Raw genomic sequence first — 72089 nt, 5'->3', positions numbered from 1 at the left:
TGTACGCTAGATTCCAAGTCTTCTGAAGCCAAATGATAGCTGTTCTAAGGATTAGAACAAAATTGAAGTTGTTATTCACTTACAATCTGCTGTTGCTCTCACATACAACATGGCGCCATGAGACATGCTGCGTTAGGTTTGACATCATGTTGTTTGGTTGAGAGAACCAATAGTGATTGCCATTAATGATGTCAAAAATAATTGAAGCACCACTTTTGTTGTTCATATGACTTTTGTACTACATTTTTATCTTTAAACATTTTTATTTATTTTTAATAACAACTGACATTTTCAACTTTACATGGTTTCAGCAGATATCGAAAATAGAGCATTGTTCGTTTGGACTACTTTTTGCTTATGGTGCTTTTTTTTTTTTTTTTTTTTGTCATTTTGAGACTTAACAGCCCAAGTTCATTTTCATAACATGTAAAAGAGTGGCTAGTACATGCTTTATTTTAATTTTTCTTGTGCTACAACATGAGGGTGAGAAAAAGATAACAGAATTGAACTTTTTTGAGAATTATTCCTTTAATGATTTATTTAGAAACCTTTGCTCTCTGTGTCTTTGTGAATTAGACACTATTCTTTACTCAAAAGATGTTTGCTCTTAGTAAAGCACTCACTATATAGAGAAGTCTGTTGTAGTGTCGCTTCTTAACATTTACACCATGCAGTGCTGACTTATTGATATCACTGAGTGAGGCTTGTTTAAAATACAGCTACTTTGTATGTCATCAAAACTTTTACTGTGCTGCCAGCACTATGATTAGCTGTGCACAAGCACAGATGCTCGCAATCTCTGGAGTCTACATGTGTTTTCTTCATGTGTTTCAGGCTGTGCTTTTGATAGGAGAGCAGGGCACTGCATAAACCATCATCATCAAAGGCTACTTGTCAAAATATGACCCAGAGTCCCACACTCCCAAGAGCCTCATTTTCTCCTCTGCTACAACACCTCTAATGTTTCAGGTATCTAAATACTGCATTTCCCTCATTCCAATTTTTCTTTTTCCCTTTTTAGATGAAACCTGGCAAATACTGTTATAGTATTTTAGTGTTATATTTTAGAAAAATCTTTATGCCTTTTAGAAAGAGACCGAACAATGAATGATATGAGAGATATGAAACTAGCAATTCAGAAAATCTGTTGCCTGGGACAAGGCACATATTACACAAAAATACTTGACTGCAGAAGGCTGCAATTTACCAATCAGAATCAAGTATTCTAGAGAACCTTGCAACGAAGACTGTTATCTTGTTATCATGTATTATAATGGATCACAGTATTAAAACAACAATGTATAGTCAAGTATTGCAATGCAAGATAACTACAGTTACAATTGTGGAATTTATGACTTATATATGGAAAGTTATAACAGGTTACAAAGTCTATAACCTTAGCAATGTATTTAACACCTTTATAATGTAGTATACTATATATATATATATATATATATATATATATATATATGTAGGTTTAATGGAAAGTGTTACAAATTTGATAGCAAATATTCCACAAATAGACCAATAGAAACGATTATCAAACCTTAGTCTCCGGTGTAAAGTGATATTTAATCGGGATATTGTTTCCATTACACTTGCTGCTTCTTTATTGACTGTTGCATTATAGATCCAAATCTCATTTGTGCATTATCATTCATGTGTAGCTTTTGGATGTGTTTGTTAGCAATCAGCATGTCCGTGATTGTTTCTGTGTCGGTGACTATACAGTGCTCTGTGGAGTGTTATGTCAAGAAGTGAATGGGCACCACTTACTACCCTCCAGCAGGGTAGAAAAGGTCCATTTTTGTTGATGACATTAACATGCCTGTGATTAATGTGTGGGGCGATCAGGTAAGAAATCACCTGGATTGATGCTTCATAAATAGTTGGTTTCCTTAAACTGCACATGTCCCATTGTCCTCAAAGAGTTAAAGGAAATTTTGAGACGCAAGACCCAATGTGGACTGTATTTTCTCTCTTTTTGTTTCTTTTCAAATCTTTAATCTCTGAACAAAAAGTTCACATAATCCATTTCATCTCCTCAAAGGTCACCAGTGTGATAGTGAGCAACTGATGGAGCAGAATTACTTCTATAACTTAGAGAAACCAGGAGCTTTCACCAACATTGTGGATATCCTGTTACTGGCGGCCATGATCCACACTGAAGGAGGCTGGAATTACATCCCGCAAAGACTGAAGAGAAAGTTCACCATTTTCAACTGCACTCTTCCCTCCAATTCCTCTATAGACAAGATCTTTGGTCAGTATTGCAGACTTTCATTTGCAACAGTTGAAATCCATAGATTGAAGACTATATGTCAAACAACCTAAGGATTGACTGTGTAACTAAGGTACATTTGATGCCGGATTGTTTTTTCTGTTTTTGCAGTTTCCTCAAAATTGTGGTTTTAACATGCATTACATTCCAATTAATAAATATTATTGTATATTATCGTTCCATACATAATAATATAGATTTGATCTTCTTTTTATTTTTATTCTAAAAACTATTTATCTTAGATTCATCTAGACCTCCAGAACTCTATTCTCACAAAACCGGTCAAGAAAGTGTTTGGGTCATTTTCAACCACAAATGGTATATATCTATATATATATATATATATATATATATATATATATATATATAATACAGGGTTGGGGTAATGAAATACAAGTAACAGGAATACAGTTTTAAAATATAAAATATAAGTATCTGTATTCCACTACAGTTACAATTTAAATCATTGATAATTAGAATACAGTTACATTCAAAAGTATTTAGATTACTGAAGAGATTACTTTGCATTTTATTGTCATTTGTTTCATTTAATATTTAGTCCTTTCAGATGAAAAACATTTATAAATATAAATGATGTGATCCAAAGTGCATTTGAACAGCAGTGAAACACTTTCTTATGATGTTACATTCATACGAGCAGACAGAGAAGTAAGTTTGAATTTTACATGCACATTTTACCAGACACAATCATATTAATTACCAAGAAAATTCACACTGGATCATAATTAAATTTTTTCTAGTAAGAACTTTGATATTAGAGCAAAAATCTTGATATTATTGATAATAATGTTTGTATTGTATTCCTGTAAAAATATCTAAAAATCCTTAAAGCAAGATCAGTTTGATTTATCTTGTTTTAGAAACAACACTGCATAAGATATTTAGGTTTTTCAGGGAATGTATTTTTAACATGTGTATTTTGTCTTAATGCACTGGTCTACCAGTGCTGAAGAAGTAATCCAAAGTATTTAGAATACGTTACTTACCTTCAGTAATCTAACGGAATTTGTTACAAAGTTTACAGTATGTATTCTGTAGTAGAATACATTTCAAAAGTAACCCTCCCAACCCTTTATATATATATATATATATATATATATATATATATATATATATATATATATATATATATATACACACAGGTATATACAGTATATGTATATATTATTCTCAGGACCCTTGGCATCTTATGGCCATAAATCTAGGCTTCATTTTCTATATGCCAAAAAATACTTTTTTTTTTTTTTTTTTTTCAGTTTCAGTTTATTCACAATACCTCTTCAAGCATTACAATAATACAGTTTAAAAAGTAAAGAGTAGATTGGGTACAGTACAGTGAAATGGGTCTCCCAAAGAAGCAAATAAAAAGCTTATAAGTAGGGGCCCATAGTTCTTGAATGGGTAGATACTGACAAGGTACAGTGAGACACAATAAATACACACAAATAAATACATACCATGACATATGTTACAACAACATACTCACACATACCAACATACACATACATCCCAGTAATCCATGAACATCAGTTTTTTAATAATTAAATATAGGTTAAGAAGAAATGATGTTTTAATTGTCTTTTGAAGTTGGAGATAGAGGGCAACACCTTAATACCATCATCAACCCTGTTCCAAATCTGCGGACCCCTACAAACAACACTCATACTGGTGCGCACATGTCTGCGATATTTTCCAAATATAAGTGGTTTGAATCTTGTTTGGTATGTATGCTGGGGGATGGAGATAGGAACAAGATTACTCAATCTAGGGTTCAAGCTATTTACAATTTGAAACATTAAACAAGCATTATGATATTCATTTAGCTCAGCTAGTCTTAATAACTTAAAGCGATAGAATAGAGGGCTGGTCGGGGAGTTTATCTCTGACCAGGACAACGCCCGTATGGCTTTCTTTTGCAAAGATTCGAGTTTTTTAAGATGACTTGTAAAGGTGTTGCACCATATCACATTACAGTAATTAAGGTGTGGTTCAAAGAAAGTTTTATACAACATCATAAGGGCAGACAGAGGAAGAAAATGTCTGATCTTATAAAACAGGCCAACATACTTTGATAATTTATTTACAAGATGGTCAATATGACATTTAAAGCTAAGAGAGTCATCAATGAGGACCCCCAGAAATTTAGTTGAGTACACTCTTTTTATCACCTGCCCATTCATTTTAATCAGGCAGTGAGTAGTGTTTTTTAAAAAAGACGATCTTTTGTTCGAATTAAATAAAATGAAATTTGTTTTGCTGATATTTAGAGAAAGTTTGTTGCATTTAAACCAGGAGTCAACTTTGGTTAACTCTGAGTTTACTATGTCTTGTAGCATATGTTGGTTCCTGTGTGATGTAAATAAATTTGTATCATCAGCAAAGATTATTTTATGAAATATTTTAGAGGAATTTATTAAATCATTTATGTATAGAATGAATAAAAGTGGCCCCAAGATTGAACCCTGGGGGACCCCATAGATTATAGGCTTACAAGTAGAGTTTTGATCATTGATATGGACATACTGTTCCCTCTCACTTCTGAACCATTCAAGTGCGAGACCTCTGATACCATAGTGATGTAATTTATACAATAAAATATCAAAGTCAATTGTGTCAAATGCTTTTGATAGGTCCAAGAAGATACCAACACCGTAAATTCCCTCTTCAATACAGTCATTAATTTGTTCTACCAAGTCAAGTATTGCCATACAGGTTGTGCTCTTTTTTCTAAAACCATATTGTGAAGGAACAAGAATATTCAATTTGTCAAGATAACCACTGAGTCTGTTGTATACCACTTTCTCCAATACTTTAGAGAAAGTGGGTAGAATTGATATGGGCCGGTAATTGCTCATATAATTTCTGTCGCCCAATTTAAAAATTGGGATTATTTTAGCAATTTTTGTCATTTTAGGTACAGTGCCAGTAAGTAAAGAAAGATTAATACAATGAGCCAATGGCTCTACAATGATGTTCGCTATGGCCTTCATGATCCTACTACATATTCCATCCACACCAGAGGAGCATGAGCTCCTCAAGTCTAATATGATCTTGAGGAGTTCAGTACCGTCTGTTGGCATCATAAAAAATGAATGAGTGTAGCTACCAGAGAGAAAATGCTTGAAGGTGACACCCTGGGGTTGGCTTATCTTTTTAGACAGATTTGCACCTATTGAAGTGAAATGATTATTAAAAGTCTGTGCTAGATCAGCTTTGGCATCACCAATGTCAGGTAGAACAGTCGATTTATGTCTCCTATTGAGAACTTCATTTAAAACATTCCATGACCTCCTGCAGTCCCCTTGCGAAGCTTTTAACAGTTCCGTATTGTGAATTTGTTTTCTTTTTCTTATAATCTGTGTTAATTTATTTTTATAAGAAATATATTTTTCTTTTTTTAAGATGGAAGGATTTTTTATGTAGGATTTATAAAGCCTGCCTTTATATTTAATCGACTTCAAAATCCCCTTTGTAATCCAGGGGTTCTGGAGAGTAGTGCTGCATCTGACAGTCTTCTCAGGAACTGTGTCCTGGATGGAACCTTGAATGATCTTTATCAGACTGTCATATGCAGCATCAGGAGTCACACTGTCATAGACAGAGTCCCATGACTTGGCCTGTAAATTAACAGTTAAATGTTGTAAGTTTCTCTCATTGATGATTTTAGATTTAATTTTAGAAAGTGAAGGAGAGAATAATTTACCAGAGCCAAAAAATATTACAATGGGAAAATGATCTGTGATGTCAGACTGCACTTCTTATTGATTTGAGTAAAATAGAACCAGGACTATTTCTTGACAGTTTTCATGGGCCAATCTGTGTAAGTATTAGACTATGCATGAAGTATGTAAATAGCATATTTTGTTTAGAATATCACAGTTCTTCTTCTCAATTGGAATATTGCTGATCAGAAGAGTATTCTGATGTTTAAATAGCAGATAATTTTTACTTGGTCAATTAAACAGCATCTAAGGTCTGTGCAACCAGATCTAATGAGCATGAGCAGCACTCATCAGAAAATATAATTCAAGTACTCTTATTCATGAAGACAATAACTCTCAAAAAATAAATTTCTAAATGGCTTATAGATAGCTTATTCTAAACAAGAGCCATATTACAAGAAAACAGCATTCAGCGTTTTATTTATTTCTAAATTAATCCTCATAACGTTGTCTCTAGTTATATATAATAATATTTACTGAATGAAAAAAGCTACTCCTCTGAAATATATTTACCATGAGAAATCTGAATTATTGCATTTCATTTAATTTGGTCAAGGTTGTCAACAGCATTTCTTAAGCAGAACCGATTCTGTAATTGCATATTGATTTGATATTTCATGCTGGTTAGCCTACACACTTTATATTTGTGACATATTGACATTTGTGACAACATTTATTCAGCTCAGTGTTCTATCCTACAGCAAGACTATGTTTGCTCTCTCTGTCCTTCACCTATTTGTCCTTCCTGCCTCACGGCCAGCCTGCCTATCCTCTAGAGCTCGAGGTGGATGAGCTCGCCGCTGCATCGGAGAGCGGTGTGGCGTCTGACGTGGACGACTCCCCTGGGCTGCCGCCTTCGGGCCAGCACACCCAGGCTGAGGCTGACGCGCAGATGTCCGACATGCTTGCCCGGGCCGCCGCCAGCGTTGGGCTGGACTGGAACCCTCCGTCCTCCCCACAGCTGTAATGGATGGATGACTGGTTCCTGTGGTCACAGTCACGCCCCCCAGGTCCCGTTTATCCCGGAGGTGCATGATGAGCTGACGACTTCATAGAGGGCACCCCTCTCCACTCGTCACAAAGCCATGGCGGAGCGGCCCACAGGTACACGGCGATTCCCCAGGTGGACAGGGCAGTTGTGATCCATCTATGCCCCGAGAACGCCGCCACCTGGCGGGGTCGCCCTGTGCTCCCCTCCAAGGCCTGTAGGACAACGTCATCACTGACCGCAAAGCCTACAACGCCACCGGACAGGCTGCTTCTGCCCTGCATGCCATGGCCCTCCTGCAAGTCCACCAGGCCAAGGCACTTAAACAGCTGCACGTGGGTAGTCCTGATCCCGACGTGCTGCAGGAACTGTGCTCAGCGACCGACCTCGCCCTCAGAGCTACGAAGGCTAAGAAGCAACCTGCAGGGAGCACACGCCCCCCATCTCACGGACCCCCTCGAGGACCTGGAAAGCTCCCAGGTGCTCCTGAGACGATCGACCCGGGGACCAAGACGTTAGCACCGGAGCTGGTAAGCAGACCACTCCGTCACCCAGTGGAGGGCCGGGAGGAGAATTTTTTTGTTGAATTCATTTCATTTGACACACATTCACAGTAAAATAGCTATTTCCTTTTTCTTTGGGTCACCTAGCCCGCAAATGCCGTTCTCAAGGCACTCTGCCACCACACCTCAACAGTCCCGGCACACTGGGCGCAGATCCCCCGCCCTCAGCCCCACGACTGTTCCGCGGCCGGCCGGTTCTCTCCATCGGACCTCCTCCTCAGTCACTAACCCACCCCCTCCCGGGTGTACGGAGCAAGGTAAGTACTGCGAGTCTTTTCTCAGCACCAGAGCCTCGAGATGCACCAGAGCCTCCCGATGCTATATTACCTGCTCCTCCCTGCTGCGAAGCCCCGCCGGGTACGTCAAAGATAATCGTCCCCTTAGTGCCCCTAGCACGGATTTTGGACGTGTGGTTTTCACTTCCCAACCCTTCACGCTGGCTGGCCAGGACCATTCGACTCGGTTACGCAATTCAGTTTTCCAGGCCCCCCGCCCTCCTTCGGGGGCGTCCACTTTACCGCAGTACATGGCAAACATGCCAAATCCCTGTGCGCGGAAACCCTCTTACTCAAAGACGCGATAGAGCCTGTCCCTCCAACCGGACCTGAAGGACACGTACTTCTACATCTCAATTCTGCCTCAACACCGACCCTTCCTACGGTTCACGTTCAACAGCCAGGCATATCAGTACAAAGTCCTCCCCTTCGGCATGTCCCTGTCCCCTCGCGTCTTTACGAAAGTCAAGTCAAGCCCTCCGAGAAGCCGACATCCGCATACTCAACTACCTCGAAGACTGGCTCATCCTGCTCATCCAGGAGTCCCCTTGCAGCAGGAGTCCCCTTGAAGCAGGTGTCCCGACGCGTCCTGGTCCCAACCGACGGCTCCAAATTGGGTTGGGGCGCCGTGTGCAATGGGCACGCAGCCGCAGGCCATTGGAAAGGGGCCCTGCTGCGCTGGCACATCAATTTCCTAGAGCTGTTGACTGTATTCTTTGCCCTGCGGAGGTTTCTCCCATTAGTTCGGGACAAACACGTCTTGATCAGGTCAGACAGCACCACCGCAGTAGCGTACATAAATTGCCAAGCCGGCGTACGCTCACTCCACATATCACAACTCGACCCGTCATCTCCTCCTTTGGAGCCATCAGTGACTCAAGTCGCTGTCATGACAACACTTGCCCGGTGGAGAGCGGAGGCTTCATCCCCAGTCGGTTCAGCTGATTTGGGAATGGTTCGGCCTGGCTCAGGTAGATCTGTTTGCCTCCCGAGAAACCTCCCATTGCCCACTCTGGTATGCCCAAACAGAGGCTCCCCTCAGGGCAGACGCACTGGCACACAGCTGGCCCTCGGGGCTGCGCAAGTATGCATTTCCCCCAGTGAGCCTTCTTGCACAGATGCTGTGCAAGGTCAGGGAGGACGAGGAACAAGTCACTCTAATGGCTCCCTACTGGCCCACCCGGGCTTGGATCTCGGACCTCGTACTCCTCACGACAGCCCCTCCCTGGCAAATTCCCCTGAGGAAAGACCTTCTTTCTCAGGGATGGGGCACGCCCTGGCATCCGCACCCAGACCTCTGGAACCTCCACGTCTGGCCCCGTTTGGCTCTATGCAAGAAACATAGAGAGAAAAGAGGCCCGGCTAGGCTCTGCCCTTTCCCAGGTTGGCAAGCGTCGCCTTGTTCCCCTGTCTAGGGTAACTAGAAGGATTCCGACAACTTTTTTGGGGCATTACTGAAGGGTACGTGCAGTCTGATTCAGCTGGTTGCTTTTGCACGTCAAGTACCTGCCCGCTCCTGTGTCTGCAGTACACGTACACGGCTCAGCGCATGGCGTGATTTAAATTGGACCCCTAGTATCGCTTCTTCGACACAACATCGAAGTGAGCGACAGACGGGGAATGTCTAGGTTACGTATGTAACCTCCATTCCCTGATGGAGGGAACGAGACTTTGTGTCCTCCCAGCCACGTCGCTGAGCCGAGCCACTGTTGTGGCCGGACCATTTCCGGCTCCTCAGAAAAATCCTGAATGAACTAGACGTATTTCCCCACCTTTATACCCTTATGTCCGTGAGCAGGGTATGCAAATACTGTCTTCCAACTTCTCATTGGCCTTTTTTCATAGATCAGAGGCATATTCGGTGCTCAAAAGAGACTCCTAGTGTCGCAAGACCCCTAGAATGCAACAGATCACCGTATTCTGACACACTTTGGCAGGTCTAAACAGCATCATTCACTACTGTAATCCATACTCCTGAATCATCTCTTTAACAAACTGAAAGTGTGCTTGACGTCACCGTGTATTTTGATATATGACAGGTCACAATGTTTTTATCCATCATTTGATCATTACTTGATGAATTAATGCTGATAGAAGATCATCGCTTTCAAATAAAAATTCAGTTTACCACCTGCTTTCAAGTTACAGCAGGATGTATATTGCAGCAATACATTTTGGCGAATGAAGCTCGATCAATAATAAGACTTATTTACATAGAAACGAGGCATGTTTGCATGGAAAGGAATGACAATGATTTAATTATATCAGGGATGGATTAAGATGTTGGGATGCCCTGGGCACGGATGCCTTAATGGCCAACTCTGGAAATTAGTTTCACGTCACGATGTGATAAAGATCACTCCCATTTATCTCAATGGTGCTGTCGTGCACATGCAGTGTACATACACATTGTAATTATTATATAATCAGAGTGATGTTTATCACGTTGCAGCGTTTTCTTCATGTGCAATGTAGATGAAAAAATCCACTGGTAGCGGCACATTTTCACAGCATTGTTTACATGTGTATCTCCCTTTAAACAGCCTTTACTGACAAGAATACGTGACAGGTGATAATGTACACATCACACCGCATTTTAACTATAAGACAACAAACCGACTTTTGTACTATCACATTCATTATCAGTATCCACTATAGATGTAAAGCTCTCCAAATCATGCTAGACAAGACAATACAGTACATTAAACACTAACAACATATCAACAAGCTCATTAAATATAACAGCATTCTTATCTTAGCTGATGGGAACTTTATTGCTTTCCTTCAAGAAAAGTCTTCAACAGCGTCATTAAAGTTCAGTTATCTCACCAGTTCGCTTTTTATAGCAACTACAAAAAGCAAATTGCTTTGTGTAGAGAGGAGGGCGGCAGGGCCAGGCTGGAACAATGCACGCCTGGTCCCCAATCAGCCTGATGGGGTGCGTGAGGGATAAAGGCGGTCGATGACGACAATTCGCGAGAGAGAGAGAACAGCCGCCTCCGCGAGGCGAGTGGGGACTGGACTCCCTGACTGCCTAGAGTAATGGAGCCGCTGCCGTGGGCGGAGGAGTGCCCTGCCATCCCTCAAAAATGCAGAGGGGTTGAGAGGCCTGCCGTCCACGAGGGGAGGAGGGAAGCGACTCCCAGACCTCCTGGAGCGGTAGGGCCGTTGCCAGGAGCGGAGGAGAGTTCCCACGGGTCGCCGAGAACGCGGAGGGGCATCTCCTCCTTTCAATTGAACTGCTTTACACTTTATTTTTTTTGTTTTAAATTTTTTCTTGAAATAGATCCACTTGGTTGTGGTTTTTACATTTATTTAGCATACTTTGAAAGAAACGTTTTGTTTAATGCTCAATTATTTCCCCTCTCCACTAGGTGCCCCTCACCACTAAGCCAGAGGGTTCTGACTGAGCAGCATATGGCATATATATTATTATTTGTCAATTATTTATTAATAACAGTTGAAAAACAAATCATATGACAAAGTGTTCTCTGTTACTATAAAATAATAAATATTTGTAAAAAAAAATAATAAAATAAAATTATAATATAATTCTGTTTAATGTAAAGTTTCTGAAGCGCGTCAGGGCCCCATGCTGGTCTTAGGCCCGTGCGTTAATCCGTCGCTGAATTAAATGCACAAGACACAGAGCCATTTCAGCGCTGATTGTGGGTGGTTAGTGAATGAGACGCATGGGTAACCTGAAGTACCATGCGCAAAAGTGGCGCAGCTGTTTAGTTAATTCGCTCCTCTGCTTTTGGTGGAGGAAAATGCCATTCTAGTTTAGATGAGATGCGTAAACATAGCAAAATGAGTGCATTTTCGAAAAAGTATTAGTATGGCCATTTTATTGTGTTTCTCATCACATTCAGTTCAAACTGCAAGCTCAAAACTTATCTTAAAATTTTTTTATACAATTGCATTGTATATTCAGTAATGTTGCAGCTGAATACTGGTGCAGGAAACACTTTCAGTGTATTTGAGTACACTAGTCTGCATGATTCATAAACCTTTTACGGAACCGATAATGATTTGTTGGTACAAGTCTTACTGTGGCTCTAGAAGCGCAAACATATAGAAATGTGTTATTATTTCATATTTAGGGTATTATGCAGCTTTTATGACTCATTTTAATTAAGTGACTACATAGAATCTTTGACGCAGAATCATATAAAATTAATTAAGGAAAAAAAACTAAACAAAAAACAACAACAACAAGGTTTACAGGATGTAAACGATACTCTTTCCCTATTATATTCATACACATTTTAATCCAAACACCAGATGTTAGAAGATGGAAATGCTATTTGACAACAACCCATCTCAACTACCCATATATAAATGATATAACGATGCAATTGCCATTGAGGTTTTCAAGTACTTTTCATGTGTTCCATCCCTCAAAAAAAGAATAATATTAGTGATTCATATTTTGTCCATTGACAGAATAACCTTGCTATATGTGATTAGCATCATTCTGGCATGAAAGAGCAAGATAAATCCAGTGCTCACAAGCAATTTAGAGCTATTCCGATTCATCTCCCATGCTGATTAGCAGAACCAGACATGTCCTACTTTGGAGTACAAACAAGTGCACTGACTTTCTTTGTGTAAAGTGTGTGTAAACGTTTTGCATAGTAATGAGGTGGCGTCTGTCTCACTTTCTCCCTCACTCTGTCACCAGATTTCTCAGATCATCAGGACCCCTCGGGGAAATGCCCTATTGGTTGGTGTAGGTGGGTCTGGAAAATTTCATAGCTTTCATAGCTGGCTACAAGACTTTCCAGATTGCTCTCACTCGGTGAGTCACTTACCTCCACACACTCACTAATTTATAACTTTGTTCAAATTCAGGTTATCCACTCCAGGTTAAAATTAGATTTAATTTGTCTCCTGTGTTTGGTTGCTAGAGAATACTCAATTCAAATTTGCATTAAATGTTTTATTTATACATCATCACATGGCCAGACATGTGGCAGACTTTACAGTGCAACTATATTTAAAACACAGTAACAACAGTTAATAAAAGTTATAACACATTAATAATCATTAACTAGTTAATAACATGTTTATGACAGTTTAAAACACATCCCTCTCTAATAATATTGCTTTTGTTCCCCTTTATTTAAATGCCAAATTTTCTGATGTTATGAAGACTGGACAATATTTTTAGCATTCATTAATTCAACATACTACAGATTGGACAATGGATAGCCAAGAAGTCATTTTCATTACATTACTTTAGAAACGACACACCAATTTCATATAGTGATGTATTATTATTTATTAAGAGCCCTAAATGTTGTTGGAGTCATGACCTAATGGTTAGTACACATGCTTTGAAACTGTTGAACTGTGGTGCTTATGAGGACAACAGTAGTTTGAATCTGACCCACAACCTCCCTCTCCCCACCCCTTTTCTGTTTATTATTATTCCTGCTCTATAATATTCATAAAAAAGCCAAAAAAGAGCACACGATGTTGAATTTATTGAAAATATTCATAACCAGATGGGCTTTGTCTGATGTAATGTAGTTTACTTGTGATCCATTAGATGTATTAGAGTGTTTTAGCCTCCAATTTTCTGCTGTTGCAAACACTAGAGGACAGAACCCATAACCAGTCAACCGTGCAGTCTGATTCAGACAATAAGACTGGACATTTTCAATTCAGCCCCTTGTCTTCCAATGCAATTGGTAATCTGGTGCTAAAATTGAAAGTGTGAATGTCTGTTAATCATTAAAGTGTGCAGAACGACAGAGAGCCATTGTCAGGTTGATCTTTTTTAGATTGGCTTGTTCTTAGGGGGATGGAGGGATGGTTTTCTGAGGTGAGAATGGTCTTGCCTGTGGTCGCCTGTAATTCCAGAGCACTTTTCTTTGCTTGCTCTGCGATGAAGACAATGGGCCATTGACAGATTGGCTCACATTTGGAGAGTGTTAATCATCATCGGTGCATGTATTTCATATTTATATGAATGAATCTGGTGTTCTTGTTAGAGTGTGTGTACATGTTTGAGAGTCTCTGGAGAAAACAGATGGTTTAAACCTGGTTGATTTCAAAACACAGGCTGCTCGCAATTCTGAGACAGCCAGGCAATGTTTTCGCACCCATTTTCATAAAGGCACATGCTGGTTTGCATTTAAGAATCTGTTGTGTTTCCAGGGATGAAAAATACTTTACTTAACTGTCCTTCATTACCTAAAGGAATATTCTAGGTTCAATGCAAGTTAAGCCAGAAATTATTTAGCAGAGATTGGCCACTTCTATCAAAATGAATGGGAGAAGGGGGCCTGCGTAGCATTAAAGACTCAGACAATCACACCTGGAGTCACAAGTTCAAATCCGGGGTGTGTTGAGTTACTCCAGTCAGGCTTTCCTAGCAGCCAATTGGCCGGCTGTTGGGGTGTGTAGAGTCACGTTGGGTTAACATCTTTATGGTTGCTATGTGGTTCTCGCTCCTGATGGGGCACATGTTGAGATGTACATGTACACCATAGAGAATAGTGAGAGCGTTCACATGCGCTAGGTCCACGGTAACATGCTCAACAAGCCACATCATAAAATGTGCGGATTGACTGGATTGACAGTCTCAGACGCAGAGGCAACTGGAATTCATCCTCTGCAACCTGGATTGAGGGGAGTCATTACGCCCCCACGAGGACCTATAGCGCATTGGGAATTGAGCATACCAAATTGGAGAGAAAAGCGGAGAAAATTCACAAAAAATAAAAAAAAATGAATGGAAGAAATTGGAATGCCCAATGGCAGCCAATGATCAATGGATGTAGAAAGGAAGTACTGCCTAACAGGTAAAAGAGTCAATCACCTTTTAGATACAGACATCACCTGTCAATCAACTCGACAACGCACATGCGCATTAGCTATAAAAGCTGAGAAAATTTAGGTTTTTTTTGCCGTTATCTTAGGTAAAGAAGCACAATTTATGATAAAAGTTTTGTCAAATTTGACTGCTGATTTGAAATATGTACTTTGATCATAATCTTTCTTTTAGGAGATTTCAGTCTTTTTCCATTCAAGTAGATAGGAGCTGGACTGGAAACAGCCTCCTGAGAGTGTTCCAAAGTTGGCCGACAGTTGACTGACTTGCAAGAAAGCCTTTGGTTAAGCTCAATCAACAGCATTTGTGACATAATGTTGATTACCACAAAAAGTTTGTTCCAAATCATCCCTCCATTTATTTTTTTTCCTTTAAAAAATGGTAGAGAAAACAATCGAGTTAACAGCAAGGCACTTAAATGGAAATAATGAGGCCAGTTTTTGGAGGTTTAAACACAGAAATGTGAAGATTATAATTTTAGAAAAAGCACTTGCACGTATTATTCTGTAAAAACACATGTTTTTTGTGGACTTCAATATTATGCCATAAAAGATGTCAATTGAGCTTAACTTGTATTGATCCTGGAATATTCATTTTAAAGCATTTTTGTTGTTGTTGCAATTTGTAATTCACCTGAGTACTGTTGAAACTGAATACTTTGTCTAACTTTCATTTCTAAGCAGAAATCACTTTTATTTCCATCTCCATCAAATCCATCTCATTGTAAAATGTAATTGGCCATAACTATGGCCATTTATCCTTTTGAAGAGACCATAGAAGAATGCATTTACCACACAGTATTTCAGTTCAAAAACCTGCATATTATACACTAATCAACCACAATTCAATTTAACCAGGGGCTAAATTTAATGTAATAACACTGTACTTTTCAGCATTTAAATTAAGTTACTGTCAATAATTTCAGTGCAAACATCCCTATTTTATACAGTATGCAAATAAGGACAGTGGTTCTCAACATTTTTGACATTGGGTGCAAAAATGTAAAAGTTGTAAATGGCCCCTTAGAATTATAATGGAGGAACATTTTCACACACTTTCTATACTTAACCATTCATTTTAACTTGCTCTGGAGCTAACTTTTTACTCCCTTTAGTGTTAATCTCTCATGCTCTCTTTTGTTCCTACAGCACCCTGATTGAAGACCAGAAGAGTTTGTACAGGACTACCACACAGCAGGGAAAAGGCATCAGCTTAAATCTTCACCTACAATGAGATCATGGATCAAATCAAATCAACTCAAATCAAATCACTTTATTGTCACACTACCATGTACACAAGTGCAACAGTAGGTGAAAGTCTTGCGTGCAGTTCCGAGCAACATAGCAGTCATGACAGTGACGAGACATATACCAATAACTGTAAACAACATACACAACACAATTTACATATGAAATGTACACATACTTACAAAACACAATAATAATATACAATGTACAGTAAACAATACACACAATATAGAATACACATACAATAAAAAAATATATATAAGCGTTTATTATATATATATATATACAGTAGTTGTTGTTATGAATGAGGCAGCGAAGGCAGACGAGGAGATGCGGTTCCTAATGCAGTTCAACTTTTATTGATAACAAAACAAACAAGGCAGGTACACGGAAAATACGGGAACAAAGGAAAAACCCTCAATGGGGAAATAAACACAAGACTGAGGAAAAACACGGGCAGGGGAAACATTCCAGGCTAACAACAACATTCAACGACAGACAAGGACTGAACCAAAAACCAGGATATAAATACAAAACATAGGACAAAGGGGCCAATGAACAAACAGAACTCAAACTAGGTAACAAGGTGATTAACAGAAGCAAATGACAAATTAACAAGGGCAGGTGAAAACAATGAACAGTGAACATGAGGGAAAACAAGACTATGGAGTTACAAGGGTGCCAAAAGTGAAAACTAAGGAACTACAAGGTGACAAAAATGACAAACAAAGGGAAACGGAAAAACAAGACAAGGTAACCGTTACAGTTGTATTGTGGAGAATATAAATATGACAGTCCAGTGTGAGATATAAGATTAATACAGTGCAGTGCTGATTATTGATCGTGAGAGATCAAGTGTTCAAAAGTCTTATTGCTTGGGGGAAGAAGCTGTCATGGAGTCGGCTGGTGCGGGTCCTGATGCTGCGATACCGCCTGCCTGATGGTAGAAGTGAGAAGCATGTGGGGACTACAGACAGGTAGAGGGACAGGTTGAAAATGTCCATAAAAACACCAGCCAGATGGTTCGCGCACGCTCTGACGACACGGCCCGGAAAGCCGTCTGGACCCGTGGCTTTACGGTTGTTCACCCGTCGGAAGGATCAGGTTAAATCCGCAACAGAGACGGAGAGTGAACCAACCTCTCATCGGCCGCGAGTGCACTCTTCACGAGGCCAGTGTTATTGTCCTCGAAACGAGCATAAAATGTATTAAGCTCATCCGGGAGCGAGCCAGTAGTGTTCACGGCAGAGTTTTTATTCCCTTTGTAGTCCGTGATGATGTTAATTCCCTGCCACATACTTCTAGAATCAGTGGTGTTGAACTGTCCTTCAATTTTGTGCCTGTACTGGCGTTTGGCTGCTCTGATAGAGTTATGGAGGGCATAACTTGTTTATGCTCCTCCACGTTCCTGGAATTAAAAGCGGAGGTCCGTGCATTACAATAAGTGCCACACGAACATTGCCGTTAACCCATGGTTTCTGGTTGGGGTAGATCCGTATATCCTGATGTAACACGTTATTCTATCAGCATAAACCTCGATGTCAGAGGCGGACCGGAACATCTCCCAGTCCGTGTGATCAAAACAGTCTTGTAGCATAGAGTCTGATTGGTCCGACCAGCACTGGATCGTTCGGAGGGTGGGTGCTTCCTGTTTCAGCTTCTGCCTGTAAGCGGGCAGAAGCAGAACAGAAGAGTGGTCTGATTTGTCAAATGGTGGGCAGGGGAGGGATTTGTAGTCATCCCGGAAAGGAGAATAGCAATGGTCCAAAACCCGGTCCCACCCGTGTGTTGAAGCTGATGTGTTGGTGGTATTTTGGTGCGATTGTTTTAAAATTGGCTTTGTTAAAGTCCTCGGTAACAATGAATGCGGCCTCAGGGTGCATGGTTTCCTGCTCACTTATGCTCCCATACAGTTCCTTGAGTGCCCGGTCTGTCTCGGCTTGTGGGGGGATGTACACAGCTGTGATAATGACTGCTGTGAATTTCCTCGGTAGCCAGAATGGTCAACACAAAAGCATGAGATATTCCAGATCAGGAGAGCGGAAAGACTTCATAAAATGTACGTTCCTCTGATCACACCATGATTTGTTGATCATAAATCATACACCACCACCTCTGCTTTTACCTGAGAGGTCTTTCGCTCTGTCCGCTCGGTGCACAGAGAACCCTGTGGGTTCGATGGCCGAGTCTGGAATCTCCGCAGACATCCAGGTTTCTGTAAAGCAGATAATGCAGCAGTCTCTGCATTTACGCGGCCAGGCAGCTCAGACAAAGAGCTCCGCTGGCTTGTTTGTAAACAGCGGGTCGGCATTAAGGAATTTGATGTCCGGTTTTCAGTGTGTAATTGCAGAACCAATGTCCAAAAGCATTTGTCTGTCATATACAATAAGGCAGACAACATCCAAGACAAAAAAACAAAAAACTGTAAACAAAACAAACAATAAACTGCAGTGTCGTGTCAGAGCTCGCAACACAGCAACCATAATTGGTGCCATCTTGAGTCCAGATCCTTTCGCATATCCCAACTAAGCTGGGGTCAGAGCGCAGGGTCAGCCATGATACGGCGCCCCTGGAGCAGATGGGGTAAAGGGCCTTGCTCTAGGGCCCAACAGTGGCATCATGGCAGTATTGGGGCTTGAACCCCTGACCTTCAGGTCAGTAACCCACAGCCTTGATCACCAAGCCACCACTGCCCCAAGGATGAGTCCTTTCTGGAGTACATGAGCAATGTCCTTTCTTCCGGACAGGTAAGAGAACCATTCTGAAATCGCACTCACAGAAACACACTTGCCCACAGGCCTTTCCAACATCCATTCCATTATATTTTTAGAGCACATACTAAAATATACCAGGCAAACATGTGGTGATTGAGCTTCCAAGGTCACCACATGTGTTCCCCTGTAACTCAACCTTTAGTTCACCTCAAAAGAGTCAGATCTCCTGAGGCACTGTAATGAAATAAACAAAGAGAATGTGTTAGCCTCTCCTCTGACAAATTACAGAGCTCATTCTGCATGGTAATTACAAAAATGAAATCTGTGTGGCACATACTGTAATGCTTTGCTTCATATTAGGAAGACAAAGGCATTTTTCGATTAATGTAAAAAAAATGGCAGTTCTGCATCCTGGAATGTGACACCTCCCAGAGAGCATTGGCTGCACTCACTTGTTGATGATTCCATCCATCATATATAAAGCTATGGGGCAGCACTGAAGAGGTTTTGCATTAACATCACTGAACCTCAGGAGAGAAAGCACAGAGCTGAGGGAGAGGAGAGGGATGGGTTGGAAAGACAAACTATTTATTTAAAGATGCACAAACTATTTAATTAAAGATGCATTTTATGACAGAAACAAGAAGAGTGGTCTGATTTGCCAAATGGTGGGCGGGGGAGGAATTTGTAGCCATCCCGGAAAGGAGAATAGCAATGGTCCAAAACCCGGCCCCCTCGTGTGTTGAAGCTGATGTGTTGGTGGTATTTTGGTGTGATTGTTTTAAAATCGGCTTAGTTAAAGTCCCCGATAACAAAGAACGCGGCCTCAGGGTGCATGGTTTCCTGCTCACTTATGCTCCCATACAGTTCCTTGAGTGCCCGGTCTGTCTCGGCTTGTGGGGGGATGTACACAGCTGTGATAATGACTGCTGTGAATTTCCTTGGTAGCCAGAATGGTCGACACAGAAGCATGAGATATTCCAGATCAGGAGAGCGGAAAGACTTGATAAATGTGCATTCCTCTGATCACACCATGATTTGTTGATCATAAATTCATACACCACCACCTCTGTTTTTACCTGAGAGGTCTTTCGCTCTGTCCACTCGGTGCATGGAGACCCCCTCAGGTTCGATGGCCGAGTCTGGAATCTCTGCAGACATCCAGGTTTCTGTAAGGCAGATAACGCAGCAGTCCCGCATCTCTCATTGGAAAAAGATCCGCTCTATCAGCTCGCAGAGCTTGTTTTCCAGAGACTGAACATTTGCCAGTAGTATACTGGGTAGTGGGGGTCGATTTGCATGGCATCTTACTCTGATGAGTACGCCGGCTCGTTTTCCTCTTCTCCTTCTGCGTTTCCGCGGCCGGGCAGCCCAGACAAAGGGCTCCGCTGGCATGTTTGTAAACAGTGGGTTGGCATTGAGGAATTTGAAGTCCGGTTTTCGGTGTGTGATTGCAGAACCATTGTCCAAAAGCGTTTGTCTGTCGTATACAATAAGGTAGACAACATCCAAGACAAAAAAACAAAAAACTGTAAACAAAACAAACAAATAAAATGCAGTGTTGTGTCGGAGCTTGCAACGCAGCAGCCATACTTGGCGACATCTTGAGTCCAGATCCTTTCGCATATCCCAACTAAGCTGGGGTCAGAGCGCAGGGTCAGCCATGGTACAGCGCCCCTGGAGCAGATGGGGTAAAGGGCCTTGTTCAAGGACCCAACAGTGGCATCATGGCAGTGTTGGGGCTTGGACCCCTGACCTCCACATCAGTAACCCACAGCCTTGAACACCAAGCCACCACTGCCCCTTGGATGAGTCTTTTCTGGATTACATGAGCAATGTCCTTTCTTCCGGACAGGTAAGAGAACCGTTCTGAAATCGCACTCACAGAAACACACTTGCCCACAGGCCTTTCCAACATCCATTCCATTATATTTTTAGAGCACATACTAAAATATACCACGCAAACATGTGGTGATTGAGCTTCCAAGGTCACCACATGTGTTCCCCTGTAACTCAACCTTTAAAGAGTCAGATCTCCTGAGGCGCTGTAATGAAATAAACAAAGAGAATGTGTTAGCCTCTCCTCTGACAAATTACAGAGCTCATTCTGCATGGTAATTACAAAAATGAAATCTGTGTGGCACATACTATAATGCATTGCTTCATATTAGGAAGACAAATGCATTTTTCGAGGAATCTAAAAAAAAATGGCAGTTCTGCATCCTAGAATGTGATACCTCCCAGAGACCATTGGCTGCACTCACTTGTTGAAGATTCCATCTATCATATATAAAGCTATGGGGCAGCACTGAAGATGTGTTGAGTTAACATCACTGAACCTCAGGAGAGAAAGCACAGAGCTGAGGGAGGGGAGAGGGATGGGTTGGAAAGACAAACTATTTATTTAAAGATGCACAAACTATTTAATTAAAGAAGCATTTTATGACAGAGACAGAGGGGTTCTGCTAAAAAATGCCAAGGGATCGTTTTGCTGCTTACAGTGTATAGCTAAGCATTTCTAGGCATCTTTACCTGACTAAGTTTAAGCTCAGCCCAAAATAGTTTTTAAAGTGAGTCCTTTCCACCAAACAGAATTGCAAAAAAATAAATAAATATTGTTTTCAAAACAGCTTACAGAATACCCCCTCCCCTTCTAAAAGATAGCCCCACACTCACGCCATTGGTCAAGACAATGTTGGTGTGTCTCATTAACTGTAAATTTACAGTTTATACATATATGTGTTTGTATTTACAGCCTTGCTGTAAATGTACAGTTAATACGATTATGCCATTTCGTGCTATTAATTTAGAGCCTTGCTGTAAAGGGGTCATATTCTACATGTTTACAGCATTAAGTGATATTTCATTTGTGAACAAATTCTATTTGAACAAATATTTTAAGTGAACGAATTGAAACGAAAAATCTGCTGAACAACTGAATGCGATGGAGGCATTTCATTCGTTCAGTTCGACATGTGAGTCAGTGGCGTTCAACAAGGATAGACCTGGGTTGAAATGCACTTAAGACAAGTTTATAGGTACAGTATACACACAAAAATTATCTCCAATGAATGTGTAAAAATGACACATAGAGTTAAAATTACATGTATTACATATGGAAATGTTGTACTCTGATTCACAGTGTACAATATTTAGGATTTTCTTAAACTTTTTCTTTGTCTTGGTAATAATTAAGCCCAGCATTTGACAGAATACAGGGAAAACAAAACCTGTTCAAACTATTCAAATATCTTTGCAGATTTGTAGACATGCAAAATCCATTTGTCTTCCATTGTTGTGCTTTTAAAGACTGACTTTAGTGAGCTAATAAACTTGGAGAGCAGGATGTGAAGGAGCATATCATTGGTTGGACCCACTGAATGAAAACACCCTTTCACTGAACTAGTTAGTCATTTAGTTTGTGTCGTGAACTAACTGAATGTACTGTTCATGACTTGTGTAACTCATTCGTGACCGACATTAATGAATCTGTCATCATGAACAATAATCTGAGAGGAGGAACAGGATGTTGTTTGTTCATATCGTCAATCTCGTTCAACATGAAAAGGGGCCGTATGAATTATGAATAAAAATGAGTGATGACCACACATTACAATGACATACGGACATTATTGAAACTTTATTGAAAATAGTTATTTTTAGGCTAGTAGTTTTTGTATAGCTTGATAAAAAGTATTGCTGAGCAGTTCACAATATGATAGAGATGCTTTGTTGTCATTTGTGGGTAAAGGCTTATGATGCTTCAACACATGTACAGAATTTTAATAGCGGATAATTAGATTTGTTATGGTTTAGAAATATTGCTATTGGTCCAATGCAATTACTTAAAAGACGATCATTTGGTGCCATCTGCAGGCACAACAGTCTTAACTTGACAATGTGGTCAGTGAACAAATCAATTAATTAATCTTTTTGGTGAACAAAATCAAAATGATCAAGTCACTGAAATATATCAAAATCACTACCACTAGTAGCTTTTAAAAGTTTTTCCTGACGTCTATTATGTTAAAGGACTACAGTTGTAAAAAAAAAAAAACAGTATCCAAAAATAACATAAAAGTAGTCCATGCAGCTCATGCATCATATACCAAGTCTTCTTAAGATACAGGGTAGATTTTTATCAGAAACATCATGGAATTTAAGTAATTACTGAGTTAAAATCTTGACAGTGACGGTGTCATGAGCATTATGAGAGAAGCTTGTTTACAACGGCATCTGTGTTCACGCAAGAACTTATTTATCACAGAAAACAACCCAAATTCTTGTGTGCACATGTCTATACCAAATAAGAATGAAAGTCATATGGTTTTGGAATGAGGGTGAGTAAATTATGGTAAATATGGAGTGGTGGTGGCATAGTGGGCTAAAGTACATAACTGTTAATCAGAAGGTCACTGGTTCAATCCCCACAGCCACCACCATTGTATCTTTGAGTAAGACACTTAACTCCACGTTGCTCCAGGGGAATTGTTCCTGTAATAAGTGCACTGTAAGTCGCTTTGGATATAAAGCATCTGCCAAATGCATAAATGTAAATTAAAACAGATTATTCATATTGGTGAACCATTTCTCTTAATGTACAACCTCTGTCCACCTGCTTTGACTCTAGAATTTACTAGACCAAGACTTAATAGACTTCTTTTGTTTCTGTACATTTAAGAAGTTATAAAACTATATGTAAATGGCGTAAATGACTGCTGTATTCCACACATTCATTAATTTGGGCTGAATCATTGTTACTAAATACAGAAAAGGCATTGATATGTAAATGCGGGGTCACATTTATTTCCGTTCCGTTTGTTTTTTTATTTTTTATTTTATATTTATTTTTCTTCTGACCTGGCCTGATCATTAGTTTACATTTTTACTGGATCACCGCACACAAAAACACTTATATGTATAAACAGTATACTCTACACAACCATGGTTTTCATAAATGGTCTTGTTGGACTGAGGAAGTAAACACTTGTATTTCAAAAGAGAAAGAGCAGATAAGGATAAGTTAATTCATCTACAAAGACAGTACACTGTGAAGTGCAAGGAGTTTAACAAAATGTGTTTAATTAACACCAATGTATCTGTCCCTCCATCCCGGAATATATAAAGGTGTTTGAAAATAATTGGATGTAATTGAGCAGCAGGGTTCACCTCTCAAGACCTGTGGGTTTTTACCTCAGTCATAAAGCCCTAAAAAGCTTTTTGGTCAGCTGGGCTTAGTGAAGGCTGTTATTTCATTAATCATGCTGTTAAGTACATAAAGAGAATAGACTACACTGGAGAACAGCACTCAAGGACCCAGGGTGAGATGCCCCTGCTCAGGAATATTAATGAAACACACAGGCCCTTAGTTATATTGAGGATCTCAGGGCTTAGTTTGGGAGGTGAAGAGGCGAGACTGGGGTGTCAGTGAGGGACACGCAAGAACAAATGCAGTTCACTGAAAGTTATTATCCAAGACTCAACATTATCCAATGACTAGACTGAGTCTCCCAGCATTTTGTCTAATGCTAACGGGTGTATTTTATGTAAAACTGAAAGTATTATCTGTGTGGTACTCTATTAGGTAGAAGATGGAGAAAGACATTTTGGTAAACTATTCCTTTGATTCAGAGATTAGACAAAAAACAAACAAACCAAAAAAACATCCCTCTTTGCAGGAGTAACTGTTCTCTCTCTGATATGTCGTTATGTCTAGATACATTTGTCGACAATTCCCAGCGAAATCTGCACAGGGTTTAATCTAATGAGGTGATAAATGTTCTCTCTGCCAAAGGTGTCCAATCTGTTTGCCCATGATGAAATGGATGAGATTCATGACCTCATTCCAGTCATGAAGCAGGAGTTTCTACGGCAACCACCCACAAATGAAAACCTGCATGAGTATTTTATGAGTAGTGTGAGGTGGAATTTTCACGTGGTCCTGTGATTCTCTCTAGTCAGGAAGAGGTTTTGTAATCTGGCTTTGAAGTTTCCTGCTCTCATTTCTGGATGCACCATGGACTGGTTTAGCCGCTGGCCCAAAGATTCTCTGATCGCAGGTCAGTGAAATGTATCAGACAGACTCGTTGAGGTTTTTAATATCTGGAAAGTGCTATACGTTAGCATTCCTATTAATCTCAGTGGCAGTTGATCAGCTGGCATATAATTACACAACCCGAAAGCTGCCATCTTTGTATCATGGGCACTGGGTTCTGGGGGCAATTTTACAATCACCTGAGGCGTAAATGCAACCTAGTCTCAAAGAATGAACGTTACTATGACTACATTTAACCCATGACAACACTCAGAAAGATTTAGTATATTAATGTGTGTATGACATATTGATAGGATATTGGTCTTGGCGAACTAGATCTGCTAATGCTGCTAACATAATGCTGTTACACAATTAGAAAAAATCTGGAAGCGCTCTTTATTAACTGTAAGCCATTATACTTGCCGCGGGAGTTTTCTTAGTTTATTCTGGTGAGTTTTTACATTCCTCCAAACACGTCTGGGAACATGGCGCTGCAACAGCTGGCTGATCAAATCTCAGACACAGAACAGCAATACCCGGACTCAGTTATTATTATTCTTGGGGACTTTAACAAAGCAAATCTCACACCTGAACTGCCCAAATACATACAGCATATTACACGCCCCACCAGAGACAGGAATATATTGGATCACTGCTACACAACAATAAAGGATGCATATCGCTCTGTCCCACGTGCAGCTTTGGGACTCTCTGATCACTGTCTGGTTCATCTTCTTCTTCTTCATCTTCTAAAATCAACAAAGCCAGTTGTAAGGACTGTAAAGAGATGGACTAATGAAGCAGTGCTGGAACTACACGCATGCTTTGACTGCACTGATTGGAGTGTTTTTGAAGCTGTAGCCACAGGCCTGGACGAGCTCACAGATACTGTTACATCATACATCAGTGTAACAACCCTCACGGGAAGGATGACAGGAAACGAGGCTCCAACTAAAAGGTAAGGCTTTAATTGCTGTCTTTCTCACAATAATCGATATCAACAACACAACTTAATCTAATATAGTACAGTACAAGCACACTGGGTTCGCTTGTCGGGTCTCTCCTTGACTGGATGCTCTTTCTCTGCTTTTATGCTGCTCTCCTCGTGCTCACTAAAATTAGACACAGGTGTTAGGCATAATTTAGCGCTTGACCACGCCCCCGCTGCCACATACCCCCACCGCCCCACTCAGGCCGGGGCGCCATCCGGCCTGCCTACCACTCCCCCCCATTTCTGGAGAGGAAGTCGGCGACACCCATCTGCACCCTCGGTCTGTGGACCACCTTGAATTTAAAGGGCTGGAGAGCCAGGTACCAACGAGTGATCCGGGCGTTGGTATCTTTCATGTGGTGGAGCCACTGGAGTGGGGCGTGATCCGAGCAGAGGGTGAAGGCCCACCCCAGCAGGTAATACCGGAGGGTGAGGACCGCCCACTTGATGGCCAAACACTCCTCCACGGTGCTGTACTTGGTCTCCCTCAAAGAGAGCTTCCGGCTAATGTACAGCACTGGGCGCTCCTCCCCCTCCACCTCCTGCGAGAGTACGGCCCCCAGCCCTCTGTCTGAAGCGTCCATCTGCAAAATAAAAGGGAGAGAGAAGTCAGGTGCACGAAGAAGCGGCCCCCCACAAAGAGCGGCTTTAATCTGCATAAACGCCTGTTGACACTGCTCCGACCATTGAACCGGATCTGGAGCCCCCTTTTTAGTGAGGTCAGTCAGTGGGCTGGTGACGTCCGAATAATAAGGCACAGACCTTCTATAATAGCCAGCCAGCCCCAGGAACTGCCTCACCCCCTTTTTGGTCTTATGTCTAGGGCAAGTCGCAATCGCCGCGGTCTTATCAATTTGGGGATGCACCTGGCCATGACCCAAGTGGAACCCCAGATACCGTACCTCCACACGCCCAATCACGCACTTCTTAGGGTTTGCCATGAGCCCCGCCCGCCGCAGCGATCTTAGGACGGCCCTCAGATGTTGCATGTGCCGGTGTGAGGTCTGAGGATCCTATCCATGAGTCGTTGAAACATGGCCGGAGCCCCAAACAAACCGAAAGGAAGCGTCACAATTTGGTGTAATCCAAACGGCGTTGTGAAGGCTGTTTTCTCACGGGACAGTGGTGTCAAGGGGATCTGCCAATAACCGTTTGTTAAATTCAAGGTTAAATAAAATCGAGCAGTACCTAACCGATTGAGCAGTTCACCAACACGGGGCATTGGGTACGTGTCAAATTTAGACACCGCATTGACTTTTCTGTAATCCACACAGAATCGAACAGACCCATCACTCTTGGGAACAAGAACAACCGGGCTGGACCAATCACTGTGGGATTCCTCTATTACGCCCATATCAAGCATCACATCTAATTCCTCCCGAACTATTTTCTTTTTATGTTCAGGTAAGCGATAGGAGCGGCAACGTACCACCATGCCCGGCTCGGTCTCGATGTGGTGCTGTATAATTTGTACAGCCCGGTAGTGGGGAAAACACATCTGCAAATTCCTTTTGTAAATCGGAAACCTCTGTGAGTTGACGTGGTGAGAGGTGGTCTCCACAAGGAACCGGGGTGTTGAAATTGTGGGCTTTGTTTACCTCCGGTCCGAGCTCCGCCCTCTCCGGAACTACCGTGGCCAACGTCACAGAGGTCGCCTCTTCCCTCCACAATTTCAGGAGGTTGAGGTGATATATTTGACATGCGCCCCCTCTATCGGTACGTTTAACTTCATAATCGAGATCCCCTACTCATCGTGTGACCTCAAAAGGGCCCTTGCCACTTGGCGAGTAATTTAGAGCTCGATGTTGGGAGTAATACGAGTATCTTATCTCCCGGTGCAAATTCCCATAGCTGAGCACCCGTCATACAGCCGGCGTTGGCGTTCTTGAGCCTGGAGCAAATTCTCCTGTGTTAGTCGCCCCAGTGTGTGGAGTTTTGCTCTAAGATCGAGAACGAACTGAATTTCATTTTTGCTATTAGAAGGTCCCTCTTCCCAAGCTTCGATGATGATGTCAAGGACCCCGTGTGGGTGTCGCCCATACAGCAGCTCAAATGGGGAGAACCCCGTGGAGGCTTGCGGGACCTCTCGTACTGCAAACAACAGGGGGTCTAGCCACTTATCCCAATTTCTAGCGTCATCGTGTATGAATTTACGAATCATGTTCTTGAGCGTTTTATGAAATCGTTCCACTAGGCCATCGGTCTGGGGATGGTAAACGCTAGTGCGAATCGATTTAATGCCCAAGAGCTCGTAATGTTCGTGGAGTGTTCGTGACATAAAAGTCGTGCCTTGATCGGTGAGGATTTCTTTCGGAGTCCCCACCCGGGAGATTATCCTGAAGAGTGCCCCTGCAACACTACGTGCGGAGATTACATTTACATTTACATTTATGCATTTGGCAGATGCTTTTATCCAAAGCGACTTACAGTGCACTTATTACAGGGACAATCCCCCCGGAGCAACCTGGAGTTAAGTGCCTTGCTCAAGGACACAATGGTGGTGGCTGTGGGGTTAGAACCAGCAACCTTCTGATTAACAGCCCTGTGCTTTAGCCACTACGCCACCACCACTCTAGATGTTGCGCAGAGGCACTGCTTCCGAATATCGCGTCGCGTAATCCACTAGGACTAACACAAAGCGATGTCCGCATGCTGACTGTTCTAATGGCCCGACGAGGTCCATTCCAATTCTTTCGAAGGGGACCTCGATCAATGGCAGAGGGCGCAATGGCGCTTTTGGGGTGGCCAGCACACTGGGTTCGCTTGACTGGAGGCTCGGCCTCTGCTTTTATGCCGCTCTCCTCGTGCTCACTGAAATTAGACACAGGTGTTAATTTAGCTCAGGTGTAAGCGCCCTTACCGCTTTCCTCTCCCGGATGGGCGCTTGACCACGCCCCCGCTGCCACAATCATGTTCTGTGAGGGCATGTGCATCCTACTAGGACATTTTTATCATTAAACAATGATAAACCATGGTTCACAGGAAAACTCAGACAGTTTCGTCATGCCAAAGAGGATGCTTACAGGGGTGGGGATAAAGTCTTGTATAATCAGGCCAGGAACACACTGAATAAGGAAATCATAGTGGCTAGAAAAAGCTACACTGAGAAGCTGAAAAACAAGTTTTCAGCCAACGAACCTGCATCAGTGTGGAGTGGCCTGAAACAACTTACTAATTACAGGACTCCTACCCCCAACCCTGTGTTGGACCAACGACTGGCTGACGACCTGAATGTGTTCTACTGCAGATTCGAAAGGCCCAATTTCACACCCTACACGCACTCGGACTTTCACTTCACACAAACATTAACACCTCCTGCACCCCCCCTCCTGCTACACAAACTGCACTCAAGATCTGTGAAGACGATATGTGCTGAGTCTTTCAGAAGCAAAGGTCAAGGAAGGCTTCAGGCCCAGATTTCGTCTAACCACCGTGCCTTCATTCCTGTGCTAACCAACTGGCCCCCAGATCTTCAATATATCACTGGAGCAGTGTGAAGTCCCATGCTGCTACAAACGCTCAATTATTATCCCTGTCCCTAAGAAACCAAAAATCACAGGACTTAATGACTACAGACCTGTCACCCTGACATCTGTGGTCATGAAGTCATTTGAGAGACTGGTGTTGGCCCACCTGAAGGACATCACTGGATACTTTCTATATCCCCTTCAATTTGCTTATAAAGCAAACAGGTCTGTGGATGATGCAGTCAACATGGGATTGCATCATGTTCTGCAACATCTGGACAGACCGGGGACATACGCAAGGATCCTTTTTGTGGACTTCAGCTCGGCTTTCAACACAATCATCCCAGCTATTCTCCGGACTAAGTTAAACCAACTCCCTGTTCCCATGTCTATCTGTCAGTGGATTACCAGCTTTCTGACGGACAGGCAGCAGCTTGTGAGGCAGGGAAAATTCACATCCACCACCTGTACCATCATCACTGGTGCCCACCAGGGATGTGTGCTCTCCCCACTACTCTTCTCCCTCTACACCAATGACTGCACCACCAAGGATCCCTCTGTCAAACTCCTGAAGTTTGCAGATGACACCACTGTCATCGGCCTCATCCGAGATGACGATGAGTCTGCATATAGAAAGGAGGTTGAACGGCTGGCTGTCTAGTGCAGTCAAAACAACCTGGAGCTGAACACGCTCAAAACGGTGGAGATGATTGTGGACTTTAGGAGGAACACCCCAACATTGTCCTCCATTTTAAACAGCACTGTGGCAGCAGTGGAGTCGTTCAGGTTCCTGGGCACTACCGTCTCACAGGACCTGAAGTGGGAGACCCACATTGACACATTGTGAAAAAGGCCCCTTCGCCAGCTGAGGAAGTTCAACCTGCCACAGTTGCTGCTGATAGAGTTCAACACAGCAGTCATTGAGGGGAAGGAACATTCTCCCAAGGCCGGGAAGCTGGACGCACATAAGTGAGGAAAAAGGCTGGTAAAATAACTCTGGACCCCACTCACCCAGCCCACTACCTTTTTGAACTGTTGCCTTCTGGCCGACGCTTCAGAGTTCTGAGCACCAGAACCGTCAGGCACAAGAACAGTTTTTTCCCTCAGGCTATCCATCTCATGAACAGTTAAATTGCCCCATTGAGAAATAATTATGTGCAATACACAGTTAAGTCTATTTATATTATCCAACATATTCACTTCTGCCATTACATAAATTGCACTGTACATAATATACTGTATTTTTGTTCTTTATATAATGGATTTGTAATAGATTTGCACTACGTGTGTGTGTGTGTGTATGTGGGTATGTATGAAGGTGAGTGTATGTACGTGTATGTGTAATTATTTATTTGTATTATTCTTTTTTATTTTTATTTATTTTTATTTTTTTTATTATCTATGTCTTGCTGCTGTTTTTTTATTGTTGTACACCAGAAAGCTCTTGTCACTGTAACCCGCACACACACACACAAGACGAGACAGTCACAATGTCGGAGGAAAAACTGCTTTATTAAACACAAAAGCGTGCAATGTACAAAAAGGGCAAATCCAGTGAAGAGTAGTCGAGGGAAGCGTGAGGTCAAAAGCCGGGGAATCAAGATAACAATAACAAGAGGGTCGAGGACGGGAAAACAGTTAACAACTAGGGACAAGTGGGAACGGAGACAGGGGAACAAGTTGGCAAGCTAAGAGGTAAAACAGTAGGGAGGTCAAAACTAGACGAGACTAGCAGGGCAACGATACGGGGAACTAAATACATACAATAACCAACCCGAGTGAAACGAAAGGGTTGTGATATATATAGGGGAACAAACGAGCGGTGCAGGTGAAACGAATAACTAGGTGATGGGACGAGTGCAGGTGTACATAATAAAGGGGTGATTGAGAAAGTGCCGGTGGTCATAACGTTCTGGCCACCGGAGCGTGCATGCGAACATGAGTCAGAGGGGGGAGAGAGTTTACGAGCGAGAGCTCGTAATAGCAAACCGGGCGTGGAAGCCTGAGGGAGGAAAAAGAGCGTACGAGCTCAAGGGGGCGGAGCGAGGGAGCAGGAAGCGAGCACGCTCGGAGTGTATGGGTGCGTGCTCGAGGAAGCGGAGATGGGGCAGAGGAGCGGGGTTCGTGACAGTCACCAAGACAAATTCCTTGTATGTGTAAGCATACTTGGCAATAAAGCTGATTCTGATTCTGATTCTTATTATTATTATGTTAGAAGAAATTAATTGATAATCTGCTTATGTCCATCTCTGGTTCGTGTCAAATTTCTGTTGGTTTTTATTTTGCAATGAATGACTGCTGATGGTGCATCTTATTACAAGTTACTACTTGCCAAATAAATAAATGCAAATGAAACATTCTTTTGAGTTGAAAGAATTTTATTAGCTTACTTGTAGAGATTGCGCAGTGACTCCAGAAGAAAGAGAGATGACTCGCAAATACACAGATGACCGTTCTGATACGTGGAGGTGCAGTTGTTACAGAGAAATAGCAGACCGCTAGATGGTGTCATTGAACAATCAGAATTGAGTATTCCAAAGAGTCGTGTAATAAGAATTTATAAACACTTTAGGTCACACTTTATATTAGGTGGCCTTAGCAACTATGTACTCAGGGTTTCTGCGGATCCTTAAAATGTCTTAAATTCACTTTTCCAAAATGTAATGTCATAAAAAGTCTTAAATATCTTAAATGATACAACAAAAGTCTTAATTTTTATTAAAAGAGGTCTTAAATTTGGTGGTGGAAAGACAGGAATCGTGATATGACCTAATGTGATTATCATACTTAAAAAGAATATGGTTTAATTAAATAAATGAATGCGCTGCGTCCTTCAAAGTGAAAACGCGGCACTGTTTTCTCCAAGCACACGGGGGCATATGTGTGTTTTCAGCAACACATCTCACACCCCAACTCGTCACATGTGGACGCTTGGGCAGGACCCCTTGGCGTCACTTATTGATGCACTGGGTATACCTTTGGTGTCATTTTACAACGTGTCCTTGCTGAGAGGGCACTTTGATATCAGATTGTGAGGGTTTTTAAACATAAAAAAACAGTTGGAGGGCCATTGTATCCTATTCCTTTTTATTTTTATTTATTGCAGTCTCGACTCGTGGTGAGCTTACCCAAGACGTGACATTTCAGAGATATATAGAAGTCTATCGGACTACCCTGCACGTTGAAAAATGACGCCAAAGGTATACCCAGTGCGTCAATAAGTGACGCAACTGCGCAAGCGTCCATATGTGACGAGTTGGGGTGTGAGAATGTGTTGTTTTCAGCTGTTGCAGAGAAGTTCACAATCATTAAGCCAAATCGGAAATTTATGACAAGCAATTTCTAAAGATCAGCTGTTTATGATTATGCAGAGTTGATGAAATATGACAATGTTTACTTTCAATTATTTATATTGAATACTTTGTAGATTATTGTAGGAATACATATTTGATATCCCTTATTTGTTTGAGTGAGCAGCTGGAAGCAGTGAAGTGCAAAACATTTTAAAATTAGAGACCCATATTTGTATTTCAGTGTTTGTGGTAAGGGCTAGATTATGGGTAAAGTTAACAGTGTAAGCTTTTCAAATGTAATTACAATGCAACAACATGTATGTACATACTAAGTACATTGTATTAAATGGTTAAGTATATAGTAGTTAAGGCCACCTAATATAAAGTTGGTCCACTTTATTTATCTTATGTGGTGTTGCTTCTCAAGTAAATGTTCTTGTCTCTACAGTAAAACAACACAATAATTCTCATTAAGAATACAATTTTTATCTTTCTAGAGAAAAAATTCTGAATATATATATATATATATAGTTCACAATTAATAATTAAAGACTTTATCATTGTATTGCTGTGCAAAACAACAAAATTTGGTGGTACCCCACGATCTCAAACATTTACATGAGAAAACAGCATCAACAATAAATATAAAAATGCAGACAGATTAATATAGATTAAAAGGTACAAAAAAATTAAATATATTTAAAATGTGTAGTGCAATTACAAATATAATTAATAGATAGAGACCAGTCAGGAAGTATAAAGTTGTACGGCTCTAGCAAAAAATATATTTTTCAGTCTTGTGGTATTAGAGTAGATTGTCCTGTATCTCCTACTGTAGTAGTTTTCATGCCAATTTTGTGAAAAATCACTCAGCATCTTTGGGGTTTTGATTTCAGAAGAATAGACTTTATTATCACACAATAAAGCCGAGGTTGCCTCACGGTAAAACCACAGTTACCAACAACAACTCGAAGCATCTCTGGTTTGGTTTTACTTAAATACATCTCCTCAAACAAGGTGGGGCTTACATGTATTATCCATCATGCTCTTCATTGACTCTGGTCTTGACCATATTAAGAAGTAACAGAATGTCCTTTGGAAGAGATCAATTCTCCCCCTAAGTAATGCTATTTATGTTTCTGCACACACAGTCAAATAGTCAAACCTATGTGAGCACATATTCATCACGTCACAGGCCTTTACACACAGTAAACTGCATGTTTGCTCCTCAGACATAACTGTGGTATAAAACAACAATTTAACTTGATAAAAAATATACTACATATTCCCTCCTCTGTGACTTTCTATAGTCACAAATTAACATATTTAAGCATGTACGTGCTCCTGGTTTGGTCTTGTTTTTGGTTGTCACAGTTATGTAGATTGCATTAAACAAAATATTCATCCTAATTTTAAGAGTTCTTGCTTGTAGTGTAGATGTCTTCAACCCAGATGCTTTACGCATCGTAGAGGATCACCCTTTGGGGAGAGGTTAACCAGCACTTACACCCAGGGCGTGGTTCTTCATATCTTCTTATATATTCATTGAAGGAATCAATTTCCTCCCAATTTGGTCTTTCTGTCCATTCAGGGTAGTTGCCATTGCATTGGGCCATTCACATCAATCAAAGTCATCTGCTTTACTGTTGCTTGAATCCAAAATTATTTTACTAAGGATCACACAGAATCTTATTCCTTCCACAATGTTATTATCCAGATATTATATTAATTTTAGTTAATTGTGTACCCCATTTCTTTTGGCAATCAGGTCATGTTCATTTTTAGTCACCACCATATATTCTTTTCCATTCTTCATTATTATTCAAATGTACATGAGTTCAATAACAGCATAAATAAAAATAATTTTCCTTCATCATGCAAACAGTCCCAGGTTTGCTTAATACTTAATAATTTAGGCACTTCTTTGTATGCAACGGTTCTCAAAGCTTTACCTCCAAAATCAATCTATAATTGGTCTTCTACACAGGGTGTGATCCCTGATAACACAGTGATAGAATGCTTGTTATTCATCGCTGTGATAAAATATTTTAATAAAGCGGTTATTAAGACACTGTCAGGTTGAGTGGAACTCACAACTTCTGGCAGGTTTCTTCTAGACCTCCCTTTTGATGCTTCTTTCCTTAAAGCATCCATCCACTTCCTTAAACCCAGTTCACCCTTCTTGGGCATGTTTCCAGGGCGGTGGCGCCTGTCTTAGGCAGCTCTCATTTTGCAATTGGAGAGTCTTTACCCGTCATTGGGTCGTCACCTCTTGCCACTGGAGAATTTTACCCATTATTGGGTCATCATCTCTTGTCTCTGGTCTCGGTACCGCTCAGTCTTATTATCCAATCTTTAATAATTTGGTATCTGTAAACAAACATTTTCCCTTGCTTCAGGGAGCATCACCTGAGAACCATCACAGCCAATGGAGCCATCTACAACTGCTCAAACATTGAGACAGTCCAAAACATGGTTAAATTCACAAAGCATTATTCACAGTTCAACAATCTATTGAAATTGTCCAAATGAAAAGTAAAATGCAACAATTGAACTCATTTACAGTTCACTAATTTCCATTCAAGTTGTTATATTTTCTCATTTAGCAAAGGTCATAAAAGACTTTGTCTCTTGGTGAAGACTATCCATCAGAACAAATCAAAATACAGGATCAGCCTCTGTCAAGCTTCTAAGATGCTTAATTTAAATCATCACTTAATTTAATAATTTCTAGGTAGTTTTAGAACCTACATTTATTCTTCCAGATGTACACTCAACCAAATCTCTTATCTTTAGTATGAGATTCAAATTGCCCTCTGAAAATAACAAATCTTTAATCATGATGAGGAAAGCTGTTTGAACCTTTCCTTCATATTACTGTATCTAACATTATTGTCAAATCACATCATTTTCCATGTAAAAGAAAATAAAATCAAAAGAAAATAAAACAAATTAGTGATATGGTTTTAGCCCACTTAAAAACTTAAACTGAGAGCGAGAGGGAAAGAATTTTGAGAGAGAGATTGCACTCCTTCACACTGTTGTTACAGTTATTCCTTTTTTTTCTTAGAAAATCACAATAACACATTTGTAATTCTACAACAGTGAGAATAGTGATAAATGTAATTTAATAAAATGATATAATCAAATATATTTTATTATATTATCTGCTTTCAACCTTTGCCATTGTAAACCATCTTCAAGAAAACTTCTAGAATTTCTACTTCTCTTATCCCTTCCCTCCTCACGCAATAAAATTAATGCGCATTTGTATTCAGACCATTGAGAAATTTAAGTTTTCATTTAAAACTCTCTTATGATTACTTTCTCCCTTTTCTTACTCTTTCTCAGGAGAAGGAATTTTCATTATGTCAAATAAACCAACATAAATCACCTTTTTAAATTAACAGAAAATAAATTGAAGATTTTAAACAAAATAAAATAGTAAAGTGGCACAATGGAAGTTCAGACATATATCTTGTGTTTTGCAATAATTGATCAGTGAAATACATTATGTCCTTTGAATTTCTTACTAGTCTCATTTTTATATCCTAATGTTATCATCCTTTAATAATATGATTTTTCAGCTATTATCGTCTAATACTTATCAGCATTTCATGATCAATTATTCAGTTAAATAATAGAGACAGATGTCACTGTTCATAGACTGTATACCTCTTAAAATTGTATTTTCATGGATTTAACTCAAAATAAAAATAGCTTACTAGAAATAGACACTTAATTAACTCCTTGCAGTACTGATTAATCTTTTTCTTTAAAGTGAGGGTAGTCTTTGGAAAATTTAGGGAGTAAACAATCCAATATGTTACTCTTACTTTGCCATTAAGTTTTTATATTTAACCTTCATATCAACAAATTCGCAATTAGATGCTGGATTTAAATTTAGACCCTCAGAACAATTTAGACATGGATATTGAACCCATGGATGGCATTTGGAGAATCAAACATCCAATTAGTTATATATGACTGAAATCAACTTATCAAGAGAAATTTGAATCCATAATTGAAATGTCAATTCAGTAATGATTACCAGCATTCATGATAGTAGGAGGGCCAATCATATAACAGCCCACATACTGTATTTCTCAGTCTTTTCCTTTTCTCCGGACTGTCTCCTGTAACATAAGCTTCTTCAATAAATCATCTGGCCCAGCAATCTGCAATGGTGAGAGACTGGTTCCAGAATGAGTTATTGAAATGACTTACACAATGCTGACAACAGAGAGAGTAAAACATAGTTAGCATCAATTTCACACAGAAGAGACACATTACATCAAATTATTTATGATATTCAATTTAATCCTAATGTTTCTCTATGGGTTTCACCTAATACCAATCTCCAATTTTTCCTTAGCATTATCAATAATTTTTTCAATCAAATACACCACATATTGGGATTTATTTCAATTCTATCTGGCAGGACTGGTCATAGAACAAACCCAAGAAAAAACTTCTCTGAGTAAATTTGAAACGTAGAGAACATGCAATGATTTAAATTATTCTTAAATTTATTTTCTTTAATTCTAGTCTCAGTGACAACTTTCAGTGTACCCATGATCAACCAATGCCTACACTGTATATATAAAACAAAAAATAAAAGAAAAATGTCTAATCTCAAAAGAATCTGCTATCTCTTTTTCCTAAATTTGGGGGCCCCCTGTGTTTGACTAGAGACATTATGAGAGACACCGGGTCTTAACCTCTCCTGTCTCCTTACTGAGTCAGGTCGTTCACTAGGCACTAATCTCTCCAGTCAGACATTCTCTAGCAAAAATAATAAACACTATCTGTCTTATTTTTGTTGGTTGATCAAGTTTACACCAATAAAGTTGCACACACATGTACATTGTTCTCCAGACATATTTAAACACATCAAAAATAAAACATATAATCATGGGTTTTCAAATGTATATATCAGGACATTATAGTTTAATTTAATATTGTTAAAAATGTTATTCTCTCATATTGGACTAGACAGAACATAAAACAGACACATGAATGTGAAATTTTCACATTTAAGATTTACTTTTCATATTCCAATTTCAAAATCCTTCTTTTTAATCTCCCTTTCCCATTTTCTGTGGCTTTGATAACTACTGGCCTCACTAAGAGAAATACCATACACATTCTATCTAAAGTATTTGGAGCTGACCTTTGGGAGCTGACCTTTGGGGTCACATAGGGAGGTATTTTTTAAAAAGTATCCTGTCATTTTACCCTCCTCTGCATGCCTCAGCTTTTCTGGCCTGCCTCATATTTCTCAGTGAATTTTAAACTTTCTGGATATAGCTCTTACTTTATTCTTTTTATTTTTCCTGTTCTTAGTTTTTACTCTTATCTTTTTATTTATTTATTTTTTAACCGTTTAATCTAAATGTCTTTCTAAATCATTTTCCTTATCTTCTTCTAATATATGAATTATTATACCCCATACATGAATACATTTCCTATCTGTTTGTCAATTTACTTTTTAGGATCAGTTTTCATCTAGATTTTAGTTTTTATTTCTCCACTTGTTCCTTCTTCATTTTTACTTGGCATATAAAAATGAAAATTTATTTTAGCACCCTTAATTTAGATAAATCAATACATCTAGAGAATAAATTAATCTTTTATTTTTTAAATGTATTTCTTTCTACACTAATCTTCAACGGCAATATTTTGAAACAATTTTCCCAATTTCTTTCACCTTTACTTTTTAATACACAAAGTTCATTCACGTCACTTTATTATTTATTTATTTTGCTTTCTCATTTCTTTGAGATGTTACACAGTGGACTTCTAGATTTTACTGCTTTCCACTGGAGTTTTACCTTATGTAATATAACAACACTTATCTTAAATACAACCTTTGTTTAAATTCCAATTACTTAGTTGACTTCAGTTTAATGCAATACACTGGACTTAAAGCTTTAATTCTTATTCTCTTTATTTATTATTTTATTTTTCTCCTAACTATTTTTGATTTTTTAAACTGATTTTAATTACTTTACAGTTGTTTCATATTTTTTAATTTCAATTTCAAATGTTTTATTGTTACTTGTCCCTGTGCTTTAAAGGTTAAACTTTAAGCACAGATATCTTTTGACTTCTCTGTATGAAGTTCACTTCTCTTCTGTGACTGAGTAGTTCAGAGGCCTGTCATATTTTTCAGCTGCTAGTCTAAAAAAACCTCACAAGCTAAGAGTTAACTTTCTGTCTACGCAGCAAAGCTGAGTCTCTCTAACTTGGTCACACACCCTACAATATCTCTTGAATGTATAGATTATCTGCATGAAGTCAAATACATTTCTATGCTACAGTCTAGTTTAGGAGTTATGTTCTAGCCCATTCCAATCAACAGCTGCTAGACTAAGAACAGCCAAGACTAAATGTTTTCCAGCCAGTTGTAAGTTAACTTTTTGATTTCTTTTTTCCTAATTTTGTTTTACATCTATATTAAATGTATATTTCTATCTATATATCTTTATCATTGGTTTTATCTCCACTTTACAACCAGAATATTTATTAGGTGCCTTTTCTTCCTGTTATATCAGCTCTTCTCTGCCTCCATATATTGATGGAAGGTTGAAAATAGCCCAAATATATTTTCTCTGCTGTAAATTGCATATATACACCTTACCATTTATGCAGCACAGGCTGATATTTTGGAACATTTTTAGTTTTCTATATTTTAACAAAGTTAATTATTCCAAAGTTTCTCAAGACAGGCTTTCAGTCCAATCTTTGTACTGGGCTTATGTCTGTACTCAGTCATACACGTCCATACACACTTGCTCTTTACACACTTTCAAACACAAATACAGATACTCTCACAAACCACAGAAATGACCACACTTTTTACAAACACAAGGCCTTTATAAACACAGAGCTCACAATAACACAAAATAATTCTAGAACGCAACTATTCTACCACTCCTCTTGAGTGACCCGTTCCTACAGGTTTTATACACACAAACACACACTCCTCTTGAGTGACCCGTTCCTACAGGTTTTATACACACAAACACACACTCCTCTTGAGTGACCCGTTCCTACAGGTTTTATACACACAAACACACACTCCTCTTGAGTGACCCGTTCCTACAGGTTTTATACACACAAACACACACTCCTCTTGAGTGACCCGTTCCTACAGGTTTTATACACACAAACACACACTCCTCTTGAGTGACCCGTTCCTACAGGTTTTATACACACACACTCCTCTTGAGTGACCCGTTCCTACAGGTTTTTAAACACAAACACTCCTCTTGAGTGACCCGTTCCTACAGGTTTTATACACACACACTCCTCTTGAGTGACCCGTTCCTACAGGTTTTTAAACACAAACACACCCTTCTTGAGTGACCTGTTCCTACAGGTTGTTAAACATAAAACAATTAACAAAAATTTACAGATGATTGCATGCAATTATTTCTTCTGGAATCAAAACCCTTTATTTATTCTTATTTTCCTTTTTTTATTGGTTTAGAAGAGCTTTTTGAGCGTTCTTACCACCACAGGCGAACTGGCAAGTAACACAAACGTTTATAAGCAAAATATGCTTACCTCCTAATGGTGGCCACCGTGTTTGTGTTCAGCCTTCCCAACCAGCCTGTGATGTAAAGACTCTGCTCTCTTCTGTCCCTGTTCAGCGCCAATTGTAGTAGTTTTTCATGCCAATTTTGTGAAAAATCACTCAGCATCTTTGGGGTTTTGATTTCAGAAGAATAGACTTTATTATCACACAATAAAGCCGAGTTGCCTACGGTGAAACCACAGTTCACCAACAACAACTCGAAGCATCTCTGGTTTGGTTTTACTTAAATACATCTCCTCAAACAAGGTGGGGCTTACATGTATTATCTATCATGCTCTTCATTGACTCTGGTCTTGACCATATTAAGAAGTAACAGAATGTCCTTTGGAAGAGATCAATTCTCCCCCCTAAGTAATGCTATTTATGTTTCTGCACACAAAGTCAAATAGTCAAACCTATGTGAGCACATATTCATCACGTCACAGGCCTTTACACACAGTAAACTGCATGTTTGCTCCTCAGACATAACTGTGGTATAAAACAACAATTTAACTTGATAAAAAATATACTACACTACCCGAAGGGAGGAGATCAAAGAGGTAGTGTGAAGGGTGAGTTGAATCCCTAATCATTTTGGAGGTTCTGCTCCGACATCTGGACAAATAAATGTCCTCAACTGATGGTAACTGTGTGCCGATTATATTTTGCTCCATTTTGGTAATTCATTGCAGAGCCCTCCATTCCTCTCTTGTACAACTGCCGTACAAAGATGTAATGCAGTAGGTCAGTACACTCTCCACTGCACATCGCTAAAAGTTCACAAGAAGTTTCTAATGCAGTCTTGCTTTCTTTAATCTTCTCAGAAAATAAAGGTGTTGTTGTGCCTTTCCAGTGACAGTGGATGTGTGTGTAGTCCAAGAAAATTCCTCTGTAATGTTCAACCCCAAGAATTTAAAACAGGTGACTCCCTACACAGCCACTCCATTTATAAACACATGACTCCTTTTACAATTTTCCTTTTCTTCCTAAAATACACCACAATCTCTTTTGTCTTCTTGGTGTTAAGGATGAGATTAATGTTGGAACACCATGCTGTCAGATTTTGTAGTTCGTCCCTGTATGCACACTCATCATTGTTTGGTTCGCTGTCCTTTTCTGCATATCACAGTGCCATTTTGTAGTCCGTTCTGCATACCAAGGCCCATTCGGCACGTTTCGCGGCCAATCCACTGGCCACTCGGTTCTCCTGCTGGCCAGTTCGTCCCTGATTGGCCCCAAAGTGCCAGATTGCCAGTCCAGCCCTGCTCAGCACACATCCCTGTGGAACACCAGTATTCAGGGTAAATCTTGAAGAAGTATACTTTATAGTCTGACATTCTGGGAGTGGTTGGTTAAAAAATACAAAGTCCAGCTGCAGATGGCTGCACTTATTCCCAAGCTGTGGAGTTTGGACACAAGTGCTTTGGGGATGACCATGTTAATGGCTGAGCTACAATCCACAAACATTATCCTGACATATGTGTTCGACTTATCCAGATAACCCAAGGTGGTATACAAAACAAGGTTGATTGCATCCTCTGTTGATCTATTCTCCTCAGTAGGCAAACTGATGCTGATATAAAGTGGCTGGAATGATACTTTTAATGTGTGCCAGAATCAACTTCTCAAAGCACTTTGATATTAAAGGTGTAAGTGCAATTGGTCAATAATCATTCAAGCAGCTCACAATTGTTGCAGTTTTAAGACACTTAGGAACATCAGCACAGGTCAAGGAGAGATTAAATATGCTGTGTAGTTTATAAATGAAATATAATGATGCCTGGTAACAGGTGCATGTGAGGGCTGGTACTAACATTTTAGCTTAGCATAAAGGCAGTGTTGTATAGGGTTGCAATGGTTTGAGAATTTCACGGTACGATAACCATCTAGGAAAATATCACAGTTTCATGGTATCATGGAATGTGGTATTACACAATTATTATTATCAGTTAAAATGACCCTTAAAGGAGTGAAAACAGAAGGGATTTTTTTTGTTGTTGTTGAAAAAATACTTTATTATAATTGAAACTTGAAACAATTTTTTTTTATTGAAGTATGTGTAACACTTGAAAACTGTCTGGAAAATAAATAAAATAAATAGAATAAGAAAGCTAACAGAATTATAATAATAAACCAAATTATAAACATGATAAAAAAAATAGCATACTATATAACTAAAGCATGTTAGTTTACATGTTAGCATAGCATGTTAAATCAACTACTAAATGAAAAATAACATCAGTTGTGTGAGCTTTTAAAGTAATGTCCTATAATTATTAACAATTAACATATACTGTAGGTGCGCGACAGCACCAGACTGCTCCTCTTTGTACCATTAACTCAACTGGTTTTGCTTCAGGATCCAGATTTTACATTGGAAATCAAGTGGTGACCACCATAGTAAAAAAGTAACCTGTATTTAATGTATCCTGGGTTGCATTTAATTTTATGTTGCATAGTTTTTGATACATGGACATGCATCAAGTGACATTATTTTTGTTGTTGACGTCAGCAAGCGAGAGGAAATTTAATTTCCCCTCTTTTAAAAATTTAAGAGCATATTTACTTATATGAGCCCATTATTATCCCATTTGTTTCTTAATTTCAACCATAATTCAAACAGAACATACATATTACACAGGAGGAACGGCTCATCATTGCATGGTTAAGTCAGTGTAGCTAGACTTAAATAATTGTAATAATAATAACAAATTACATTATTTATAAAATAAATACTAGCTGAAACACATCTTGAAACCACAACTGCCACTGTTGATATAAAAGGAGGTCTAATAGATTCTACCTTTAGATTATTTCATAAGAATCTTAAACATTTTTGTCAAAATACAACAGTTTACTCATGTAAAATCGTGAAACAACTTTTTAAAGGTGATGATGTGTAATGAAAAAAATTAAATGAGTGCATAGCACAGTGTTGCTCTTTTCCTCCTAAATGATGTTTGGGATGTCAGGACTGCCTACTGTTTGAGAGGTTCAGCTTGACTTCCTCTTCAATGCTTTAAACTACAAAAGTCACACTAGAATTGAAATTGGTCACATCAGTTTTGAGGTCTGTGCATTGTAATACTGAGGGAAGCCAGGTTGTGCGTGCAAGAGAGAAGAGCAGATCATGATCCGTTCCATTACACTCTTGCGAAAGTGCAGATGAAAAGCCTTTAGCTGATTGTAAGATTATCATTAAATCTGTCTCAGCAGTTCTGAATAGGCTATCACTTGTGTGGCTGCTGAAATATCTTCAATGGGAGAACCATGGCATTGTTCTTTCCCTGCTGTCCGTGACCAAGTACGAATATACCTGCAACCCACTAGATGAGGAACACTGCATTAACTCACACACTCACTTATATCAGACCCCCTCGCTTCTCTCTGACATTTTCTCCACTGCATGTTTGTGTGTGTGTGTGTGTGTGTGTGTGAGAGAGACACAAGTTGACGAATCTGACAGGCAGTCGAGGAGGAAAGGCGATGTGCACGCACAGTAAGATTCTCCATCCGGTTGCTATTTTTTTTCTCTCAATGATAAGCAAATGTACATGGTATGAAAACATTCAATTTTCATACTGTGGTATACCATGAAACCGGTACTTTTACTTAATTAAAATTTAAGATACCTTCATAGAAATTGACTATAGGAGGCATGAACCTGCTTGATAATATAAATAATATTTCATAACAAAAAAGACAAACACACACACAGGTATCGGACAGCTGTCCGTAAATCTCTCTCTCTCACACCGCCATCCCTTGTCAGCCTTTATCTCTCTCGGAGGCTTGATTAGCCTGATTAGGGGCCGGATGTGCAGCTTCATGACCCGACCCCCCGTCCTGCCACTTTCCTCCCTCGTTCTCTCAGGTTGGCACCCTCTAGCGGACGACAGACGCGCATCCCAGGGTGGAAAAGAGGCAGTTCTCTGGCCCCTGGTGGACGGAATGCCCCACAGCGTTTTTGGTGGACAGTACAGGTCTCCCCCGCCCCTGGCAGCAGTAACCGCTCCAGGCAGTTGGTTGGGAGCCCCTCCTCTCCTCGCGGTTGGCGGCCATTCCTCCGGCGGCTGCTCCTTTCGGGTGGATGGTAGTGGCGAGAACTCCACCATGCCGCATCCCTCCTCCTTCCCGGAATTTCAACACCAGTGTAAAGGGATTAATGGAAAGGAGGCGAGAACTGGCTTGGTAATATAAATAATATTTAAATAAGAAACTTATACAAAAAGACAAACACAAACAGGTATCGGACAACTGTCTCTAAACCTCTCTCTCTCTTGCACCGCTGTCCCTGGTCGGCCTTTATCCCTCTCGGAGGGTTGATTAGCCAGATTAGGGGCCAGGTGTGCAGGATCACGACCCGGCCCCGCCCTCCACCCTGCCACAATAATATTTACAAAATGAGCACAAATGAATGCCACCATAAAACCGTAATTACCAGTAGGCTTTACTTGTAGGCCCAGTTTTCAGAGTTGGGGAATTTACAATTAAAGAGTCATGGCAAGAATCAAGCAAATTGGTATCGGACATACAGTAATTCGTTTTTATTTGTGGACTTTGAGAGGTGATATTGTATGCATTTTTGTACCGTTGATGAAGGAAAAAGCTTACAATAAAATTAGACTCATTTAGCTGGTTTATGATGTGGCCACACAAGAATGATAAAATAACATAGATTAAGCATCAATTAAAAGCATTAAACTACCTGAATAGTCATACAGGCAATTGCAAAATCAACCTATTATTTCCTACTAAAATCAGTTCAACACACATTATAATTACGACTTCTGAACTCATAAATATGAACTTCCCAAGAGGACTTGAATGCAGCATAAACCACAGCATAACTGACATTTGTGTCGAACATACAGTATGTGGATTGTACATATGATTGATATTAAGAAAAAAGCAGTTCATAACAATCTAGAACACTGATGGAGGGACCCTAGTGGTCAGAATTGAGAGTTGAGGGTGGGCTCTTTTCATTTGGGCCATTAAGCAATGACCCCGCAACCACCCACCCAAGCAACTGCATAGCAATGTTCTAAAAACACAGAGAGCAACTTAGAAACAATATGACAACAATCTGGCAACCACCCAGAACACCCTAGATTTGCTTAGACAAACACCATTCACATCTTCAGAAAATTATTCTCCTGTTATCAGTTATTAATTTTGCAATGATATTGATAGACATTTTCAAGAGCATATATAGTTATTATTTACACACTGTACCTTGGTTAAATGTAAAAAGTAACTGCACTGATTGAATTGAAACTTGATATGAACAGATCTCCTGGAAAGGCGGGAAGCTGATCGCACATAACTTTTATCAGTTTTCATAACGTGTAAGCCAAAACGTATCAAATAAATTCAAAGTCAAAACACAGATTCAAATCTACATTAGTGTTTTTTTCTCTATCCCTGTGGAGACGTCACGCAACATGCTGTTCGACGCATGCTTCCTTGTGATTTTGATTTATATTCGTGATTCACAAAACAAATAATTTAGACCAATTTTTGAATCTTTTTGACCTATTCAAAGAAATCAAATTTGGTAAATTCTACTCAAATGATTCTTTCACGAATCAGACATCATTATCCCCATGCAATTTACACACAGAGTTATTTTTGCTGTGTTCAGTTGCAAAAGTAACGAAAGGGTCAGGAAAAATTTAAAGGAGTAAAAATATTTAATTTCACTTTAAAATGTAGTGACGTAAAAGTGAAAGTCAACAGAAATGTTTGTACTCAAGTGAAGTACAAATATTTAAAAACTGTACTTAAGTACAGTAATGAGGTATTTGTATTTCTTTACTATATATCTATGAATAAAGCCAAAAGTTCACATGATAATTCATACAAGGTTAACTATTTCTGCTGCTCCAAATGTACTTCAAACCCCAGAGTGTACACAACACCTTTTCTGATCTTTTCTGGATTATAATCTGTGGCAGCGGGGGTGTGATCAAGTGTCTGTCCGGAGAGAGAGAGAGCTGTAAAAGGGTGCTTGCACCTGTTTCTGATTACAGTGAACACGGGGAGAGCGGCATAAAAGAGTCACATAGCCAGCAGACCAAAAAGAGAGAGTCTGGATCAGAAAGTTTATCATGAACCTGAAGTATTGAAGAGACAAATGTCTATTGTGAAGCTGAACCTTATTGCGAAGTGACTGTATGAAGCTGACGTCTACTGTGAAGCTGGTGTGTTGGAACATGTTGTCTGGTGTCCTCCTTGGGATCTTCTACATGAGGCCAAACAAATATAATTTTTTAGCTTTCTATACAATGCTAAAGGCTACATTGGTTAGCAATTATCATGCTATTAACTTAATGTAGGCCTATTCTTGTTAAAATACCTAAACTGCATAAAAAAATATTTATTAATTTATTAAACTAAACAGTATTTATTAAATTAAGCAATTGACAATAAAATGCTAATTAATCTCTTCAGTATTTTAATCAAGATTTTAATCAAAATACTTATTGTATGTTACTCTATTCTGATTACCAAAGATATAAATTGTAATGGAATGCAGTTAATAATATTTTGTATTTTAAATGCCAAACTACGTTACATGTTCTGTTGCTCCCCAACCTTAACTATAAGTATGCCAAATTTATTTCACAGCTTCACAATACTTATCAATGGAGAATACTTGCAGTCAATGGAGAAAAATGTTTTCTGGCTACATTATGGTGTATTTAAGGCATCTTCCAACAGAGGCTAAATGACAGATCTAACCAGCCAAACCTTGACCCTCTGGTCAGACCAGATTTACATGTAAATATTCAACTTTCAACCCAAGGTTTACCTCACTATTTGTCCATTCACAAAAGATCCCCTATGACTTATTGCCAAAGCAAAATTGCTTATCTAGCACTGTTTAAGAGATAAACAAGTAATTAAAAGAAGGCAAAAACTGTTCTACAATCAATTTAAATTGATTAGTCCTGTTTTAGAGAACATCACTTCTGCTTTGTTAGGACAAACAGGAGGGTTAGTGTAGCCAAAAGTGAAGCTACAAGCAATAATTTAAACAAGCATATCGAAAAACAATCAACCTTGCTGGAAAAATGTCATGGTTACTGTCGTAACCTCCATTCTCTGAGGGAGGGAACGAGAAGTTGTGTCGAATGAAGTGACACAAGGGGTCTTCCTTGGATGCCGAATCATACCTCTGAACCTGAGAAAAGGCCAATGTCAAGTTGGCAGACAGAATGTGCATGCACCGCCCCGGACATATGGGTATAAAGGGAAGCAGGGCAGCGAAAGCCAGTCAGGATTTTGCACTGAGGAGCCAAAAATTAAGCATGGCCATTTACAGTGCTAGGTCTAGTGCTGTGGCAGGAGGGACACAATGTCTCGCTCCCTCCCTCGAGGAACGGAGGTTACGAGGCCGTCGTTTTGCGGTTGCCAGGGATGTGAGTGGCGAGCAGCGAATTGAGTCATGGCTGGCTCCAAAAGAGGGAATGGCGGGTGAGTTGTGACATATGACGAGAGTGCATGCCACCCTGACGATTTATGTACGCTACCGTTGCAGTGCTGTCTGAACGGGTCAAGACGTGCTTGCCTTGGATTAGTGGGGGAAACTTCCGTAGGGCAAGAATTACAGCCATCAACTCAAACTCAACTCAAACTCGATGTCGAAGCACCCAGGGGCATGAACTGCAGAGCGTGCAGAGAGAGAGACAACAGCTCGAAATGCGCCGTGCGGATCCAACAGCAATGCTTCTCGCTGGTAGAGGTGAGTGAAACAGGAGTGAAACTCAGCTGCTTGCTGCACAACCATTCGGCTCAGAAGAAAAATTTTGACTGGCATTCGCTGCCCTGCTTCCCTTTATACTCGTATGTCCAGAGCGTGGCATGCAAATTCTGTCTGCAAACTTGACTTTGGCCTTTTCTCAGGTTCAGAGGTATGATTCGGCGTCCAAGGAAGACCCCTTGTTTCACTTTATTCGACACAACGTCGAGTGAGTGATAGAAGAGGAACAGTTTTTATTTGGATGAATAAAAAAATAACATAATAACAAAAAAATGTGTTCAAGTATGACTGCAAGACCAAGATGAAGTACTAGATTAGACAAGATTAGTACAGTGCATGGGCTCTGTTCAGGAAGTGGTGGCGGAAAAGTGTGCCAATTATTTTCAGAGGTTTCAACGTTCCACACAGGTCACACCTACCTGTCCTTTATCCACGACTACAAGACCATCTACAAATTGAAGCACTCAGAGGTTCAGACTCTCGCCGACAAGTCAATATCAACTTAACTACTGTAGTTAAACTATTAGATATTTTTTTGTGTTGAGAAAAATGGTGAACACACTATCGATGTGTCTTGTGTCATACACAAACTGACATAGTTTCTGGGAAATGTATACAGTAGATAGAATCTGGAAGCATGTGTCACTGACACTGAAGTTCAAGTGTATTATTTCACTAGGATGAACACTGGCTTCCAGAAACTCAAGGAAGCCGGTGAGTTTGTTGCTGCCCTCAGCAAAGAACTGGAGGTCAAGGAGAAAGTACTTCAGATTGCCAATGAAAAGGCTGAGAATGCAAGTGAACATGTGTTCATCATACCATGTGTGATCATACCATACATTTTATTTTGTTTTGTTTTGTCAGAATTTTGGAAAGTTACAGTATGTTTTCATTGTATATCATTGTATGCATGCTCTTTTATCTCAGAAGATCAAGAAATAATTGATTCCTCATGCTATGATCCCTTTAATGACTTTGTGCCTCCCACTTACAGTCACAAATTCAATCCGTCATGCTGCATAAAGCTTGAAAGTATCTGTTCGATGAAAGACTGCTGGCCCATGCCTTCCAACCACAGGCTTATCAGATATCAATAGACTCTGAAACATTAAAAAGATAAATTAATAACCATAAGGTCAGATAATAGCATGAAATGCCACAGATATTACTGCATTGAAATTAGTCTTTTCATTATTCTTTTCATTTTTCTTTATTGGGTGTTGAAAGAGGTGAACGTGAAGGCTCAGGCTACTGAAAAGGTAAAAGTTGATGTTCAAAAGGTCAAAGATAAAGCTCAAGCCATGTGTTGACACCATCTCTGCTGACAAGGCCATTGCTGAAGAGAAACTAGGAGATATATCCAGCTGCAGACCCGCAGCACCACCAGTTTCAGAACCCCAGCGCCAGAACCTGAAGTGAGGGGCGGAGTTATTGACAATGAGACAAGCATGGCGGAGAGCATGGTGAGTTGTGTAACGTTGTCTAACGTTTTTGACATCATGTGGTGAAAAATTATCGCATATATTTAGTTCAGTGTTTATCTGCTAAATATTTAATTTGTGCATAACTTTATCATCTTATTGAAGCTTGAATATGTTGTCATACTTTATTGTATTAAAAAAATAAATTCTACGGATGGTTCGATACATTTTTGCATGTTGTAAATAGGCTTTGCGGTGATGTTTTGAAGACATCTTGTGAAGGTGTTAAAGTGTTTGCTCCATTCCAACAGCCATCTGCTCAGGGGTCCAGTGGAAGAGCCTCTTTTCATTCGAATGAATGAAGGCGACAAGGAAAAGGCCACAACAATCTCCTGGAACAGTCAGAAGCTTCCAGAGAGCCCTTTCTATTTCATTTTGTGTTCAGGGATGACATGGAGTTATTTTTGCAAGAATGTAAAGACAAAATGGGCCTGAGAGTGAATTCCTCATTTGATACATTTTAAGTTTAATTTATACAGGATTGTCATGATAAAATGGGCCTAGGGGTGAATTGGTCATTTGTTGTATATATTTTTATTGTTTCTTTTAAAATGATGCTGAATTTTCTCTCTTTTTTAGTTTTTTGACATGTTTTATTTTACATAAAGAAAAATGCATGCTGCACATGTTCTTGTGAAATAAAGTATATTTTATATAAAATGCCCATAAGTTTCAAGCATTATTTTTCACCATCATGATCAGGAAGTAACTCTAGGATAACTATTTATCAGGATCAGGATAACTATTTACAATTATATTACACAAGATCAATGTTTTAAAAGGCTTATTGTACTGTACCTTAATGTATCATTATAACATACGTATAAAGTATGATGTTTCGTTTGTAATAAAAGCAAACTACGCTCCAAAACGTTAGGTGGCGCTACTCGGTTTAGTACGTAAGCTCCGCCTCTCACTTCAGGTTCTGGCGCTGGGGTTCTGAAACTGGGGTTCTGAAACTGGTGGTGCTGCGGGTCTGCAGCTGGATACTATTGGAAACTAGAGGCAGACAAACCTGCTCTGGAGGAAGCCGAGGCAGCACAGCAGGTCAGAAATGATATCGAGACAAAATGTAAAGGAGAACCACAAAGTTCTATATGCTATAAAAGCTACGAAAGAATGGTTGTGTAATTTTTTTATTGTATTTTATTTATTTATCATTTTTTATTTTTTGTGGTGGAGAGGAAAGGAGGATGGCATCAGTAGCTACTGTGTGATGTTTGTGGGGCATTATGGTGCCTGCAGCTTTGGTGTAATTACATGCTGCCTAATAGGATGTAAAAATAGACAGAGTGATGAGAGGGTTGCTGTAGGGGCATTATTCCAAGCAGGGGGTCTGACAGCAACCCTCTCTAACCAACCCTACATGCAAACATACACACCCACTCAATCACACAACCACCCAAACATAGTCCTCACCCCTTCCCTCCAGCACCCACTAATATTGCGTACCTTCCATGAATCCAACCATAATGGATCCCATCATTCTTGGGAGTCGCTCTTCTTTCTCCATTTTCCTTTTCCTGTGTAAATCTCTAGAACGTACCTGCATATTATCAGTGGGATTCACAAAGCTCTTAACGGGATAGTTCACCCAGAAATGAAAATTCTGTCATCACGTACACACCTTCACATCGTTCCAAAACTGGATGATTTCTTTCAGTGGGGAAAAAAGCAAAATATATATTGCAGAGTTATCTTTTCCATACCATGAAAACATATTGTGGCCAATGGCTGTCGATCTCCAACCATGGCAAAATAAACAACCAGAAAGTAGTCCATAGCAGTCACGTGCTATATTCCTAGACATCTGAAGCAATATGATGGCATTGTGTGAGACACTGATCAAAAAGTCTTTATTCACTGATGATCATGCACTTAACTGTTGCTCTTATATCTCGTTAAGTTCACATATGGTGCGTCATCAAGACAAATTGCATCAAGTGAGATGTCAATTTTTAGACCTGAGACCGAAGGGGGGTAGTAGCACACTACATTTACTCTGTTACATTTACTTGAGTAACTTAAAAAAAACAACTTTTAGAGTAGGTTTAAAAGTGGATACTTATTACTCTCACTGTCATGGTTTTATGTGTTTTTGTTCACGTTTTGTGTTAATGTCTTTTATTTTGCAAGTTTAGTTCCTGTTTTATAGTCATGTGTTCCATGTCATGTTATTTCCAGTTTGCCTGCCAGATCATGTGATTCCCTGTTTCATGTCATGTGGTCCCCTGCTCATGTGATTTCATGTTTCCCTCCATGTTCATGTGTCTTGCTTTCATCGGTTCATTGTCTTGTTACCTTGTTATCAGTTCTGTCTTGTCATTGGTTTTCATTGGCAGGTTTCTCTCTTGTCCATGTATTTAACCCTTGTGCATCCTTGTGGACATTTTTGGCTTTTTCAGTTTTGTTTTTTTGATAACTTTGTCTGTGTTAATGCTAACTGCATTAACACAGACAAAGGAATTTAACAGGTAGCCAATGTAATGATGATAAAATGGGGCTAATATGATCATATTTCTTGGTTCTCGTTAGCACTCTGGCTGCTACCAGTTTTGAACCAGTTGAAGTTTATTTATTGATTTTGCTGGACATCCTCCCAGTAATGCATTACAATAATCTAGTCTTGAGGTCATGAACGCATTAATTAGTTTTTCGACATCAGCAACAGAGAGCATGTACCCGTAATTTAGCAATATTTCTTAGGTGAAAGAATGCTGTTCTACATACATTGGTAATTTAATTTTCAAAGGACAGATTGGTTTCAAATATAACACCTAAGTTCTTCGCTGTTGAAGATTATGTAACAGTACATCCATCGAGAGTCAAATTATATTGTAGTGGCTTATTTTTAGAGTTTTTTGGTCCAATAATTAGTACCTCTGTTTTGTCAGAATTTAGTAGAAGGAAATTTCTGGCTATCCAATCTTTTATTTCATTGATACACGCTGCTAATTTCGAGAATTGTGAAATCTCATCAGGTTTTAAAGAAATATAAAGTTGTGTATCGTTGGCATAGCAGTGGAAACTTATTCCACAATTCCTGATAATATCCCCTAGGGGAAGCGTATACATGGAGAAAAGAAGAGATCCTAAAACTGATCCCTGTGGCACTCCATATTTTACTTTTATTTGGTTTGACAATTCATCATTTACATAGACAAAGTGGTAGCGGTCTGCTAGATATGACCTAAACCATGCTAATGCAACTCCACAAATGCCAAAATAATTGTCTAGCCTATTCAAGAGAATGTCGTGATCTATCGTGTCGAATGCAGCACTAAGATCTAAAAGCACTAGAAGAGAAATGCAGCCGCGATCAGTTGATAAGAGCAAATCATTTGTAACTCTGATAAGTGCAGTCTCTGTACTGTGATGAGGCCTAAATTCTGACTGAAATTCTTTGTATATACTATTTCTCTGTAGAAATGAACATATTTGGGAGGATACTACTTTTTCTAGTATTTTTGACATAAACGGGAGATTTCAAATCGGTCTATAATTATCCAATTCTCCAGGGTCAAGTTGTGGCTTCTTAATAAGCGGTTTGATAACTGCCATTTTAAAGTTTATTGGGACATGTCCTAAGCATAGCGAGGAGTTAATAATATTAAGAAGAGGTTCTGAGATTACAGGGGATACCTCTTTTAAGAGCTTAGTTGGTATAGGATCTGACAAACATGTTGTGGCTTTTGATGTTTCGATAAGTTTTGTTAGCTCTTCATGACCTATGACAGAGAAGAATTGAAGTTGCACGTGAGGAAAATTATTAGACATTGTTTTCTGAGGTGCTATGACAGATGATTGCATAATTCCAATTTAATTTCTGATTATTTAAATTTTATTTGTAAAGAGATTCATGAAGTCATTACTCTTGTGCTGCGATGGAATATCTGGTTCTGTTGAGGCTTTATTCCCAACCAATTTAGCCACAGTACTGAATAAACATCTAGGATAGTTGTGGTTATTTTCTATGAGTTTACTAAAATATGCTGACCTGGCAGCTTTTAGTAACTGTCTGTATCTACAGACACTATCCTTCAATGCACCACAAAATACTTCTAATTTTGAATTTTTCCACATGCGCTCCATTTTCCGAGCTGCTCTCTTGAGAGCATGAGTGTGATCATTGTACCATGGTGCAGGGCTTATTTCTTTAATCGAAGTGGTGCGACAATACCAAGAGTGCTAGAGAAGACTGCATTTATATTTTGGTTATTTCATCAAGTTCTTCTGGGCTTTGGGGTTTATTGAGTGTATGAGATAGATCTGGAAGTTTACTAGTGAAGCTATCTTTAGTGGTCGAAAGAATAGTTCTACCTGAACGATAGCATTGTGTAGATTGAGTAACATTAGCGGATTGCAGCATACAAGAGACGAGGTAATGATCCGAGATGTCGTCGCTCTGCTGCAGAATTTCTATATTACAAACATCAACTCCATATGACAGAATTAAATCAATCGTATGATTATGGCGATGAGTTGGTCCCGTTAAATTTTTTCTGACTCCAAGGGAGTTGAAAATATCGATAAATGCTAATTCCAGTGTATCATTTTCATTATCTATGTGAATATTGAAGTCACCAACAATTAAAGCTCTATCTACAGTAACTACAAGGTCTGATAAAAAAATTTGCAAATTCACCAAGGAAATCAGAATAAGGCCCAGGTGATCTATACATTGTAGCAAGGACAAAAGACAACAGAGAATTTTTATTTATATTTGACGGTGTCACATTAAGCATTATTAGTTCAAAAGACTTACATTTATATCCTGTCCTCTGAGTAACACCAAAAACTTCACTGTAAATTGTAGCAACACCTCCTCCTCGACCCTTCAGACGTGGCTCATGTTTAGAACAATAACCTGGGGGAGTAGATTCATTTAAACTAATATATTAATCCGTTTTAAGCCAGGTTTTAGTCAAACAGAGTGCATCCAATCTATGATCTGTAATCGTTTCATTAACAATTAGTGCTTTGGTAGAAAGAGATCTAATGTTTAGTAGCCCTATTTTTATATGATGTATATTTATAATTTGTTTGTTTTGTTCAAGTTTGACCTTAATCCAATTTTTGAGGTTATTGTGTTTGGTAGTTCGGGGAACAGACACAGTCTCTATGAGATATCTAGGTGATATAGTCTCTATGTTTGTAGTTTATGTGACCTGTGTGACGTCTCAAGACATCTAGCGGACGTTCGGATTAACCAGTTTGTCTGCTTCCTGACCTGGGCCCCAGTTAGTCAAATATTATCATTAAGACTATGAGCCAAATTACTAGAGAGGAGAGTGGCACCTTCCCTGGAAGGATGGAGTCCGTCTCTCTTTAGAAGGTCAGGTCTATCCCAAAAACTCTTCCAATTGTCTATAAATCATATTTTATTCTTCAGACACCACTCAGACATCCAGCCATTCAGTGACACTAATCTACTATATACCTTGTCACCACGACAAGCAGGGAGGGGACCAGAGCATATTACAGTGTCTGACATCGTTTTTGCAAATTCGCACACCTCTTTAACATTATCTTTAGTGATCTCCGACTGGCGAAGCCGGACGTTGTTAATGCCGACATGGATAACAATTTTAGAAAATCTATGTTTACTTTTACAAGGCATTAGCCAGCACTTGTAAATTTGATTTGATGTCAGACACTCTGGCCCCCGAAATGCAATTAACAATAGTGGCTGGAGTCTCTATTTCCATGTTCCTTACAATAGAATTGCCGATAACAAGGGCTCTTTCAACATGATTCTCAATGGGTGTATAACTGAATGGGGAGAATCGATTGCAAACCCTAACAAGAACGGGAGAGTGGTGTCTCTTTGCTAAGCGAGTATGTTGCTGAGACGTCACCCAAATGCCCTGCTGCAGGGGCTCTACAGCCATAACCAAAGTGTTTATGTTGCTCTCTGTACTACTACTCGCATCCGAAACAGTATCTACCAGCTTCTCTTTCTCACTGACCTCCACTAGCATTCGGATGCGAGTCTCAAACTCATTAACCTTCACCGTCAGCCTGACTAATTCCTTACATTTATCACATGTGAATCCCTCACTGCTGACGGAGGAGGCTATTGTAAACATGTGACATATTGTAAACATGGTTTTATTTTGGATACATGAAAGACGGGGTGAATTCTCCTGTACGCCGGAGGAAGGTTGAGGCGGACAGCCACCGGACTAACAATCTTGGTGACAGTGAACGGGCCAATGAATTTGGGTGCAAGTTTATTAGATACGGAGCGGAGAGGAATGTTCTTAGTAGAAAGCCACACTTTTTGACCAACGATGTATACGGGAGGCCTAGACCGGTGGCGATCAGCTTTGGCCTTGGTGCGCGACCCCACTTGGAGTAGAGTCTCACTGGCCCTAGTCCAAGTGCGGTGACACCTCTGGACGAAGGCGTGAGTGGAGGGGACCGCGACCTCGGATTCCAGACTAGGAAAAATAGGTGGCTGGTAACCTACACTACACTCAAACGGAGATAGGCCCGTGGATGATACTGGTAACGTGTTGTGGGCGTACTCAACCAAAGACAGTTGCTGACTCCACGAGGAAGGATTCTTGGATACCAAACATCGTAACGTTCTCTCCAAGTCCTGGTTGGCTCGCTCAGATTGACCATTGCTCTGGGGATGAAACCCTGAGGACAGACTGACAGTCGCTCCCAGTAATTTACAAAATTCTCGCCAAAATTTGGACACAAATTGGGGTCCTCTGTCAGAGACAACATCTGTTGGGAGGCCATGTAGCCGAAAGATGTGGCCAATGACAATCACCGCTGTCTCCTTGGCTGAGGGTAATTTGGGCAAGGGAATGAAGTGGGCCGCTTTCGAGAACCGGTCCACCACGGTTAAAACTACCGTGTGCCCCTGGGAGGGTGGGAGGGTGGTAATAAAATCTAGAGCGATATGGGACCAGGGTCTCGACGGCACCGGCAGCGGTTGAAGTAACCCGTCTGGGGGTCGATTGGAACTCTTACCAGTGGCACAGACTGAGCAAGCAAAAACAATACTGTGAACGTCACGAGCCATCAGAGGCCACCAGAATCGTTGCTTGACTAAAAATTAGTTCGATTAACTCCTGGATGACAAGCCACATTAGAACAATGTCCCCACTGAATAATGCTGGATCGTAGCCCCTCCGGCACAAACAAACGGTTCGGTGGGCACCGAGCCGGGGGCGTTACCCCTTCTAAGGCCGTCTTGACCTTCGATTCGATCTCCCATGTGACTGTAGAGATGAATAGCGTCTCTGGTAAAATGCACTCGGGAGTGGACGGGTGTTCGGAGCGATCAAAAATACGTGATAAAGAATCGGGTTTGATGTTCTTGGAACCCGGGCGGTACGAGAGAGTAAAATCAAAACGACCGAAAAAAGAGCCCACCGAGCCTGCCTGGAGTTTAATCTTTTAGCTGTGTGAATGTATTCCAAGTTCTTGTGATCGGTCCAGACGATAAAAGGTACCCCGAACCCTCCAACCAGTGGCGCCATTCCTCTAAAGCTAACTTGACTGCCAACAACTCTCTGTTACCAATGTCATAATTACGTTCGGCCGAGGACAAGCGATGAGAAAAAAACGCGCAAGGATGTATCTTGTCGTCTGAAGGAGAACGCTGGGATAGCACTGCGCCTACCCTCACCTCTGACGCATCGACCTCCACCACGAACTGACGTGACGGATCAGGGGTTATCAGGATGGGGGCTGAAACGAAGCAGCCTTTCAGTTTGGCAAACGCAGCCTCAGCTGCGTCTGACCACCTGAACGTTGTTCTGGGGGAGGTCAAGGCGGTCAGAGGCACGGCTAGTTGACTGAAATTGCGAATGAAACGCCGGTAGAAATTGGCGAACCCCAGAAATCTCAGTAGGGCCTTACGGGACTCTGGGCTTGGCCAATTTACCACAGCCATGATCTTCTCAGGATCCATGCACATTCCCTCAACCGACACGATGTACCCTAAGAAAGGAACAGACTGTGCATGAAAAACGTATTTCTCCGCCTTGACAAAAAGCCCATTCTCTAGCAACCTCTGAAGCACTAGTCGGACGTGCTGCACGTGTTCCTGGAGAGAAGAAGAAAAAATCAATATGTCATCCAGGTAAACATGTCTCGCAGCACGTCATTAACTAGTGCCTGGAAGACCGCTGGGGAGTTGGACAGGCCGAACGGCATGACCAAGTATTCAAAGTGCCCCCTGGGGGTGTTAAAAGCGGTCTTCCATTCATCCCCCTCCCTGATGCGGACCAAATGATATGCATTACGTAAATCCAATTTCGTGAAGATAGATGCTCCCTGCAACCTCTCGAAAGCCGAAGACATCAACGGTAGAGGATAAGTATTCTTTACCGTGATGTTGTTCAGCTCCCGGTAATCAACACAAGGTCGCAGAGATCCATCTTTCTTCCCCACAAAAAAGAATCCCGCCCCGCTGGAGAAGAGGAAGGGCGGATGAATCCTGTAGCTAGAGCATCAGAAATATATTTCTCCATAGCCTCCCTCTCTGGAACCGAGAGTGAATATAACTTGCCCTTAGACGGAGACGTACCTGGCAATAACTCTATGGCACAGTCATAGGGACGATGTGGAGGGAGAGAAGCTGCCTGAGACTTACTGAACACCTCCTTCAGGTCCAGGTACTCCGCAGGCACGTTAGATAAATCCACAGTCTCCTCCTGAAACACAGGGACAGAAACAGACAGACAGGCAGACACAAGACAAGACTTATGACATTGAGTGCTCCACGCCAACACGGACTTAGACTGCCAGTCCACTTTAGGGTTGTGATGGGTGAGCCAGGGATGACCAAGGACGATGGGGGCAAGAGGAGTGTCCAGTATGTAGAAGGAGATGGTCTCGGTGTGATTGCCTGACGTGACGAGAGTGATGTCTTCAGTGGCTAGGGAAATGGTGGGAAGTTCCTGGCCATTGAGGGCGTGTACAGCAATCCGATGAGTGAGAGACCTGAGGGGAACTTGGTGGTTGAGTGCAAAAGTGTAGTCCATGAAATTACCTTCGGCCCCAGAATCCAGAAGTGCTCGACCATTGGAGTCTTACCGGAAGGAGAGTAGATGTGGATGAGGTCTTCTCGGCGGAGATCCCACCCGATAGTAGCCTCATACTTACTATCGGGCAGGTCCTTTTAAAGGACAGTTGTAGGCGAAATGTCCAGCTCCTCCACAGTACATGCAAAGGCCCTGGGATCTCCGCCTTTCCTTCTCCTCCCGGGAAAGCCGGGCTCGACCCACCTGCATGGGCTCAGGATCACAGACGGGGCTGAACGCGTCCCCGCCTCCAGAACGTTGGCCTCCCAAAGGACGGTTGGTCTGTACTCACCGTTCCACTCTGGACAGCCTTGCGTCCACTCTTAACGCCAAGGCGATCAAGTCGTTGAGCTTGGTGGGGAGATTCATGGAGTATATCTCCTTTTGGACGAGGTCAGCCAGCCCATGCAGGAACATGTCCCACTGCGCCTCCTCGTTCCATTGACTCTCCGCCGCTAGGGTCCGGAACTCGATAGAAAATTCCAATACGGATCTCTCTCCCTGATGTAAGTCGGCCAGCACTCTGGCTGCTTCTCTACCGGAAATAGCATGGTCAAAAACCCGCTTCATCTCCGCGGAGAGCGCTTGGAACGAGGCGCAGCATTCGTCCTGGTTCTCCCACACCGCTGTTCCCCATAGTGCCGCTCTCCCAGAAAGTAGCGTCAGGACAAAGGCGACCTTGGTTCTTTCATCACAGAATGTTCTGGGCTGTAGAGAAAAATGCATTGAGCATCGTGTTAGAAAAGCTCGACAAAAACTGGGTTCACCTGAATATAATTCTGGAACCGGTAGGCGGGGCTCCGACTGGGAGGGGACCGCTGATGGTGGTTGAGGAATCAGCAGTGCGGGCAGCGCAGTGGGAGCTCGCAGAAGTTGGATTTGCTGGGTGAGTCCGGACACCTGCGCCACTAAAGCCTGAACAGCGCGGGCTGTGTCATTGAGATTCTTCTCTTGGTTCTCCATATGAAGTCTGCTGTTGTTCACGAATTCTTCTAGACTGTCTGAACTGTTACTCGCTGCTTCCATCTTGTGGTCAGATCGTTCTGTCACGAATGAAGCTAGGAAGCAAGTTGCAAGTGACAATAAGTTTATTGACAGTCAAAATGTGAAGATTGGGGAAAAGTCCGGGGTGAAGGTTTAGTAACGCAGGGGCTCCAATGGTCAGATGAATGGGGTGAGAAGAGTGATGAGGAGTGCTGAACAAACACGACGAATCCGGGTAACAGCCAACTGAACACGAAACAGGGACAACGAGGGAACTGGACTGGAACTCAGAGGGATCAACACAACCGGACATCACAAACAAGTAATAAACAAAGCATGAGACAAGGAAGAGACATAGGATTTAAAAACCGTGACAGTTGTTGGTGGTGGTTGTTCTTGATAAGCGGTGCTTTGAGATCGATGCAATAATCTGTGTACCGCAGAGGAGAACAAAACGGGTGAGCGCTGAAAAAATGCACGCAGTTTAAATCGCGATAAAAATAGAATGCGGATGCAGGTGGAATATGCGCGATAAGAGAATAATACGAGGGAAACCCGATGCGCACTTAAAAATATCAATTTATGTTTTCAGCCTTTAAGGATTAAAGGCTGAAAACATATATAAACGATGCTAAAAAAAACTAGCAGGCTACAGACACAGACTCTAGCTAGGTGCCATCAGCAACTGGTAAAATACACGCAGATGAAACAGTAGAAAAAAGGAAAAACCTGAAACGCGGTAAAATGACAAAGGATATAACGATGAACGATGAATATAACGATGAATGTTTGAAAATAAGTAAAAGCAATGCTAAGCAGCCAACAAACAAACTCTCATGCAGCGTGCCGTCGGCAAGAGGAAGTCCAGAGATGTCACTTTCTATCTCTGATAATAACGTTTATCTTCTGGCATCAAAACCCCAAGTATTTCAGAGTGATTTTTCACAGAGTCGGCAGACGACACCACAAATTGGTGACCCCGATATGATTGGAAAGGAGCAGAAGAGTGGAAGACCACAGCAGGCTGGCTGGACGAGCAAAATAAACAGCATGAGGAAGAAACAGTATGTGAAAAAGAACCGTTAGGGCAATTGAGAAGCGAAGAAGAGGAGATTGAAGCAGAAGTGCAAGTAATAGAAGCACATATACAGCTGTGGACGATGGGATGGAAAAGAAAACCATCCCAATTGTAACAGAGAGGAGGAGACAGGCCTAAAAAATGTCCTCCGGGGGTGTGCTTTTGATGTGGGGAGCCTGAACATAACAAGAGTGATTGCCCCATAAATCCATGGCAACAGCCACCTGGGGGTGGAAGGGGGGGTAGTTGCCAACAGCCCTTTCGAAGTCCATCTCAAGGTTCAGAAAACCCTTGGGGAGGTCCAAATCAAGGATATTAGGGATGCCCAGAGAATCCTCCCGCCCCACGTCCACGGAGGTCCGGGCAAGCATAGCATCAGGCTCAGACTGGACAACCAGACCCGGAGGTGGCAGCTAAGTCGAGTCATCGGCATCAGACACCGTTGTGACACTCTCCGATGCAACAGTGAAATCATCTTCCATCTCACGGGGTCTGAGGTAGTAAACAGACTGGCCGTGAGGCAAGCTGCTCTCACCTCGAGCCCAAACGGAAGCAAACGAACATGCTGGGAGGCAGGTGGTTAGTGAGGATTTACCAGAAAAAAACTCCTTCCTACGGGATTGGGGCCGGCCTTCATCGCCAGCCAGGCCGGCCCCAATCCTATAGGAAGGAGGCGCAGTGCAGGGGGCGGCTGAAGTGGCTTTCTCTTGTGAGAAAAGAAAGCCGTGACCACAACATTGCCATGGCTATGTTCTCGCACTGAGCAATTCATAAAACACTGGATGTGTATGATCGCAGCCCAGGCACGCAAAGCAGCTCTTATGACCATCAGATGTGGAGAGAAATCAGCCGCATCCAGGAACTACACAGGGGCAGATGGGCTAACACTTTCAGCAGCGCTGTCGAAGCGCCCAGGGGCAAAGCAGCACTGCCGTGCAGAGAAGGAGAAAGCCGCTGATATGTGCCATAGATCCAACAGCATACGCTCTGTAGAGATGAGTGGAACAGTAAGTGAATGCAGCTTGCTGATTACACAACCGCTTGGCTCCGAAGAAAAAATCTGAATGGACAGACGCATGATTCCCTCCCTTTATACCCATATGTAAAGGGTATACTTAATTAATTTAAGGCTAGAGATTAAGTCAAAGCAGTTTTTAATCAATATCAAAACAGAATGGATCAATTATATTTACTATAATCAAAAGAGATTTATTATTTACACTGATGATGCTTTATCTGCATTAAGACATCAAGTACATGAAACAAGTAGAATGACATGGCAAAATAGGCATGCTCTTAATTGGTTATTAGCAGACAAAGGGGGTGTATGTGTTATATTTGGAGATCAATGTTGTACTTTTATACCAAATAATACTCCTCTGGGAGGAACATTTAGTGAAGTTATGATTAAATGAAAAAAAAATTAAGGACCAAAGTAAAGCAAATGCTGGAAGAGATAATCAAATGTGGGATTAGTATGATCTAAAGTTAGGAGCATGGGGAATGTGGTTTGCTATATTGAGGTCACTAGTTATCAAAGCCACGGTTAAGAACATGGAAATTCTAAGATGTCAAGATAATGGGAAAGTGATTTTAGAGGGTAACCAAGTGTATATTATCAGGATTGGTTTTATAAACATATTGGAATTCACAAACATTGGATGAGGTTTCAAGTACCTCAAATGAAGACAAAGAAGATGAATAAAGATGAGCCACACCCTGGGTGTAAGTGATAGCCAAACCTCTCCCCAAAGGGTGACCCTCTACGATGCGCAAAGTAACTGGGTTGAAGATTCCTACACTACAAAAAAGAAAAGAATATTATGATGAAAACTTATTTTTACGTTTGATATATTCTACATAACTGTGACAATCACAGGCAAGGCTGAACTAATTGCATGCTCATACTTATAACACGCTTATATGTTTTATTTATTGAATGAAGGTATAGGGAGACAGAATCTTTTACTCCATTATTAATTAAACTTGGATGGCGACGTTTGGTTCTGAAATCTCCACCGGAGTGCGGTTGCATAATCTGGTCAATGGTAATGAAGCTGTGTGACATAACTTATTCACTAGAAAGCATAACTTGAGGCAACTGAAGTATGAAACTGCACTCTGAATAAAAACAGTGAAGGTGGGACTTAAGTCCCAAAGTGGGATGATGTGGAATATTTGTATAAAGTTTAAAATAAATTAATCAAGGATATCAATGTAAATATAGCCATTTTATTATACATTTTTTTCTGGTGGTCAAGCATATATCTTGCTGCATCTGTGTTGGAATGTGAGACCCTGTAAGGCGGGTGCCAGCGAGTCTGGGCTACTCCTCGAGAAACCCCCCCACACTTAAAGTTCACCAAAATCCTATGCAATGTTAAGTGTGTACAAAAAGTAAATATACATGTTTGGTATCATTTAAAGTGTCTCATTGTGCCTGGTAAACTGGTCTCATTCTCCCAGCCATAATGAAAAGCTAAAATAAGTTATAAAATATGAGAAATGTGGTGTGCCCCTTAAAGGTGTGCCCTTCCCCAGATCCTCCATACAAACTACCTCCTGTATGTAAATCTACAGAAATCAAGAACCCATTCAATTACAAATTCTGATCCCAGTTGTGAACCCCTCAATAGGGGACCAAAATTGTATTATAATGACAGACACCACCATTTGGTAAGCATATTGAATTATCTGGGTTTATAAGGAAAATGGGCAAAAGGTTCGGGGAGTCTGTAGGTAGACTTCCCACATGATTGCTGTGTGTAGTTTTCATTGCCAGGTAAATATTTCTATAAATTCCACAATTTCCAAATTGTTGTTATTATATTTCATTGATCGATGATTTTACTCTATGAATTGGATTTACCTGGTCAATAAATAGTAAACATTTGATTTTATTCTGACTGACTCTGAAATTGTTTTCCCAAGCAGATTAAACGATTCGTATGTTACCGCAAATCTGCATCAGATTAGTGACGACTAATATTTGGCATCAATTCAAGTGTACTTGGTTTGCAAAGACAAAAGGGAATTTCCGTTTAGAACAGCAAATGCTGCTTGACCAATTTAATTTTGGGTGTCTTACCTCTGTTTTAATTTGATGTTTCTCCAGATAAGTGTACGTGGGAAACCATGCATGGCCAATCCAAAGCTATTACAAGAAAAGTTATGTTGGTCAACTTACATCTGTAATAGTGCCCATGACCTCTAATGAATAAAACATTAAGTTAAATTCAAGTGTATGCAATTCCATGGGGGCTATACTGAAGTATCTTTGATTGTGTAAACGTGAATGTTACCGATCTTAGGTATATAGCAAATACCTCTGTTTGATGATCCAAAGCTGATGAGCTTGTGACCATTGGACCGGATCTGGAGCCCCCTTTTTAGTGAGGTCAGTCAGCGGACTGGTGACATCCGAATAATTAGGCACAAATCTTCTGTAATAGCCAGCCAGCCCCAGGAACTGCCTCACCCCCTTTTTGGTCTTAGGTCTAGGGCAAGTCGCAATCGCCGTGGTCTTGTCAATTTGGGGACGCACCTGGCCATGACCCAAGTGGAACCCCAGATACCGTACCTCCACACGCCCAACCGCGCACTTTTTTGGGTTTGCCATGAGCCCCGCCCGCCGCAGTGATCTCAGGACGGCCCTCAGATGTTGCATGTGCCACTGCCAATCATTGCTATAAATGATGATATCGTCTAGATAGGCAGCGGTGTAAGCAGTATGCGGTCTGAGGATCCTATCCATGAGACACTGAAACGTGGCTGGTGCCCCGAACAAACCGAAAGGAAGTGTCACGAATTGGTGTAATCCAAACGACGTGGTGAAGGCCGTTTTTTCATGGGACATTGGTGTCAAGGGGATCTGCCAATAACCCTTCGTTAGATCCAAGGTCGAATAAAACCGAGCAGTACCTAACCGATCGAGCAGTTCATCAACACGGGGCATTTGGTACGCGTCAAATTTAGACACCGCGTTGACCTTTCTATAATCCACACAGAAATGCACAGACCCGTCACTCTTGGGAACAAGGACGACCGGGCTGGACCAATCGCTGTGGGATTCTTCCATTACTTCCATCTCAAGCATCGCGTCCAATTCTTCCCAAAATACTTTCTTTTTATGTTCGGGCATGCGATAGGGGCGGCAGCGTACCACCATGCCCGGCTCGGTCTCGATGTGGTGTTGTATGACGTTTGTGCAGCCCGGTAGAGGAGAAAACACATCTGCAAATTCCTTTTGTAGTTCGGAAACCTCTGCGAGTTGGTGCGGCAAGAGGTGGTCTCCACAAGGAACCGGGGTGTTAGGATTGCAGGCTTTGTTTACCTCCGGTCCGAGCTCCGCCCTCTCCGGAACTACCGTTGCCAACGTCACAGAGGCCGCCTCTTCTCTCCACAATTTCAGGAGGTTGAGGTGATATATTTGACGCGCGCCCCCTCTATCGGTACGTTTAACCTCATAATCGAGATCCCCTACTCGTCGTGTGACCTCAAAGGGTCCTTGCCACTTGGCGAGTAATTTCGAGCTCGATGTTGGGAGTAATACAAGCACTTTATCTCCCGGTGCAAATTCCCGTTGCTGAGCACCCCTGTCATACAGCCGGAATTGGCGTTCTTGAGCCTGGAGCAAATTCTCCTGTCTTTTTTACTATTAGAAGGTCCCTCCTCCCAAGCTTCACGTATGACGTCGAGGACCCCACGTGGGCGTCGCCCGTACAGCAGCTCAAATGGGGAAAACCCTGTGGAGGCTTGCGGGACCTCTCGTACTGCGAATAACAGGGGGTCCAGCCACTTATCCCAATTCCTAGCGTCTTTGTGTACGAATTTACGAATCATATTTTTGAGCGTTTTATTAAATCATTCCACCAGTCCATCTGTCTGAGGATGGTACACGCTAGTGCGAATCGACTTAATGCCCAAGAGCTCGTAAAGTTCGCGAAGTGTTCGTGACATAAAAGTAGTGCCTTGGTCGGTGAGGATTTCTTTTGGAACCCCCACCCGGGAGATTATCTTGAAGAGTGCCCCGGCAACAGTACGTGCTGAAATGTTGCTCAAAGGCACTGCTTCCGGATATCGCGTTGCGTAATCCACCAGGACTAACACAAAGCGATGTCCGCGTGCCGTCCATTCTAATGGCCCGACGAGGTCCATTCCAATTCTCTCGAAGGGAACCTCGATCAATGGAAGGGGGCGCAAAGGCGCTTTTGGGGTGGACGGTGGGTTTACCAGCTGACATTCGCGGCACGCCGCACACCACCTGCCGCCAATGCCCGGCCAATAGAAACGGGCTATTAGACGGAGAAGTGTCTTCCTTTCCCCTAGGTGACCGGCCATAGGATCATAGTGAGCCGCCTGGAAAAGCATTTCCCGGCGGCTCCGTGGAATCAACAATTGTGTCCTTCCAGATGCGCTGAACGACTTCTACGCTCGGTTTGAAGTGCAGAACGACGTGATGGCGAGGAAGTCCACCCCTCCTCCCAACGACCAGGTGCTCTGTCTTACCATGGCAGATGTGACGAAAACTCTATGTAGAGTCAACCCACGGAAGGCTGCTGGACCAGACAACATTCCTGGCAGAGTGCTCAGAGGATGTGCAGACCAGCTAGCAGATGTTCTTACCGACATCTTCAACATCTCTCTGAGCAGCGCCGTCATTCCAACATGCTTCAAGGCCACCACCATCATCCCCATGCCAAAGAAGTCTTCAGTGTCCTGCCTCAACGACTACCGTCCCGTCACACTTACACCCATCATCATGAAGTGCTTTGAGAGGCTCATCATGAGGCAGATTAAGACCCAGCTGCCCCCCTCACTAGACCCACTGCAGTTTGCGTATCGTTCAAACCGTTCAACGGACGATGCCATCACCACAACCCTCCATCTGGCCCTCACCCACCTAGACAACAAGGACTCATACATTCGAATGCTGTTCATAGATTTCAGCTCAGCATTCAACACAATCATTCCCCAGCACCTGATTGGAAAGCTGAACCTGCTGGGCCTGGACACCTCCCTCTGCAACTGGATCCTGGACTTCCTGACTGGGAGACCTCAGTCAGTCCGGATAGGGAACAGCATCTCCACCACCACCACACTGAGCACTGGGGCCCCCCAGGGCTGTGTGCTCAGTCCACTGCTGTTCACTCTGCTGACTCACGACTGTGCAGCAATGCACAGCTCGAATCACATCATCAAGTTCGCCAATGACACGACCGTGGTGGGTCTCATCAGCAAGAACGACGAGTCAGCATACAGAGAGGAGGTGCAGCGGCTGACGAACTGGTGTAGAGCCAACAACCTGTCCCTGAATGTCGACAAAACAAAAGAGATGGTTGTTGACTTTAGGAGAGCACAAGGTGAACACACTCTGCTGAACATCGACGGCTCGACGGCTCCTCTGTGGAGATCGTCATAAGCACCAAATTCCTTGGTGTTCACTTGGCGGAGAACCTCACCTGGTCCCTCAACACCAGCTCTATCACCAAGAAAGCCCAGCAGCATCTCTACTTTCTTCGAAGGCTGAGGAAAGCACATCTCCCAACCCCCATCCTCACTACATTCTATAGAGGGACTATTGAGAGCATCCTGAGCAGCTGCATCACTGCCTGGTTTGGGACTTGCACCGTTTCGGACCGCAAAGCCCTGCAGAGGATAGTGAGGACAGCTGAGAAGATCATTGGGGTCTCTCTTCCCTCCATCAAAGACATTTACAAAAAACACTGTATCCATAAAGCAACCAGCATTGTGGACGACCCCACACACCCCTCACACAAACTCTTTACCCTCCTCCCGTCTGGCAAGAGGTACCGAAGCATTTGGGCCCTCACGGCCAGACTGTGTAACAGCTTCTTCCCCAAGCCATCAGACTCCTCAATACTCAGAGACTGGTTTGACACACACATGTCCTGAGTTGCACTTTAATTACTGTCACTTTATAACTGTCTGCTACCTCAATAACTGCTATGTGCATAGAACACTATCTCATAGTATGTTATGTTTACATTTTAGAAACTGTCATCTTTTTGCACTACTGAGTACTGGTCGGCGCTGCACTGTGTCTATTGTCCTGTTCATTGTCAGTAATGTGTTGTACTGTCCCGTACTTTTTGCACATGTTTGCACGTGCACTTTATATAGGTATATATAGGTTTTTTATATAGGTATTTTATTTCGTTGTGTTGTCTCATGTGGTCCTGTGTTGGTCCTTTGTTGTTTTTATGTAGCACCATGGTCCTGGAGGAACGTTGTCTCGTTTTGCTGTGTACTGTACTAACTGTATATGGTTGAAACGACAATAAAAACCACTTGACTTGACCTCCTCCTTTGTTTGAGCATCCTGCGTCACTCTGTACAACCGATCTTTAATAACCGAAAAATATGAATATGAAACGGCGACGCCCGGCCGGAGTTATTGACCATCGATTACTCTCACTTGGTCAAAAGCGTGCTTAAGGGTTTCATCCCGCGACTGCTCCAAGGGGAAGTCCCCCTCCGGGAATTGTCGCCCCTTCCCTCGTCATTCGGAACAGCCGAGGACGGCCCCGACTCCACCTCCCCGCCAAAGCATCGCACATCACACATCTCTTCACTTTCATGCAGGACCCATCCGCACAAACTCCCTCCAATACATTTCTAAAATTCGGCCAATCAGTACCCTAGATTAAGTTGAGGCGGGAACTAACCGCTGCCTCCACACTATGTTTTTCTCCCCGGAATTTGATCGCCAAAGTCACCATGGGATACTTGTGAACATCCCCATGCACACACCTCACCCTCACCCGTTTAGCTGAGCCCAAAGCCCCGGGTTGAACCAAGCGTTGGTCTGGTTACAGCCGGTATCCAACAATGCTTGGTATGTACCCCCTGGATCCTAACTGGAATACGGTACGCACCAGCCCGATCGGGGGCAGCCTGCGGGACATCGGAGACCCACACCACCGTCCCCACTTCCATCAGCGGACACTGATCCCGGAAGTGGTCCAGGTCTCCGCACCTCCAGCAGGCCGGCCCAGGCACCACGGCTGCACCCGTGCTGGCGGGCGCCCCCACCTGAGGAGGAGAGCGGCTGAAGGACGGGGAAGGGGTAGGCGGGTTCTCCCACGGCCGGGAAGTTGGTCTCACAAATCCTCCACGCCTGCACGGGGCAGGAACGGGCCCTGGGGAGAGAGCAGAGCGAGAGGGAAGAGGGGAGGGGGAAAAAACAGGGGAAGACACAGGGGGAGGGGAGAGAGAGAGAGAGGGGGCTCATCCGCCCTTGGAATCGCCGCCATGTGGTCCTCCGCGAGTCGTACGGCTTCCTCCAGCGACACCGGGCGGTGGCACTGGACCCACTCCGCCGTTCTCCTGGGCAAGCATTGGACAAACTGCTCCAGTACCACCTGGTCGACAAGTCCCTCGACGTCGTGGTCCCCCGCAAGCAGCCACCTCCAACAGGCGTCCCGGAGCCGTTGGGAAAACGCGAACGGGCGGTCGGACTTCTCCAGCTTCATACCCTGGAAGAGTTGGCGATTTTCTTCTGAAAGGCTGCGGCTGAAGCGGCCTCCTGGCTGAGGAGGCTCCGGATTGCGAGTCGATCCTCTGCTTGAGCCCGCATGATCTCGAAGAATCGACGATCCTGGTACTGCCGGAGCTCAAGCAGGGATTGTTGGTGGCTCTGATGGAGTGTAGCGAGGGACTGGAGGACGTCCACCAGCTGGGAGGACTCTACGGGGCGACCCTTCTCCATACTCAGACGATTTCTCCAATTTTCCTTTTTCCCGGGTTTCGGCACCAGTGTAGCACAGCTCCCAAAGGATGACACAGGGAACAGCTTCTTGCTCAAGGTAAGAATCTTTAAATAACACACTTTTTATCACACACACAATTGTACAGCACACTTTCTCCTAATTGCTGGTCTGGGTGTAGGCACTCTCTCTCTCAAGGCTCTGTGGCTGCTGCTCTTTTATGCCGCTCTCCCCATGCTTACTGTAATTAGACACAGGTGTTAGACATAATTTAGCTCAGGTGTAAGCACCCTTACCGCTTTTCTCTCCCGGACGGGCGCTTGACCACGCCCTGCTGCCACACAGACCCTCCTAGTAGTACAGAGATAATGCGCATGTGAAACTGTCGCGTCCCAATTAATAGACGGTGCCCAACTGAGAGCCTTCCAACTGCACTCTGCTGGACAGAGAGGAGGAGGGAATGTTCAAAGAGGACCGAAAAAGGGGAATTGCAGGTATTGTGGTTTGCCCAGCCATTGGGAAATGGAATATAGGAAAAAGAAAAGAGATGAAGAGCATGGTAAAGGGAACCCCAGTAAAGTAATAGACAATCCAAATAGCATGCACAATGCAGCTAGACATGATGATGACTATAATTGAACATTTGCAGAGCTATTAGAAGAACAAAAGGAAGGTGTTATCAGCAATCACTCAAAGTGAGTTAAACTAGATCCACCGCTCATCCGTACCCTGGGGAGAGAGGCTTTTGGCTAAAAGCAAGGGTAAATTACAAATATGATGTTTAATTTTTTTGTAGACACAGGAGCACAATTAACAGCAATACCTCGACAATCTTTACCATATTTGCCACTGACTAGAGAGGTGTTGAATGCAGGTGGAGCTACAGAAGGCACCCTATTTGGGCAAAATCAAAAAATGACTGTGGTCACCTGACAATGCCACCTGCTACATTCACAGGCACACAACAGCCCTGCATGTGGCAATATCAAATTGGCAAACAGGCAGAAGATCAGATTATCCAGGTGGTAGATGACCTTACTAAACAAGGTATTCTAAAAGAAACCATGTCTCCCTGCAATTCCCCTGTCTGGCCAGTAATAAAATCAGACAGTTTCTGGCATCTCGCAGTAGATTACAGGGAGCTAATTAAATGTGTAGATAAAATTACCACAGTACTATATTTTCAGCGGTCCCACAGCATAGGAAAATATTTTCAGTAATCGATATGTCTTATGGATTTTGGTCCGTCCCGCTCCATCCTGATTGTTACGAATGTAGGTGAAGGCAGACGAGGGGTGAGGATCTAAATGCGGTGGTTTTATTAAACAAAGTGAAAACAGACAAAACAGGAACAAAGGAAATATCCACAATGATAAAATAAAACAAAAACACAAAAGACATCCAATGGGTATACAGGCAGGATTAACATTTACGGAGAGCATGGATAATATCAACAAACAAGCATCCACAAACATCAGCGAACGACAAGGGATAGAGGAACAAACAGGGTTTAAAAAATTAAACGACATACAGGTGAGAACAATGAAGTGCATGGGCAGTGATGAGGGCAGGGAACTATGGGAAATGTAGTGCATGACAATTGACAAGTGAAACACGGGGCAGACAACAGGGGATCGTGACACTGATATTCAACACTTGTTTGCATTCATTGTCAGAGGTAATCAATAAATATGGACTAGAATCCCACAGGGTTCCATAAATAGCCCTACTGTATATCATCCAGCATTGAAAATGCATTTATCTGACTTACATCTAAAATTCAGGGTAATTCAATATGTGGATGACATAATTTGAACAATATAGTAAAGATGTTGAGTCACTCCTAAATTTCTGTATGAGAATGGACATATAGCAAGCTTAAAGAAAGCTCAACTAGGACAAAAAGCCATAGTTTATCTAGGACAGGAATTGACTGAGGGTGCTCGAGCTCCCTTACCAGATAGAAAAGCTGTTATCAAAGAAATGTTACCCCATTTACTGTTAAAGAACAGAGCTTTCATGGGTATGTTTAATTACTGTAGAAATTGGATCCTAGACTTTGCATAACATACTGCACCACTCAATTAACTGTTAAAAGGAGATCCTAACAGCAAAACAACCATAGTGTTAGATGAAAACCAATTCTGAGCATTTAATACGGTGGCCGGGAAGTGCAAAGCAACATTACAAAGACTGAAACACTTTTACAAATCTCGAGACAAATTTACATTTTGGAAAACATTTTTACCTACCATAAAACACAATTACAAGGGCAAAACACTTTTACCAAGGACAAAACAAATTAACATTTTAGAAAACAAATTAAAAAGACGCAAAACACTTTTACCAGTCCCGAAACAAATTTACAAAGGATAGATTCCTCACGGAAAGGGAATGTACCACATACCAGAAGTGACGAGGTGAAAGCGGGTGATAGGTGTTGTTGGTGAGCGCGGTCAATTGGTGTTGTCAATGTGGAGTATGTGGCGTGAATTAAGTTTATGGTGACCGAACATGGATTGCGGCCGAGGGATGTTTTGTGGCAAACACATGAACAGCTTAACGAGGTTTTGCTTTACGTGTGGTCGGTGTTTGGAGTTTTTAAAGGACGCGGACCAGACGGAAACACCAGACATACTGCATCATTGCGTTCAATATTTTAACGAGGGCCACTCGTACGCTGTAATCGTGGACATGATATCAAGTCTACACGGTGTAAACATCAGCTTGAGGACTCTCAAAAGTAAACTGAACGAAGCCGGGATGTACCCCAGAAAGGATTATTCCTCTCCAAATGCAGTGAGTAACGCCATCAGATCTGAACTTCGTGGACCTGGACAACTATTTGTCTACCGCACGATGTGGCAGGTACTTAAACAAAGTACAATCTTCGAGTGAAGAGAGATGATGTGATGAATTTCCTCCGGGAGCTTAATCCCCGAGAGTGTGAGAGCAGAGCACGCAGAAGGTTTACAAGAAGAAC

Source organism: Xyrauchen texanus, chromosome 17, assembly GCF_025860055.1.
Source record: "Xyrauchen texanus isolate HMW12.3.18 chromosome 17, RBS_HiC_50CHRs, whole genome shotgun sequence".
Classification (NCBI taxonomy): Eukaryota; Metazoa; Chordata; class Actinopteri; order Cypriniformes; family Catostomidae; genus Xyrauchen; species Xyrauchen texanus.
Note: the sequence above shows the minus strand (reverse complement) of the source record.